Genomic DNA, 70,364 nt, shown 5'->3' on the forward strand with positions numbered 1-70,364 from the left:
ATTTGTTTGCTATTTCCATTAACGCGGATACTGTCTTTGGGTTGGTCCTTCCCAAGTCCTCGACAAAATCTCCACGCCTGATTCCTGCGACAAACGCATCTATCGCTCTCTCGTCAGATATATTTTCTGCCGAGTTTTTGATGATGTTCCACCTTTGGATATATTTTCTCATTGGCTCGTCTGGCTTTTGTCGACATGCTCTCAACTCCTCTAACGACGCAGGTTTTTTGCACGTGGACCTGAAGTTCTTAACGAACACGTCCTCGAAGCTTTCCCAACTGTCGATAGATTCTGGAGGGAGTTTCTTTATCCAAGACCGTGCGGCTCCACTCAAATGCACCTGGATGCTTTGCATAGCTCTTGCTCTGGTTCCACCTGTGAGTTTCACCGTCTCGAGATAATCAACTAGCCAATCTTCTGGATCTTGAAGGCCGTCGAATTTTTTGAAATTATCAGGCAACTTAAATCCCGAAGGTACTCGAGTTTTCCGCACTCTCCTCGTGAAACACGGCAAACCGCACATATCCTCGTCGTTTAACTCTGGGGACTGCCGATGTTCTCTTCTGCTTTGTCGTGCTCTGTCGACCCTTGCTTGTGCTGCCGTATCTCTTGCTCCACTTGGTCCTTCAGGAGCTGCTGCTGCTGCTGCTGCCGCAGGTCGTGGACTATTTTGCCTTGCTGTTCCTTCGGGAGGTGTTGATACAAACGCCGTCCCCATGGCTCCAGCTCCTGCTATCGCCATGTTGTACAATGTTTCTCTTGGATCTCCTGGAGGTGGTTTAGATGCGAGGATAAAGGCATGTGTCGCCATATACCCAGCCTCTGGTGTCTTAGGGATGATGTTTCCTCTTGTGTCTATTGACATAAAGGACATGTCGAGGTTTTGGACAAGGTGCTCTCTTTCTGCTTCGGATATGTGTTGTAACCTTGATCTCGCTCTGTTCCGAGCCACCCTGTGGCTATCACCCGAAGTTCTAGATTGTCGACTCAGCTCTGCTCTTCTCCTACTGGATGCAGAAGCTGCCTCCTTTCTTCTGTTTAACTCAGCTGTCTGTTTTTCCAATTCCCTTGCCGCTCGTGCGAGCCTATATTGATATGCTTGTAATTCCTCTGGCGTGGCTGTGGTAGCCATTGGTTCTGAGCCGTCCATAGCTCTCGCGGCTCTATCCCATGCTGCTTGCAGGAGTTGAACTCTGTGTCGCGGCTGTGGCCCGACGTATTTATTGCCCAAGCCTCGTCGCAGATCGGAGGGATCGACGTATGGATTTCCCAGATCGTCGAAAGCCTCAGATGTTTCCTCTTGATCATTGCTTGGCTCTCCAATGGCATAAATCTGATGATATTTTGTATTCAGATCTATGTTGGGTTTGGTGACACCATCGTTGAGATTGGTGAAGACCTTGCCCACTGTAGTAGATTTGTCGATGAAGTCGTAACTGTCGACACTGCTTGAGCCATCGCTTATATATGAGTCCGCAGATGACTCAAACGACATGTCGCTGAAGATTTTGGCGAGTTTCTCTCTTGCCCTGATGCTGATGTAGCGTGACGACGAAGTTTCTTCTTCTCCTGATTCGGTTGACGGTGTGTAGCTTGAAAAATCGGAATCAACCGCCGACGATCCCGACGAAATCAGAATTTCGACACGATACGATCCTTCCTTCTCGACGCGAAAGCGAAACCTTCCGAACGTCATCTCCATAGGCTCCGCCAGATACGCATATGCATCCAAACGGGAGGGTGGGTGAGGAACAAAATCGACAGGACCAGCAGTGATCTGTTTACCTCGATCCATTGCGTTGCTTGCAGTTGATGATGTCGAAGATCTTGAACGTGCCATCGAGATCAGATCCTTACGCCTCTAGTTCCCACAGACGGCGCCAATTGACAAGGTATCAACTTGTCAATGCCTATGGATTGTAGGCTAGGGTTTAGTTGGAAGTAGAGGGCAAGTAGATCTCGAAGGTTTCAGCCGAAAAGTACTCGACGATTATGAAAACTAGGGTTTGTAGACAATGATTCGATGATTTCTGCGTCCCTCGACTCCCCCTTATATAGGAGGCGGAGCCGAGGGATTCGTGCCGTACAAGTTACAGAGTCCGGGAAGGTTTCTAACTCATCCCGCAAGATTACAAATAAGACTTTCTATTACAACTCTAGCTTTCCTTAATAATATCTTGGGCTTCCGAATCTTCTTATTCTTCGGGTAGTGGGCCTTCAGTAAACCCCGAGTACTATCTTCGGCAGGCCCATTTGGGATGCCTATGTCAGCTTGTGCTACTAACTCTACTTCTTGTGAAGCATCTATCTTGAAGGAGAATGTTGAGCTAAGGGCTCAACTTAAATTGCTAACTAGCAATTATGGGAAATTGGAAGAAAATCATGGAAAGCTTGCTAGCTCCCATGAGGATCTTCTAGCCTCTCATGATAGGCTAAAGTTAGCTCATGAGGCTATCATATCTAAGGCAACACCTTGTGAGCCCCATGTGGGTACTAGCACTACTACTCAAAATGTTATATTGCCATGTGCTAGTCCTAGTAATTCATCCACTCAAAGTATTGATAAATCTTGTGATGAATTATATTCCTTGCCTTGTTGCTCTAACAATGAAGGTTCTACTTCCTCTAGTACTTGTGTTGTTACTAACCATGTAGAGGAAATCAAAGAGCTCAAGGCTCAAGTCTCTTCTTTGAAGAACGACTTAGTAAAGAGTCATGAAGGGAAATGCAAACTTGACAAGATGTTGAGTGTGCAACAATCCCCCAATGACAAGTGTGGACTTGGATTCAACTCCAACAACAAGAACAAGTCCAAGAACAACAAGGTTAAGAAGGGCCAATTACAAGTCAAAGACCCGGCCAAGATTGTTTGCTTCAAGTGCAAAATTGAAGGGCATCATGTTAGATCTTGTCCTTTGAAAAAGAAGCAAAAAGGGAAGCGGCCTCAAGCTCAAACTCATATTCAACCTCAAGTTGATGAAATGCCACTTCCCAAGAAGAATCAAGCCAATGCTCCCATTGTGGAGAAATATAGTGAGAAGAAGGAGAAGAAAAGAACTTGCTACATATGCCGTGAGAAGGGCCACATCTCCTCCTTTTGCACTATTGGTACCTCATCCAACTCTATCACCATTGATGATGTTTATTCTCTTCGTAAGGATGAGGGTGGCAATGTGTTTGCCAAATTTGTTGGTGCTCAAAGTGGTGTCAAGAAAAGAACCATTTGGGTTGCCAAGCCTATTGTGACTAACCTCTTAGGACCCAACTTAGTTGGGGACCAACAATCCAAAACTTGATCAATAGGTACTTGTTGGAGGGCATTGGAGACTTGGCTACATCATGAAGAATTAAGGGATCTTCATCATTTATATTATATCAAGCCAAGTCTTTTGATTATCTTGCTACTATCATATATCCAATGTTCCTCCTTGCGGTAACATGTTCTCAACTCATTTATATTGAAAGTTACTCGCCCCTTTGAATGTGTTAGTTTTGTTCCTAACATGTGTTTGTATATGTTGTGCTTCCTAATTGTGCACAATCAAGAAAGGCGTTCCATCTTGTTGCGGTCAAGACCGTCATCATCAAGCTCAAGTGGAATGCGCAAGGTTAAGGTTTGCTCTTGATAGGGTTTCTTTCTCTTCGGTCTCATGGTGTAGCTGGGGACCGGTTTATAGTTTAGTTGCCGTACTATCAAGAGGGCTCTCGAGTGAGTAACTCGATCGTATCCTTCGGAGAGCTCAAACCTTTGCATCCTTACATCATCTTTCTTGGTTGTTATTTGGATCTCATCCATGAGGTGATTTAGAGCTTGTGGTTATTTCCATAGCAAGCTCTAGTTTGTCGAAAACGGATTCCGCATGAATCACTTGTTGCGTTTTCGATATTGGAGTTTTTCTCGGTTTCTCCTATTGAGAGGTTACACTGTAAAATACATAGAAAAACCTACCCCACTTGTTCTTAAGCTTTTCACTCTTTGTGGGGTAGCTCTAGTTTATCAAGAATGGTTTTTGCATGGGCAACTTGTTGCATTTTCGAGGTTGGAGGTTTTACCGGTATGTCTTTTTTAGATAGGTAAAACCTTTCATCATTTGTTTCTATACTCCTTTGCTGGACTATGATGGTTCCCTGCATGATCTTGTAGAGCTTATTACTAGCTTCGAAACGAGTCCAAGATCATCAAAATCGGAGTCCGGATTCTCAAGTTATGCTTTTTCTAAGTTTGCCCAAAGAGAGGAGTTTGGGCTGGCCGGTAGTACCGCCCGAGCACGGCCGGTAGTACCGCCCGAGGTACCGTCCGAGGTACCGAAAGTGGCCTGTGTGCCACAGATGGTTGCCAGGGGAGTTTGGGCGCTCGGCGGTACCTCGGCCGGAGGCTCCGGCCTCCCCCTCCCGGCCCGCAGCTGCCTCCAACGGGCAGAAAAAATGGGGCCTCCTTTTTAAGCCCCCTCTCTCTCTTGGTTTCATGCTTCTTGCTCCTTCTTCTTCATCCTCTCTCTCAAGCCGCTCTCCACCATTTTTGCATCTTGAGAGCTCCTCCTCTCCCCCAATCCCTCCATGATTCTTGCTCAAATTTGAGGAAAAGAGAGGTGGTCTAGATCTATATTTGCACCAATCAAATTCCCCTATTTGTGAGGGAATCTCTAGATCTAGATCTTGGAGAGAAATTTTGTGTTCCTCTTCTTATATTGTTCTTCCTCTCTTATCCCCCCAATAGCTTTAGTAGCTTTGTTGGAATTTGAGAGTGGAGGATTTGGACATCTTTGTGGTGTTCTTGCCATTGCATTTGGTGCATCGGTTTGAGTTCTCCACGGTGATTCGTGGAGGTGAAAGCAAGAAAGTTGTTACTCTTGGGTTCTTGGAACCCTAGACGGATTGGAGGCCTTTGTGGCGATTTCTTGGGAGCCTCCAATTAAGTTGTGGATGTGTGCCCCAAGCTTTGTGTAAGGCCCGGTTTCCGCCTCGAAGGAAATCCCTTAGTGGAACCGTGACCTAGGCCTTTGTGGCGAGGGTCACCGGAGATTTAGGTGAGGCGCCTTCGTGGCGTTCGGTGTGTGGTGTGAGTACCGCATCTTGGGGTGAGGCCTTTGTGGCGTTGGTGTGCATCGAGCAACCACACCTCAAGGTGAGCCTCTTGTGGCGTTCGGGAGCACTAAGCCACCGCACCTCTCCAACGGAGATTAGCACTCGCAAGAGTGTGAACTTCGGGATAAATCTTCGTCTCCCGCGTGCTCGGTTATCTCTATACCCGAGCTCTTTACTTATGCACATTACCTTGTGATAGCCATCGTGCTTGAAGCTATATATATCTTGCTATCACATACTTGCTTGTGTTGTTTAGCATAAGTTGTTGGTGCACATTGGTGAACCTTTGCTTAGAATAAGTTGTTGGTGCACATAGGTGAACCATAGTATATAGGCTTTGGGCTTGACAAAGTAAACACTAGTTTTATTCCGCATTTGTTAAGCCCATCTCGTAAAAGTTTTAAACCGCCTATTCACCCCCCCTCTAGGCGACATCTGTGTCCTTTCAGCGACGCATTTCGGTGTCCGCCAGCGTCCGTTTGCGTCGCGCGGCGGACGCGAGACAGACCGTTTTTGTTCGCGCGTCCGTTTGCACCTAGGGGTGGCTCCAGCGGCCCGACGCATTTCCGCGTTTGCATCAATTATGAAGTTTGCAAACAACAAAATAAGGAATTCAACGAAGTCATAGTTATTACATTCAAATTTTGAAAAGTCTAATGAAAATAAGATAGTATTCCTCTAGGCATGATCTTCATGGCAAGCCAATGTCCACTGATGCTCAATCAGATCCGTCTGCAACTGTTTGCAGACGTTCCTGTTAGTGACTTCTACATTCATATGTAGATAGTCCTCCCAAGATAAAGCCCTAGGGAGTGGCGCAACTAGCTCACCTTGGAAGTCCCAGTGGTTCTCATTGCGGCCATCATGATGCTCGTTCCCAATGATCATGTTGTGCATGATCACGCAGCATGTCATCACCTCATGCATGGTCTTCAGCAATCATGTTCTTTTCGGGTGACGGACAATTTCCCACCGAGCTTGGAGCACACCAAATCCACGCTCCACATCTTTCCTGCAAGCCTCTTGCATCTTGGCAAACCTCCTCGTCTTCTCGGAGTTTGGATTACGGACAGTCTTCACCAGTGTGGCCCAGTCAGGATAGATGCCATCAGCAAGATAATATGGCTTGTCATATGCATTTCCATTGATCTCATAGCTCACCCGGGGAGCTTTGCCTTGCATGAGCCGGTTGAAAACCGGTGATCGGTGCAACACATTGATGTCATTGTTGGAACCGGCCATGCCAAAGAATGAATGCCAAATCCATAAATCTTGAGATATTACAGCTTCAAGAATGATAGTCCATCCCTCCTCATGCCCGCTGTACTGACCCTGCCATCAAAATTGACAGTTTTTCCACTCCCAGTGCATGCAATCTATGCTGCCAATAATTTCTGGGAACACTCTAGACTCGTTGATAGACAGGAACCGCCTTGTATCCTCAACAGTTGGCTCCCTACAGTAATACTCTCCGAACACGGTAATCACGGCTCGGCAAAACCTGTACATGGCCTCAAGGCAGGTGCTCTCACCCATTCGAAGATACTCATCGAATATATCCGCAACCATTCCATATGAGAGCATGCGAATAGCCGCGGAGCATTTTTGGTAGGAGGTGAAGCCTAGCGCACCTGTTGCATCGGGCCTGCATTGGAAGTAGGGGCCATAGTTTCTGACGCCCCGTAGAATGACCAAGAACAGGTCCCTTGACATCTTATACTGGCGTCGGAACACTTTTTTCGGGAACACCGGATTGGTGAGGTGGAAGTAGTCCTTGTGTAGGCGAGTCTGCCCTGCCACTCTGTTGCGCGGCAGGTTTTTGGAGCGCCCCTTCACAGAGCCCCGATGCTCCGGCCCCGGGTTTGAGGTGAACTTGTGGATCATGGAGGCCGCAGAAGTTGTCAATGTCTGCGTCGACTGATCGGACTCCTCGTCGGAAGAGGAGTCAACGACCTCCGCACGGAACTTCTCCACCATATGCCACATATCCATCTGCGTGGGTACGAGCTATTTATCAATGGCCGCGTACAAATAGCGCCGAAAAAAGGGGAAGAAACCTACCGGCGCAATTGACCGAACAGGGCGACGGAACCGGCAACGTTTGGCCCCAAAACAGCCGGCGGGTACGCGCCGGAGCCAACCGCGAGTACGATCCTGCTCTCTTGCGCGGCGACAACGGAGCCGACGGCGAGTAATGCGCCGCTGCGGCGGGACGGCGGCGGGTGGGGTTGGGGTGGTGGCGTCGCAGTAGGGATCAAAGAAGGAAAAAAAAGAAGCAAATCGAAGCGGTCGATTTCGCTGTCCCTGACTTGCGGGACCGAGTAAGAAATAGAGGACGCTCGGCGCGTCCGCGGAGACGCAAACCTGGCGCATATTTGGACCAGGTTTGCGTCTCTGCGGACGGGACGTCACTTTGCGTCGCCCCGCTGAAGCAGGATCCAGACGCATTTCCGGTCGCTGCGGACGAAAATGATCGCCTCGTCGCGGGCGCTAGAGACGTCCTAAATAAGTGGAGAATAAAAACAAGGGTGGCATTTACGCGGCTTTATTTTCTTCCCCACACGCAGTCACACTCCCCCAAAAAAACAGCCACCGCTTTCTGACGATCAAATAAAAAAAATACACACTGTAGTAGCTGGGTGGTTAGCGAAAGTGATACCGCAGCCGCAAGCTCGGCCAAACCAAAGCTTGGCTGGCTGGCGCGGTGATCATGACGGGAATGTGATTATTAAACTCTTGATTAACCCCTCGGATTAACCTTGTCTTTCACTTCACCTTCTTCCCCGATAAAAACAAGCAGCTGGAAAGGCGAATGCCGATGAGAGGAAGATGCCCCCACAAGAGACACTGATCAAAACCTTCGCCTTTTTTGCGTCTTTGGTGTTTTTTCCCCCTCTGTAGCGAGTGAAATTCCACTGCCCCACCACCCCTGGCTGGCCACCTCCCCCCTCCACTCCTCCATGTTCTTCCTCTGCTACTAGGTTCAGACAGGGAGAGAGCTGCTCCTCTGCCATAACCGCCCACTCAAGCCAGGAAAGAACCCACTCACCCACCACGCCTCGCTCCGATTTCGTGTTCACAGGGCATCCCGGGCTGGTGGTGCTAGGACGCGCTGAGCAGCTGCGGCAGCTGCAGGGAGTCCACAATGCTGGGCGCCAAGAGCAAGTAAGTGATCCCGCGATGCTCTCTCCGTTCTGCTATGATTCTTGATCCAAGGGACCTTTTTTTTTGGAACTGCTGGGTGGGCATGGGACGGAGTAGTGTTCTTGGCACCATGCTTGGTTGCTTTCTTGGACCGCAGATCTGGTCTGGATCTTGGTAGTTGCGGATGCAGCCAGGATGTTCTTGATCTAATGGTGGTTCTTCGTTTTTCTGGTGCGCAGATCTGGCCTGGCCGAGGCCAAGGGCGGCAGCAAGGCGAGCGGCAAGCCGGCGGAGGCCAAGAGCAACGGCAAGGGCACGCCACCGACACCCAAGGGCGACACGCCGCCCACGCCCAAGAACGAGCGGCCCAGGAAGCCGGCCGTCCCCAAGGCGAATGCCGCCCACGGCACGCCGCCCAGCGCGCCGCGCACCGCCGACAAGTCCCCCAGGTCAGCCGACCGCAAGTCGCCCAAGACCGCCACCACCCGGATCGCCGCCACCACCCCTCCTCCAGAGGTACCAGAATTCTTCGCACAGTTCGTCTCGCTGTGGCACGGGCAGCAACTTCATGCTTTAGTGGAATCTTAGCTGCTTTACTTTCTTGCAGAAGCAAGGGAAGGTCGCTAAGCCGTCTCCGGAGCCGCAGCAGCAGGCTGCGAAGCCCTCACAGGAGCTGCAGGCGCAGCTTGACGCGGTCCAGGAGGCGCTCAAGCAGGCGATGGCGCAGCTGGTGGAGAAGGAGGAGGAGAAGGGCAAAGTTCTTGACGAACTCGAGCACGCCAAGAAGGTGGCCGACGAGGCCGACGCCAAGCTCAAGGAGGCGCTCGACGCGAAGAGCGCGACCCTGGAGGTCAAGAAGGTGCCGGACATCGAGCTGGAGCAGGCGAGCGATGATCCTGCGCACGGCGGCGAGGAGGATGAGCTGCGGGGGAAGCTGAAGAGCATGCAGAGCCAGCAGGAGGCTGATGCCGCGGCGCTGCATTCGACGGTGGAGCAGCTGGAGAAGGCGAGGTACGAGCTGGCAGACGCGATCGATGCCAAGAACTGGGCGCTCAGCCAGGCAGACGACGCCATGAGGGCGTCCGAGGTGAATGCTCAGAAGATCGAGCTCCTCAACGCCGAGGTGGGGCGTCTGAAAGGGCTGCTTGATTCCGAGGTGGAGAGCAAGTCGAGGGAAGCTGCTGACCAAATTGGGAAGCTTGAGGCAGAGAATTCCACGTTAAAGCTTGAGTTGGAGAAGGCAAAGCTGGCTGAGAAGAGGGTGGTTGAATTGGAGGGTGTTGTTGAACAACTTAGAGCTGATGTTGCTAAGGCCGAGAAGGCGAGCGCAAGGTCAGACGAGTTAACTGAGAAATGGAAGAAGAAGGTGCAGCTGCTGGACTTCCAGTTGGAGGAAGCCAACCAGTCTATCATTCTCAAGGGCAAGTCTTTGGATTCGGTGGTGGAAGAACTAGATGAAACTAGCACTTTGCTTAAAACTAAAGAATGTGAAGCTGCTGCACTTCATGACAACGTCAGATCCTTGGAGGGTGAGGTGAGTAGGCTCAAGGGAGATATGGACGTGACGAGTGAGCGTCTTGATGCCGCAGAGAAAGAAGCAGCCGACTTAAGCGCAGAGGTCGAAGGGCTAACGCTGAAGCTACAGGCCATAGAAAAGGAGAAAATAGAGGCGCTACACAACGACGAGCTTGCAAGTTCAGAAATTGCGGCCCTGACTGAGCAAAAGAACGAGCTAGCCAAGGAGCTAGAAGCTAGCAAAGATGAAGTCGAGAAGGTCAAGAAGGCAATGGAAGGTCTAGCCTCTGCCTTGCACGAAATGTCTGCTGAATCGAGAGACGCGCAGGAGAAATACCTCATCAAACAAGAAGAGATTGAGCGTGCTCGGGCACAGGTAGAGGAACTCAACATGAGCCTGCAGAACGCCAAGGAGAGCTACGAGGTGATGCTTGATGAAGTAAACTACGAGAAAGTTTGCCTCAAGAAGTCTGTTGAAAGATTGGAGGCTGAAGCTAAGAGTGTGTCTGAGGAATGGCAGCCCAAAGAACAAAGTTTTATCAACTCTATTAAGAAGTCGGAAGAAGAGGTCGCCGCTATCAAAGTTCAAATGGACAAGTACTTGGCCGTAGTGAGCGAAAAAGAGGCTGAAAATGCTGAGCTGGTGGAGAAGATGAACCATCTTGAGGCTCAGCTACTGGAAGCAAACAAAACTAGCGAGGAAGCCAAGGCCGAGACCCTCCAACTGAAAGACAAACTTTTAGACAAAGAAAATGAATTGCAAAACATACAACAGGAGAATGAGGACTTGCAGGCAAGGGAATCCGCTGCTTCTGAGAAGATAAAAGAGCTCTCTTCTCTAGTGCCAAATGGAGCGACAAATGGCGGTAACAAGGAAGAAGATAATGACAATGGAGGCGGCGTGGACGACGAACCGGTCGTGGTTGTTGCCAAGATGTGGGAGAACAGCAAGGTCACCGACTACGACTCGACCAAGGAGAAGGAGAATGACGGTGAATCGGAAGTCGATCTGGAGTCCAACAAGGGAGACACTACAGTCGACAGCAATGGGTTGCAGTCAGGGAAGACAACCAATGGCAGCACATCACCAACCAAACAGCAGCAGCAAAAGAAGAAGAAATTTAAATTTGGTGGTTTGCTGAAGAAAAAGAGCACAAATTAGCATAAGATGATCTTATGTTACGTGACATCTCTTTTCTTTGTTGTATGCTATGTGACATCTCCTTTCTTTGACTAGCCATCTAGTTTCCGAGTCTTGCCTCTTCGTCATGGTAAAGCAAGTGTTGGATGTTTCAGAGAATACAGAAGGCCGATTGTATTTACAGCCATGCGTTTGTTTCTTACAATTTGTGTAAGTTCAGTGATAATTCATATTGTAGCTATTGTATTTATTCATATATGCCCTGGTAATGCTGTTGTATATGAAACATATAGTTTTCAAATCAGATCTTCGTTAGTAAGAATTTCTTTGACCTGAGATGAACTGAAGGAGCATTATGGTGCTCCATGTTCTTAGAAAGTAATAGTGGCAACTGGGTAAAAGCTGGTGTAGGCTGGAGAAGGACCAACACATGTGGCAGGCAGTTGTAGGGTTCCTGATTGGGCTGTTGCTCATGAAATAATGGGTTTGCTCCAGCTAATCTGTTCTGCTCCAGATTTGCCTCAACCACCTGAACTAAAAGGCCACAAGGGGGCTGCACTATGCATGCATTTTATATCATACATGTGAGTCACAACTCACAAAGATGTACATAGAATGAAAGAGTGCTGGCCATACATAGAGTAATACTATATAGGTCCTATGGTGGAGTGATGAACTTTGCATGACATAATGAACCAACACATTTATTGGCTCCAGATCAGTGGTACCTTGGGCTAGTCTGTCTCTGAATGATGAACACTCAATAGACAAAGTCCCTACTGTTCCAGGTCAACACAGACGCACCAAATTAACAGGCAACATGTGCTGTTTTAGGAAATCTGGGGATGTGTTTTTGGTTCAGTTAATCTGGACCAAAGGAGAGAATCTGGCAGTAATGTGGAGTGTATGTGCAGCACCAAAGCATCAGGCCTACTGTATCTACAACATCTTTCACTGCACCACCGCCAAGTCAGTTGGATTTGCACCAGTACATGCTAAATACTTTAGTTGAGACGCAATTCGGCAATGCTAGTGGCGCAATACTGCAAATCTGAACCTGGAGAGGCGTCTGCTGCTCATCCTGTTCTCTTGCATATGGGCTTGAGATGAGATGGCTGAAAAGAGGAGCCAAGGGGGCCGTACCATTATCAGTCCGCACTGAGACCATGTTGAGCTCTGACATCTCTGTGATGTGAACAGAACAGCAGGGCTCAACATTCCTACATGGCATGTCCCTGACTGGCACCAACCGGCCCTTGCAGTGTACCTGCATTACCTTTGTAACAACAGGAGCTCACGACAGTGGTGGTGTGTGGGAACTGTGAACCGTCTCCACAGGAAGGTGAATAAGGAGAGAAAAAACTGTAAGTGAGGAGAAGTGTACTACTAAGTGTACTGAAGAACTGTAGTAGTACTTGCAGAAGTAATGATCGCTTGTACACAGCCTGCTAGTGAATATATGAAGGTACAGTAGCTCCACCCCAACAAAGTTAATGATGTATTTCTTAGTGTGAAAGGAGAGAACCTATCTAAGAACCAGTACAGAATTATTGCACACTACTACTGCATTAGGGTATCTTTCAGAAGTTGAACTCCCCAGGTAAATATTTGCCAAACTTGCCGGATAAGAAGCTCCTGTATTTCCCCTTCAGTTCTGCCACTGCAATCAAGCAGCATGTAATTTAACGCGAGAAACGAGTACACTATATGGTTGGTGTTGACTATATGCTGGTGCCATAACTATTTTACCTCTAGAATCTTCAGGTTTGTTGTTGTGTGGAATATCGTTAGATTGCGCCAGTGCGATTAATTTCATGAAGTCCTTGCCTGTAGTTAATATCGTCTGAATTGTCCTCCATTCCAGAAAACCAAACTGAATAATAAATGAGGGGATGATAAATCTTAATTACCATCAATTTGCTTTCCAGAGCTCTTGGCATTGATCAGATAAGTTGGTGTATTATGTTGTTTCAACTGCAAGGGTAGAACCCCAACTTTCTGAGCTTTGACATTCATACTAGGCCAACAGTAGAGTGGTACAATAAACTAGTTAAAAGCTAGAAAGGAAAAGCAAGGAAACTACGCAACTTACATGCAAAAATAAGGAATTTGCGACGGCAAGCGGGTCAAAAGGAGAGGGGGCCGTGTTGTAAACTGGAACAAATTTACCATCCTGGTATCCTGCTAAGAAATGGTAAGCTGCCTGACCTGGAGAGAGCTTTGACAATACTGGTAGGGCATCAGTGCTGAAAGTAAAGAAGAGAGTAACAGCCTGTTAGCAAACACATTTAAAACAAGTGTGGAAGTAATAGTTGGCAGTAGTCTCATTACTTCTCATTTTAACCATCCATAGAACACAGTGCTAAATGCTGATAACATGCTACTAAACAACTCTGTTTAGTACTCTGTAAACTTCATTTAGAACAGAAAATGATAATATGTAGCTATGAAACACCTGCTCCCATTACCTATCAGATGACACAACAATCACTGTAGTTGGTTTGGTAAACAAAGTTGGTGCTCTTGAATTCCTTGGGAAAAGTACACTAGATTGTTTAGACGAGATAATAACACCGCTATCAGTGGATAAAAGAGTAGCCTGAATTTTTGAGCAGGACTTGATGACCTCCACAGGAGCAAACAACAGTATAGCAGAACCGCCAGAATACATAAGCCTGATACACATAGTATGGACGATACATAAGATAGTCGTGGAAATACCAAGCAGACTTACTCAAACAAATTCCAAGCAAACTTTACCAGCCAGGGACGGGGAGGCCTCCCCTTGCAGATGATATAGGGGCAGCCAAAGCAGTAAGAGCATCTTTTAGCATACTGGAATCAGAAAAGGCTTTACCGCATAGGATAAGTGATGATCGTTCTATGTCTGCTGCTGCAACTCCATTAGCATACTGTGTCCCAGAACCCAGAGCATTCCTGACGTTGGTACTGTGAACCAACAAAAAAGGCGATAGATTAACAGTCTTATATTGTGACCAACTACAGGTAACTCGCTGGGCTCTTGCCGGTAACTTGAATGCATGCACAAGTTAAATCATATGTGGAAGAACCAAAAGGATAAATTACCTTATGGAACTGGCAACATATATTGTCAAAGGGCATGTGTCGTGGGAAACCGCACGATCCGCTACTTTCTGAAGGACATTGGACAGAGACATGATAGCAGAGGGGTTATCACTAATAACACGAACCTTCACATCAAATTCTGCTGCTGCAGATGAACCAATGGCCCCATCTTGGACGTAAAGACTTGAGATAGATGAAAGGTGAAAGGTCACCTAATCAAGTAAACAGCCAATCAAAACATACAGACATAGGAGCTCAACTTGAAAGTAGTAGTTTAAAATTCTGCCTGCTCACAAAATGAGGCTAATGGTAGATCTGAATTTTTCATCAGTTCATAAACTTGCGTGATACCATGCCATGGAGAGTAAAAATATATAAAATGCAAAACCTACCTGTTTCAGCAGCTTTGCAAATTGAGACCCTGAAACATCAGGGAACCCACCGATGACATTTCCTTTAACATGAAGTGGAATGCCAGACAAACGCTCTACATGCACCAGAAACATGCACCAAGTTATACATCTACTATGTAGCATCAGCTGTATACACACACACCATATCTAAATGTCATGAATTAGCATGTACCTGCATAAGTAGTACCACTTTTTTGAAGCTCTGCTGGCTCCAAGTTATAGAAGACCTTATCTTTTACCACGACACCTCTCGCAGCAATTGCCCAATTAAGACCATATGAAACTTCTCGGTCTTCTCTGTGCAATACAGAAGAGTAGGTAAAATATGTGCAAACAAATTTCTAATGATTGATCCAATCCAAATGAGCAGACTAGCTGAACTTGGTACATTAAAGTAGGAGCCAGCAAGTTGTTAACCCATGGTATGATCTTGGACAACACAACTCTATATTTTTGGTCACCGTGATTAGAAATGAGAACCTCCTATCATAACTAGGGAGTAGCTTGGATAAAAGGAGTGTGTTATACTGGTATGGCCACACTTACCTCGGCAAGGCAGTAGTCTCTCACTGCTCCGATGGTAAGCGCACTGGAACTGCACATTGAGGTCAAACTATCACCACATGATAACCAAAACAACACTGGCACTTCACAATAGCAACCAGAAAATGAATTGTAATATGTTTCGGTACACTACAACACGCGTTTTACTCAGAAACCTCACCGAAATTCTTCATCACTGAAAACTGTTAACCATGGATCACCCAATGTCGTACAGGCACTACAGCTATTACGAAATTGGATTTTCTTCTACACTACAGGCAAGCGAATCAGTTGGAATCACACTCAAACCTGACGAAACAAAGCAACTACATGAACTCAAAACACAAGCTAACAGGAACACAGCCTGAGGGTCCGAAAAGTAGAAAGCAACACTACATCTATTACAGCCGAGGATGGCCAGTGGAGCAAATGAAGTCTCATTAGCTATCGACGGCATCGCAAGTCTCTCTGTCACAGGTCCCCTTCCATGTCCATAACTGAATACTTCGTGCGCCACATTAGCCATTTTACCGCCCCTGTTATTTAAATCAGCTAGTCTATTGAATCATACTTTCACTTCTATCTAGGTCTGAGTTCTACAGCAAAGCTACGCACGCCTGGATTGTTCGGTTATTTTCTCACGGCGAGGCCAGCTACTTCCCAAATCCGACAAAGCAATACACGCGGCGGAGCAAACGGAGCGGTTCATAGATAGCGGAGCACAAAGAGAACAACGGAAGCTGGACTCACTAGTCGGAGGCTCGCCGCCGGCAAGGATGCGGCTTGGCGGCGGAGAAGGTCCAGCATGTGCTCCGCTCTCCGGCTTGGCGGCGCGTCCGTGCGTGCTCCTCCTAGTCTGACCGGAGAAGACGGGCCGGAGCCGGATGGTGGTCGCTACTTTGGCCAAGGCCACTTAAAGCCCATATTGCGAGATATGGCCGGCCCGGTGACTTGAACTGTTTTTCTAGGCTTTACTACCCCAATTGGGCCCGTCTAAATATCTGACCTTTAGTTGCTGCCCCATACTCCTGATACAAATTCATCAACCCTACAAAATGCATCAAATTTCATCATGATGTCTTCCCAAAGAAACTGAAAATGCATCATTATGTTTCTGTAAAAGATGTTTTTTTTAACCCGTTCCTGTAAAAGATCATGATCAGCATAGTAAAAAAGTTCATCATGTCCACAGGTGAGAGAAACTGGCCAGCAGATTGCACAGAAGATAGCAAATTTCGGATACAAAGAACGGGAGCAACACAGCAAAAGACGTATTGTCATTGAATCACTGAATATGGGTTGAATGAATCTGGTCAATATATATACAAGGATTAGACTAGCTGCATGTTCCATCTAAACAGCATCACAGCACACAAGCTACTTGTCTACACATCAGAAGCAGCTTTGCCTCATGGATGGGCAATGAGCTTCCCAGATTCATTCATAACAATGTGGGGAGTGACCATGAATGAAACAATGTTCTTATGACACCACAAATCTCCAGTAAGCCGGCAATGGACAGACTTGAGGTCCAAGGTCCTGCCATGCTGTTGTGTAGTCCCATGAACTCGTAAACCATGCATCATCCACCTCATATGGCCTGTAGGCCCAGATTCAATTAAGCCAACGCATGCTGTGTCTTGGTATGTACAAGTGACTAGGTGAGGAGAGGCCTTTGGTGATCATGAAGTGGCTACTGCGATTTCCGGTGTTTTTTCTTGCGCCTCGTCCTTGCCCAGCAGCGCTGGTGTGACCGAGACAATCCCGATCAAGAACAGCAGCGCTACTGACTGGGTGTCGTAGAGGTCACTGAGCGATGTTAATTCTCCTAGAGCAATCCCAGCCTGGATGCAAGAAATGAGTCAGGCAGTGGGATTCAAGTTAGCACAAACAATGTACACTCAAGGGCAGTAGATTATCAGGCATCATATGTGAAGCTAAAAACTTACCCTCACTGTCACGTAGGCAGCTGGGATGAGACCGATTAGAGTTGCCAGTAAGAAGGTATGGTAGGGCACATCAACAATGGGCGAAGCTAAGTTGATGAAGGTATTTGGCAATGTCGGGGTGACCCTGAGGAAAAGCATGTAATTCAGCAGCTTTTGTCTTCTTCTCGCAACCTGAAAATGAAGACAGATCACATATGTTCAGTTGCAAAGATTCAAACCATTTTTTGGCATCCCCACAAGAATGCAAGATGTTATGACACTACATAGTGGTAGAACAAAACCACATTCGACTAATATATCGGTGCTGAAATTACCTGCTTCTGGAAAAATGTGAGCTTGTCTGGCCACAGCGAGAACACGAGCGGCTTTCCGATCATCTTTGACAGAAAATAGCATGAAGAAGCACCAGCAGAGGCGGCAAAGACAACGAGAGCCACACCCCGGAGTTGCCCGAATAGAGCGCCAGCAAGCAGTGACATGAATATCGTCCCTGGGATCATGAAGGTCTGCATGAAGATGTACACAGCGCAGTAACCTACCAACACCTGCACGGTGTAGTCACTGGTATAGTTCTCAAGATGGCCACTGCAAAGGACACCACTTGATGGTTAGAAACTGAAAAACATTTCCATCGTCAGCACTACTAAGCACAGGAACTAGACACTCCCAGCTGAGCATGCTTTTTGGCTTAAGAAAATAATCTATCACAGCAGTGCACTCATAACGCGATGTGCATTGCGGAACCGTAGCGGGCAGACAGCTCACATGCCTAGAGGCTACAGAGCAGATAGAGGTTACATGTGTGATTTACCAATACTAAACAGAAGGCACATGAAACATGCCATGACCAAGTACAATGCATCTGTCAACAATAGCTGGCGAGAAAGTGACATGGTGATTAGAGAAAAATAAATAAAGTGACTATTGCTTACTGCATCAACAACAAACAGTGCTAGATTTGTTTAACCAAGTTACTGCAAGAAACTATGTAGTAGTAACTCGGTATTGGAAAGGCAGGTATTAATTCCGGCTCTATATATCTTGTTGGACCAACAAGATACCAAATTGTTCCAAGGTCAAGGAGTACTCAACTAAGCATTAATCGGAGTACGTGATACTACACGTTACTATACCAAGGCCATATTGTTCCCAAATTTGAAGATCAGTTTGGTATTAAATAAGTCGGCACTTATAGGTCCCCGAGTTAATCAAAGATGCATCGTGAATCGAATATTTTCGCCAGATCCATGCTCTCTTTCCCGGATAGAGACAAAGAAGTTCACCAAACCAAAGTGCGAGGTCGTTACCAAATCAAGAGAAAACAAACAAAGCACCGATTTTTCTCTACAAACTACCATCATCAATCGACTGTTACATTCACGAGGTTTCGATCCGGGATTCGCATTGAAACCCCGCCGGCCTAAAGTAATCGAAATCTTCTAGTAGGCAAAACGCAATGGCGCAAGAAATCTGTAAAACTAATTCTAATGGCGCAGATCCACCTAATCCGATGCGGTTGAATGAAGGCAAATCGAATCGCGTCTCGCTACAGATTGAAAAGGAAGATGGGGGACAATAACAACAACATGCGCAGGCCACGAAACCGACGCAAATGAGGAAACTTTGGCCACGCGATTGCCCGGAAAAGACGGAAGCTCTGGCGGGACGCAACCGAAGGAAGGACGTACCAACCGAAACAAGAAGGTGGGGGGAGGGGAGGCGTGGGAATTACGTGAGGATTTGGAGCTCCTGGAGGTTGTGGGGCAACTTGAGGAAGCTGTAGTCGGAGTCCGGCATGGAGAGGTAGACCCCGACGAGCCCCGCGGCGAAGACGGCGGCGACCCCGGCGCCGAGCGCGGCCTCCCAGACCGGGAACCTGTCGTCCCTCCCCATCCCCTTCCTCCTCCTCCTCCTCCTCCCCTGCGAAGGAATCCGGGGCGCCGGCGAGGAGCGGAAGAAGAAATTCCGGGAGGGGGTTGGGAGAGCTTTCTTTGGCTCTTCTTGCCCTCTCTTCCTCTCCGGCCCGGTTCGCCTTTCTTGGCCAAGTTTATATCGGAGAAGGTGAGAGAAGGGAGAAGGATTGGAATATTCTGTCTCCTGTTTTTGGCCCGTTTTCCATAATTTTCTGTTGGTCACTGTGCAGATAAACATGCTTTTTTGGTCAGGTTTCGTTTGGTCTGCGGCGTTTTGGCAAGTGCAAATTTAGGCCGGTCTGAAATTGTTCGTTTGTAGTAGAGAGCCTCGTGTTTTTGCCAAAGCAATAGGTATGAGTTTTTTTGCTTGCGAAATTGGTGAACGTGGTGACTGTTTCCCTTAGGTTATCTTGAAGCATTTTCTTGGAACGGACCTCTCCACTCCACCTCAGCCTGATTTTTGTTCAACATAGCTTAGCTTTCCCTATTTTTTCTACAGTGATGGCCCGAATCGGATCCAGATATACTTGATGTGACGTGTAATCTACAATAATCTGAGCAGCAAACACGTTGGTCTCACTTTCATACTTTCTTTCTTGCTTCCTTTTGACTGCCAACAAAATTTGAACTGGTACTGCTAGTTTCACCGCAACTTCACACGTCTTCTTCATCAATTCATTCCTTCGATTTTATAAAATGCCAACACAAACATATGGAGCCCTCCGCGATTTTTGGCACGGAAGAAATCAAGCCCGTGTTTTCCTTTCCAGCTTGGCTTTGTCTAGATGGCGTATCGGAAAGAGAGACATTTTTCCTGGTTGTTTGGTCTCAGAGGAAATGATGTGAAGCTATGGAGTCTATTGCCATCGTGGGATATTTCATGATGAAGTCAGTCACCGACAATGGCATGGAAGCCAAGATCTAAAGCCTAGTAATGATCGTCCGAGTCTTGGTGGGGATGAGAATTTGGCTTGGTTATTAATGACTTGAGCAGCTGTATCAACAAGTGGGGTTGACAAGTAGAAGTCTAATGTGTGGCCTTAATTAGTTATGCTGGCAACGATTTTGTGGGAGACATTTTTTTTGTGAACGTAGACTTTTCTCTCGGGTAAAACCCTACTACTACCATAATCTATGATTGGAGCCTTTATCAAAAAAATAAAATTAAACGTTCACTTAAAATATTTGTAGAGCGGAACCAAAAGTGTGGGGTGTTTTGTCTTGGGTAGGCTCCTCGGGTTGGGTCGGGTGCCTGGGGCCGAGAGAGGTCGGCCACGATGCAACTTGTAAATGCGGTGCACGGCCACCCATGGTTTCTGATGTTAGATTTTGCTCGCCACCGGCGACCGCAGCGACGAGACCGGTGCGCACGCGTGGGAGCTCTCACGCACGCACGCACGCTCGTCGCATGACTTCTCGTGACGCTCACGCATAACTAATTGCAGAGTTAGTTGAGGCAGGTGCTGTGTTGTGCTCTAGCTATAATGGCTCTTGTACTTCCCGACGACAACAGAACTCGTACCTGCAGTACGATGCATCCGCGGCCATGTACTCTGTGCTCACGTCTCGTGCATCTGAACCAGAGACAGAGGGGAGTGCGTGACTGCTCAAGACGCTTAACTAATTGCGGAGTATTAATAACTAAGGAAAAGGTTCAAAACAAAAGTTAAAAGCTAAATCCAACCCAAACTCACAATCTTCAAAATTGATATCTAAACTTGTCAATTCCGGTATATTTTGAACAATTAAGACCATTTCAGCTAGGATTTGATGACACGGCAAATCAGAGTCTGAGATGGTTGGCTTGGTGGCTTGCAAACCTTGACCTAAGAAGGCGCGCACACGAATGACGACAACACATGTGCTACCATCGCTGCTCTCAACGCAAAACCCTGACCTACAGGCTTACCTTACACACAGGAGCGAGCAGATTGGCGGGTTGCGGCGGTGGACCAATGCTGTGGAGTATGGCGACCGTGCCGTCCACTCGTGTCTTCTACGGAGGCTTCCTTATGCCTACGGAGGGGGAGGTCTACTTGCCAAGGTGGAGCCACTGGACATGGTGGCGATGGGGAGGATGTCATTGCCGATGACGGCGCGCGATGGAGAGGGGGGAGGAGTGGTGGTTAGCTGCGGGATGGGAGATGGGAAGGCATGGACGTGCAGGGCAAAGGTTGCGCTCGTTGCGGGCTGTCCGAGAGCCTGACTAGTTGGGGCCCGTCCTAGCCCTGCCCTCTACATACTCCACTACTGCCGTCGTGGCTCACTGGAGCACTCCGCCGCCACGCAACACCGCGCCTCTGTATTTTGTTTGACCGAAAGAAACCTAAAGGATTTCGGCAAACAAGAAAAAAAAACATGACATGTGGGTCCCATGAGAGAAGCCCATACAATCCCGGTAGTCATACTCGCTTTCCTGGTACACCAAACACGTTCATGTTTCAAAATAGATCGGGATTAGTAAGTTTAGAGTTCCAATTTCAAGTTGTGATTTGTTTTAGATTATTTTTTACATAAACTAATGCCGGCGCAGCAGAATGGCTGGTGGGATCCCATCATCATCATGTGGTCTTGTGCGTACCTCTGACCCTGACCGTGGCTGGATCTTTTTCAACCATTTTCTCCCCCTGGCAGTTGCTTGATCGATCTGAACTGTCGCTCACCCAAAATCAAGATCACATCACATGAAGGCATAGCTAGTGTTTGTTCCTCTACCGTTTATATCGTTCGGGTCGTCGTATCGCACCGGCCTCCCCATGTGTGGTCTGTTGGTTTGATGCTGCAGGTACCCACCACCGTCTCGCACTCATCACGCACTCCTCCGCTAACCGCTAACTGCAACTGACATTTTCCGGTTAGTATAGTGCTGCAACGGACAGAGCTCCACTGGGCATGTGCGGCACGATCGGAATGGCTAGATCGGGATTCCGAAAGATCAATGCCCAAATGTGGTGCACTTGCGGCTAGCTCAATCAACCACAACGAACTGCAAAAACTAACAGAAACGGTCCATAGGAATCCTATGATAGGATCCCTTTTGATGCAGATGTGGTCGAAGGAACGAACCCCAATGATGCTCGCAGTACGCATCTACGAGGTTGAAGCCTTGAAGAAACATGGGCGGCTATTCCATGCAATAGATACCAATAGTACCTCACGAGAATTTCCTTATAACCGTTTCAAAAAAATCAATTTTAAAAAGAATTTCTTTTAGAGGATTATTATTACTTAATGAGAGTTGATAGAGATCAATCATTGAATATGATTTGAATTTTGAAATCCTTGAATCAGTGGGGAGCCTTGTTCCGCGTCAGCGGGTAAATGCTTGTCTCTGTTCGGATGGATTTTTCTCTCCATGAACAAAAGGCATTCTCCTGGAAAACTTTGCTTTCCTTTTGAAGCAGAAAATCCTTACAAACAATTATAGATGGATGAGATGGTCACTCTTGTAAAACCTAGTGCAACCATGGGCGAACTAGGCTATTCATGCAATAGATATCTTTAGTACTTGATGAGTTTGTTTTAGAGGATTATTACTATTTAAACGAGAGTTGGTAGCTATGAAATACTTCCTCCTATCCATAGTAATTGTTAGAGATTTTACTTAAAATCGGCTAATTTAAACTAAACCCTAATACTTATTATGGATCGGACGGAGCACTGTTGATTGTGATTTGAATTTTGAAATCCTTGAATCCATGGGGAGCATTGTCCCACGCTAGTGGGTATATGCTTGTCTCCATTCATGTGCATTTTATGTCCATAAACAAAAGGCTTACTCCGAATAATCCTCGGAAAACTTTGTTTTCATCTCGAAATAGAAAACCCTTTAAAACAATTGTAAATGTAGATGGTCACTCTTGTAAAAGTTAGTGCACAAGTAAATCGAAATACATAGAGATGTACTCCCTTCATTTTAATCTACCTCACGTTCTGGGTGTAGTCAAAGTCACACTTTGTTGAATTTAACTCCCTCTGTCCTGATTTATTATACATTCTAGAAAATAATGAAAAAATTTGTGGAACTTCAACCAATCCATGCTACCATAATGAAAGTAATGACATCAATTAGAAAAACATGACTGCTTTGTTTTCTATATCGTTGTAGTTTACAAAGCTGACATAAACTAATTTAGAATAAATTTTAGACCTAGGATATAGATTATTTTATAACGAGGAGGTACACAGTACGAAACTAAGAAGGAAAAAAAAATTAGGGTAAAGAAACAAATCATGATTAACTTTTGGGTCATCCATGCTGGGGTTAAACTACATAGCACCCCACTACGGAGCACATGGTAGTTCCGGTCAAGATCACCTCTACGGTCAGACTAAACCCACGCGCTTCGCTTTTAACAGATCAAGATGTTTGTTTACCTCTTCCGATGAGATAACCAATACACAATGGACGAGCTGAATCGTCGGCATCGCATACGCATAGAGGGTTTGTACAAGTAGCCACGTTTGTCTTTTGTGAGGCGCAGCTGGCCTTTGCGCGTCCAATTGAAGAAACGTGAAACCCGTTGCGTACAAGCGTATGTCGAAGGGGTCGGTGAGACATGGCCACGTCAGCTTCGTCTAGCTACATGCAAATCTGAGAGCTGTCACGGTTGCGTTTAATTTTTCTGAGAAAATCCGCTGCTGCTTTTGAAATGAACATTGATCGTGTTTACAACGCGTCAGCATTTCCTGATTCTCGTCCATTCGAACGGTTGCCCTAAAGCTGAGATGTCATAGACACAGCGGGTTTGCAGCTATACGTTTCTTCTGAACACGGTCCGTCGGTACTCGAGTACTCACTCCATCCGTAAAATATTTATTACTCAACTTTATTTAAACATGAAAACTTTATTTAAATATAGATGTTTATAAAGATATTTTAGTTACATATACATCTGTAACTAAAAAAAAAGTTAAGTAGACGGGAGATCGAGTACTAGTTTTCTTTACCTTACGTCAACTTAATAGCACTCCACATACATGAACTTGTCTTGAACGTGCGTACACCTCCAACTAGTTGTACAATATGTTTCACTTATACACGAACTTGACATAAGGGTCTAAAAAAACCCCAAAGCCTGTAATGGACAGTTGAACGCCACGCTGGCCAGGTTTGGCTTTGTAATTTCGCGAAAACCCCCTAAAGCAAAATTGGATAGCAACTAGAGGTTCTCCTAGCACTCTGACAAGGTATCAACTTGTCAATGCCTATGGATTGTAGGCTAGGGTTTAGTTGGAAGTAGAGGGTAAGTAGATCTCGAAGGTTTCAGCCGAAAAGTACTCGACGATTATGAAAACTAGGGTTTGCAGACAATGATTCGATCGATTCTTCGTCCCTCGACTCCCCCTTTATATAGGAGGTGGAGGGAGGGATTCGTGCTATACAAGTTTACAGAGTCCGGGACGGTTTCTAACTCATCCCGCCAGATTACAAACAACACTTCCTATTACAACTCTATCTTTCCTTAGTAAATCTTGGGCTCCCGAATCTTCTTATTCTTCGGGTATTGGGTCTCCAGTAAACCCCGGGTACCATCTTCGGCAGGCCCATTTGGGATGCCTATGTCAGTAGCCCCCGAGATTTTGCTTGAATCGTAGAGTCAGGGAAAATCTCCACTGTTTATTTTTATTCGGAAGCTTTAACTTTTTTATACTTCTTCACATAAAATTCTATATTGTACAGGGATAATGGTAGTTGGGGCTAGTTCATCTGACGGATCAGGTACTAGTTAACTGCTCTAGTGGCAATCCGCAAAAACCTACTTCAAAATCACGTCCCTGGACATGATCTCGGGATACTGGTGTAAACTTCGACAGGTGCCGCTTAAGGTCTTACCATTCTGTCGAGTCCCAGTCAAATTTATCGGGTACCTAACGCGTCCGTTAGGATTTTTCTTCGTATCTGCTGATACGGATAAAGGTAGCAGAGCGCAGTCTTTGGCGATGCCACGCCCAGCAGAACGGATCTGGGGTCTTACCTTCGCAGATTTGCGGCATTCAGAAATTGATCGCAACTTCGGCGTTCTGAGAATATATTGTCGAGTGCTTTTCCGGCTGTTGGAATGGCACATTTTATCGAGTCACATATGACTTATGTTACTCTCCCGATGGGAGTATATGTAGAGTTAACTATAACTCGAAATATACTCTCTTGCTTTTCTATTTTTCCTTTGTTAACTTCATCGGGCACGCGAACAGCGTTCCCGATGGGAGTAGCCCCCGAGGCTACAACCAAGAACTTGTGCTTGGTTGTAGGCTCGACATTTTAGTCCACCTTGTCGCTATATTGTCATTATTTCCCAATATGATCTCTTGCTTCTTCTTTTTTTTTTTTTCAATCTCTCGGGTGCGCGAACAGCGCTCCGATGGGAGTAACCCGAGGCTACAGCCAAGGACTTGTGCTTGGTTGTAGGCTCCCACAATTTCTATATTGTCATACTCGAAATTTTACTTTTTCCAAAGTAGCCCCGAGCATTTGGGCAAAAACTTGTATTTGGTCAAAGGCTCCCGAAGTATTGAATAATTCTTTTCATGCCGATCTTCTTTTATTTATCTTGTCGACATGCTTCCCTTAATCAAATTTGCTTCATCCTTCTCGAATAGTCGTAATTTTTCTGCTCTGTGGGTCCATTGTTTCTACCATGTTGACACGTCGTGCAAGTGGGGGACACACGTCCTCCGCTTTTCCTGGCGCACGTACGGTAACGCCTATCTCAGTAAAAATACTGTTTTGCCCTTGTATCTAGAAGATCCATTCTCACCACACGATTTCTTCATCCAACGGCACACTGCCTCACCCGAGTCTTATATAAACCTTTCTTCAACCTCCGTTCATCCCCTCGCTTGCGCCGCTCACCTGTTCCTCTTCGCAAAACTCCCCCTGCGCCCAACTCTCTCCAATCTTCCGCACGCACACACATTGCTCTGCCCATTGCCGTTGATGCCACCGCGCGCGCGTCTGACTCGCCACAGCACCCCAGAATCCAAGATGGCCGCCGAGGATCTTGAGTGGGAGAGATCCAAAATCTCCAACCAAGACACCAACACGCTGAAGAGGCTTGGCCTCATGAAGAAAGAAGGCGCCATCCGCTTTCCTAGCGAAGAAAGCTACCCCAATCCTCCAATGGAGTACCGGGTTAGTTTTGTTGATCATCTAATCCGCGGCCTTTCGACCCCAATCCACGATTTCCTGCGCGGCCTTCTTTTTGTTTATGGGATTCAACTGCACCAGTTGTCCCCCAACTCAATCCTTCATATTTCTATTTTCATTACGCTTTGCGAATGTTTCCTCGGAATCCCTCCCAATTGGGCTCTGTGGAAACGCATTTTCTGCCTCCGCCGCAATGGCTCCCACAACGCCACTTATAACATAGGTGGCGTTGTTATCTGTGTCCGTACTGATGTCGACTACTTCGACGTCAAGTTTCCCGATTCTGTCCAAGGATGGCGCAAAAAGTGGCTCTACATTCACGAAGAAAGTGCCAACTCCGTTGAGCACAACATAATCCCCTTCGACGGAAGTGCCAAAATCCAACGCCGCCGCTCCTGGGATGCCGAGGCTTCTGAGGAAGAGAAAAAGGCGACAGAGGCACTCATGTCTCGTATTCATCAACTTCAAAACACTCGAGGCAAGGAGCTGTCTGGTGTTCAAATCACTGCCTACTTCCTTAAGATTAGAGTGCAGCCTCTTCAGGCTCGCAAAAATCCCCTTTGGACGTACTACGGTAAAAATGACGCCAACAGAATCTCCAATGATCATCACCAAGGACTTCGAGAAGTTGCTTCGAAGACTTTCTCGTCTGGGCAAAGACCCAATTCCTTCCCCAAGTCGCGTGGAACCGTACAGCTCCACCAATCCACTCCCCAAGGTATTTTGTCTTCCCGAGTTTTTATCTTGTTCTGCATCTCATTGTATTGTCTTCTCTTTAATTTCCTTTTTGTCACTATTTTTTACAGAACCATCCTACTATGACTTCCCTTCCCCTCTTCACGAGGGTGGAGAAGTCGAAGAAATGGCCATCGTTGCCGAAGATACTCAAGGCTCTTCTGTTCCTGAAAGTGAAGTCGCGGGTTCTCACAAATCTGCGGCTTCTCATGAAAAAGAAGTTGAGTCTGAAGCCAGTGAGTCAACGCAGTCCCTTCCTCCTGCTGTTTCTCCAAGGAACAAAAGGAAAAGAACTGATGCCGAGGATTCTGGCACCTCTAAGGCTAAAGAAGTTGTTCCTTCCCATCCGAAGGCAGCTTACGATCCTTATGTTGAATCCCTCGTCAGCTCGTAAGTCGTCTTTATCTCTCTCTATTCTTGTACTCGACATATTTATCTTGTCTTGCTTTTTATACTGCCGATTTTTTGATCAACGAGAGATGAGGAGGAAGAAGTACCGATTCGACGTGGCTCCTCGGACAAGCACGTCACGATACGTACTTGCCTCAGACACGCTAGTTGAAGGAGAAGAAACGTCGCCTCCTCAACAAAACGTCGTCACCACTACTCCGCCATCAAGCCCCCGTGCCCCTTCACCAAAAAGGGCAAGGGTGGAAAAGATTGTTGATCCTGCCCCTCAGTTGGGCAGTTCGTCGACTCTGCTCTTAGATGATGTAAGTTTGTCGACATCTATATTTTTCTTATTTTGTTTTGTCACACCTTTTCTCTTTTTCATGCCGATGTTTCTCTTACTGTGTTCACGTTGAACAGCCTATGATCAAGGATCTTCTCCGCATCGGTTCCCAATTTATTGGGTACCGTGAATGTGCTAACAGAGCCGAAGGTAACGACTTTCATACTTGCTGTTTTTCCTTAATTTGTCACTCCTGTTGCTCGCCGCGATTTTTGATCTTTCTTCTCTCTATTTTCTATATCTTGACAGAGAAACTTGCAGAGGCCAACGAACGCGCCGACGCACTTGCTCAAAAACTTGAGCAAAGTGAGGCGGCTCGCAAGAAGGCCGAACTCGCTGCTAGCAAAGCCAAGGTCGAAGCTGATGAAGCTAAGGCGAAAGCTGCTGGTGTCGAGGAACTGCAGAAGAAACTTGAGGGTGCGACAGCTGCCTTCGATGAGCACAAAGCTGCACAAGCTTCTCGTGAAGAAGGAATCCTCAAGCGTCTGAAGTCGCAAAGTCGACGTACTCTGAGTAATATTATCAATCTCTTTTATTTTATTGCACTTCCTGTTTCTTGGTTGTTGGTGATGTCTTGTCTTGTGTGGCAGCCCAAACAAACCAGGATTTTGATCTGGATAATCCCGTCAACGATCCTCTCCTTGACGCACTTTCTCTTCTGGAGTTTCACGGGCGCGAAATTCGTGAAGGCGTGGCGAATGCTAGTGCAGGATTGTCGGCGTTGTTCCCTTACTTCTTCCCGAAGAAAGAAGAACCCGCAACTTTCCTTAACCTCGCCAAGATGTTCAATACTTCGGAAGACCTTGGATTGAAGGTGCGCCAAGAAAATATGAAGGTTGCCGTTGAGAACACTGTCGCGTTGGTTGCTGACAGTCGACAGACTATTGACTGGATAAAAGTTGGCGACACCGAGCAAATAGAGCAGTCAAGGTGGAAGTCACTGATTAAGGCGGCCAAGCCCAACACCAAGAAGATCTTGGCGTATCTCGGGATTAAGCCATCGTCGACTCCTAGCTCGTCAAGGCCGGAGGTCTAGTTGCATGCCTCTATTTTTCTTTCTATTTCTTTTGCTCCTGTCGCCAAAGTAGTCATTTGGCGACACGTATTTCCTTAGCTCCACTGTAATGCCCTTGTAATTATTCCAAGAAATTAATGAAAACTTCTATCTTTGCTGGTTGTTTGATGTTGTCTTGTTTAAATTTCAGTTGATATTTGACAATTATACTCCATCTGCCGCTCCTTCCAATGTTTCGCCTTCTTCTTCCCATGCGAGGAGAGCTTTTGCTGATATCGCTCCTGTCGACGATACCTTGTCGCAAGAACTGGATGAACTTCGGCAACAACTTCAGTATGCGAAGAAGCAAACACTTGTGATGATGGAGCAATCTCGTAAGTCATCTGAAGCCGAAAAATTGCTCTTCAGCAAGCTCACGAGGCCGTGGCTGCTAAAGAAATTGCTGCTTCCGAAGCTGAAAAGGCGACTACTCGAGAAAATTTCATGCTCGAATTAATGAATGAAGCCAGTGCAGATATGTCGGGTATGCCTGTTTCATCCTCTGATATCTTCCATCTTCATGCTACTGTCTTTTTAAAGGTTTCCACTTCTTTGTTTTGATAGGTGCCTTTACTGATGCTGCTGCCGAGGAAGAGAGGGTAAATGCTAGGACAACCCTCCTTGTTAATCTTTCCCTGGACCATGGTTCTTTGTTTTGGGCTACCCCAGAAAGGACCCGCCAAATTGTCAGATTTCAAGATCGCGCCTCTCAAACTCGCGATTTCCTTGATTTCTCGTACGAAGACCTTGTCCATGGTTTACAACTCCATGTTTCCTCGGAACGTCCAGCGAAACTCTTCCGACTTGATGGAAAGGTTCGGGGATGCTCGCAAGATCCATGATTTTGTCAAAGCTCAACTGGTAGCTGGCGCCAGATTTGCTCTTATCATGCTCCAGATCTGCCACTCGAAACTTGACCTTACCCAGGTTGTCGAGAAAGTTCACCAAAAGGTAAAACGTCGGAGAGTTGGTGTTGACAGGATTAACACGAAGGTTACGCCTATAGCCGAAGAAATGATTGAGGACCTGCTTCGGATGGATGCCGACTTTTTTGCCGATGGCCATTATGCCGATTTTCTTGGTGCTGCTCTGAAGAAAACAGAGTTACTCTTGATGACATATTGAATCAAGATTAGTTATTTTCTTCTTGTAGACATTTTTTGTTTGTAATCCATGACTATATTGTAAAGCAATCATTATATTTCTCTGTTTGTCTAGCCCCCGAGTGTTTCGGTGTATATTTGCGAGGTTTTGAACCAAGGCATTTATATAATTATGGCGGAGATGAGCCCCCGAGCTTTTTATTGAGTACTATTTTGTATTTCTATCGTCTCACGAGGTATTTGAATACCAAAGCAAGGCTTTTCTTTTGTCGATGAGCTATATTTGAAATTCGTCGGAGCAAAGACTTTGATCATGTCGATACAGAAGAAAACTTATCTTATCACTATCTTTAGTATATTGCAGCACCGCGAGCCCGCCTCATTAAAAACCTTCTCCGGCCCCACTCGGTGCCCCGAAAAAGGAAAAGAGTGCGTCTGAAAACTCGCGGGCGTTTCAGTACATTGAAGTTTTACAAAGACTATATTTCGACTCTAGGCGTAGAACCGCCTAAGTTGCGCCACGTTCCAGGGGTTTGGCTCCTCCACCCCTGTCTTCTTGTCCTTTATCTGTATGCTCCTCCTCCGATTACCTCCGTGACAATGTAAGGACCAAGCCATGGTGACTCGAGTTTTTCATGACTTTTTTGCGTGAGCCGAAGAACTAGGTCTCCCACCTGGAAAGATCTTGGCCGTAAACGTCGATCGTGGTAATTCTTCAAGTCTGTTGATATTTGGTTACCCGAGATAATACTTCATCTCGAACTTCATCAAGTGCGTCAACGTCATCTTCTAACGCTTTTCTCGACGTTTCTTCATCATATTCAGCGACACGTGGAGAGTTATGCTCTATCTCTATTGGTAGTACCGCTTCTGCTCCATGAACCAGGAAAACGGAGTTTCTGCGTTGCTTGTGTTTGGTGTTGTTCGGATGCTCCACAACACGCTTGGTAGTTCTTACGGCCAGGTATGTCGAGCTTTTTCCGGTGGTCCTAATAAGCGCTTCTTGATGCCATTGCAGATGATGCCATTGGCTTTCTCGACTTGCCCATTGGTTTGAGGATGTGCAACTGACGCAAAGTTCAGCTTGATACCCACCTCTTCGCAATAATCTTTGAATTCATGGGATGTGAAGTTCTGCCGTTGTACGTGACGATGCTGTGTGGCACTCCAAATCTGAAGACGAGGCCTTTGACAAATTTTATCTGCGGATGCTCCGTCTCGGTGAATTTATCGGCTTCGCTTCTATCCACTTTGTAAACTTATCGACGACTACCAAAGCATGTACTCTTTTCCTCCTGGCCAGGATTTGTGTAACTTGCCCACCATATCAAGTCCCCATTGAGCAAAGGGCCATGATAATGGTATTGGTGCTAGCTCTGCTGCTGGAGAGTGAGGTTTTGCGGCAAACCTTTGACACGCGTCGCAAATTTTTACTATGTCCTTGGCGTCCTCGATTCTTGTCAACCAAGAGAATCCTGCGAAAGACCTTGGCTGCGATAGCTCGACTACTTGCGTGGTGGCCACATATTCCTTCGTGTACATCCTTCAGGATTATTCTTCCTTCTTCGGGTGTGACGCACCTTTGCAAGACGCCTGAAATACTTCGCTTATACAATTCTCCCTTGACCACCGTAAAAGCTTTGGAGCGTCGAATTACTCGCCTTGCCTCAACTGGATCGTCGGGTATTTCTTTCCTTAGGATGTATGATATGTACGGTTGCATCCATGGTATTTGTATCACCATGACCAGGTCCTGATCTTCTTCTTCGTCCTTTTGCTTGTCCTTGGTAGCCCCCGAGGGTTTCTTCTCCTTCTTTTTTGATTTTGTCGACTTAGTGGATCTCTCTGTTATCTCTTCCCAGAATACACCTGGCGGGACTGCAAGGCATTGCGACCCGATGTTTGCAAGAACGTCGGCTTCGTCGTTGCTCAATCTACTAACATGGTTTACTTCGCATCCATCGAACAACTTCTCGAGCTCGTTGTACACCTCCTTGTATGCCATCATGCTATCATTGATTGCGTCACATTGGTTCATAACTTGCTGTGCCACCAACTGTGAATCGCCAAAGATTTTCAATCGAGAGTTGCTCATGCAGTGCTTTCGCCATCTTCATCCCGTGTATTAGAGCCTCATATTCTCGCTTCATTGTTAGATGCGTTAGGGAACGTCATCCGAAGGATGTACTTCAATTTGTCGCCTTCGGGTGATATGAGTACTACTCTGCGCCAGCTCCTTCTAGTCTTTTGGACCCGTCAAAATTCATGGTCCAAGTTCTCGACAAATCTGGAGGTCCTGTATTTTGCAACTCCATCCACTCTGCGATGAAGTCCGGCAGAACTTGCGACTTGATTGCTTTTCTTTTTTCATACGTGATGTCCCGAGGGGAAAGTTCTATTCCCCAAAGGGAGACACGACCCGTAGCTTCTGGGTTGTTCAATATATTTGACAAAGGAGCTTCATTGACCACTATGATCGGATGTGCCGAAAAATAGTGACGCAATTTTCGTGCTGTCGTGAACACTCCGTATGCTATCTTTTGGTACTGCGGATACCTTTGTTTTGAGGGCGATAAAACTTCGCTAACGAAGTATACTGGCCTCTGCACGCCGTGGAGCTTTCCTTCTTCTTCCCTTTCGACAACTAGCGCCGTGCTCACTACTTGGGGCGTGGCTGCGATATACAACAGGAGAGGTTCCCTTTCTTTTGGCGCCACCAAGATTGGTGGTGTCGAGATTGTACGCTTCAAATCCTCGAAAGCTCTGTCGGCTTCTTCGTTCCACTGAAATTTATCTCCTTGTTTTATCAAAGCGTAGAACGGCAACGCTTTTTCTCCCAACCTTGCGACGAATCTGCTCAAAGCTGCGACTACTTGATTAGCTGTTGTATTTCTTTCAACTTTGTTGGCTTCCTCATTGTTACGATAGCTTGTATTTTATCGGGATTTGCTTCAATCCCTCTTCTTGAGACTAGGAAACCCGAAGTTCTCCTGTTTGGGACGCCGAAAGAACACTTCGTTGGGTTCAGTTTGAGGCAGAACTTATCGAGGTTGTCGAAGGTTTCCTTGAGATCCTCAATCAGCGTTGCCCCCTTTTTTGATGTTATGACGACATCATCGATGTATACTTGCACGTTCTTCCCAATCTGTGTCGCCAAACACTTCTGCATCATCCTCTGATATGTTGCTCCCGCATTTTTTAGACCAAAGGGCATTGTTCTATAGCAAAACACGCCGTAGGGTGTAATAAACGCAGTTTTTACTTCATCTTCTTCTTTCAATCTGATCTGGTTGTAACCAGAGTATGCATCCAGGAAGGAAAGACGTTCACATCCAGCCGTGGAGTCGATAATTTGATCGATCCTCGGGAGGGAAAGTGATCCTTTGGACAATGTTTATTGAGACACGTAAAGTCGACGCACATGCGAAGGACCTTAGTGTTTTTCTTCGGCACCAAAGACGGGATTTGCTACCCATGTGGCTTCTGTAAATATCTCTTTTATAAATCCAGCTTCTTGTAGTCGATTGATTTCTGATAGCATGGCTTTGCGGTTTGGTTCCGAAAAACGCCGCAAAGGTTGTTTGATTGGTCTCGCTAGTGGATCCAAGTTTAGGTGGTGCTCGGCAAGTTCCCTGGGTACTCCTGGCATGTCAGCTGGACACCATGCGAAGATTTTCCAGTTCTCACGGAGGAACTCGACGAGCGCGCTTTCCTATGCGATATCCATGTCGTTTGCGATAGATGTCGTCTTTTTTGGGTCTGTCGGGTGAATCTGCACCTCTTTTGAATTTTTCTCGATCTGAAAGTTGATTCTTTGTTTGGCCTCCCAACGTCTGGGCAAGACGTCGTAATCTGTCATGATTTTTGACGCCAATTAATCAGCTTGCATCCCGAAAGTTTCTGACAACCGGTGGAAATCCTTGTCGCACTTATCGGCTAAGGCAAAACTTCCTTTGACTGTGATTGGTCCCTTTGGTCCAGGCAACCTCCACAACAAGTATGTATAGTGCGGCACCGCCATAAATCTAGCATATGCTGGTCGTCCCAACAGAGCGTGATATTGCGACGGGAAATCCACGACTTCGAACTCAAGCCTCTCGATTCTGTAATTTTCTCGGGTCCCAAACTGAACGTCAAGATTGATCTTTCCCAATGGATAACTTGGTTTCTCCGGTGTGATGCCGTGGAACCTTGTGTCTGTTGGTTTCAAGTTTGCTAAGGATATGTTCATCTTCCTCAATGTATCGGCATACATAAGGTTTAAGCTGCTGCCGCCGTCTATGAACACTCGAGAAACATCAAATCCCGCGATAATCGTCGGCAAAATAAGTGCTGATTGCCCTGGTCGAGGAACTTGCTGCGGATGATCTGCTATTGTGAAGCCGATGTCTTGTCCTGACCAATTAAGGTACTCAAGCTGTTGGTGGAGGCATTTTCTCTGCCATAAACACCGTCGTGAGATTACTTTACGAGCTCTATTGGACGGCCTTCCCTTCGAATCATCGACACCGCTCCGTTGGAATTAGGATCAACATAGGGTGGTGGTGCAGTGCCGCTATTCTCGAGCTGATGCCGATTGTCATCCGTAATCGCAGGAGGAGGCGGCAAGTGGATCTCACTCCTGGGTTCCCGAGGATTTCTCTGTGCTTTGCTCGCGCATTGGCGTTCTACGCATACCGCAACATTGCCTGAAAATTTCGACGGTCCTTCGCAAGTGCCCGACTGTCTTTTGCCGTTCTTTGTCGAGGAAAAAATGCATCTGGCACGGTCCGTTCATCATCTCTTCAGGGGACACGAAAGGTCTTTGGAACCTAGGCCCGCTATTTTGACTGTTGCGTGAATCATCCCTGTTATAACCTCGCTGTTCACTGCTTCTCTGGTAATCATCTCTCGTTGCTTCCTCCTGTATTTGTCCAAAACCTGCCGAAATTTGTCTGGAGCGTCGTAGTTCTGGTACGTCCGAGGAAATCTTCGCCTTGGTTGATAGTTTCGACCGCGGTCCTCCTCTCGGCGACTGTGTCGTTTGTTGTGGACAGCGTCTTCTCCATCTGCCCATTTATTTGCTATCTCCATTAACGCGGATCTTGTCTTTGGATTGGTCCTTCCCAAGTCCTCGACAAAATCTCCACGCCTGACTCCTGCAACAAACGCATCTATTGCTCTCTCGTCAGATATATTTTCTGCCGAGTTTTTGATGATATTCCACCTCTGGATGTACTTCCTCATTGGCTCATCTGGCTTTTGTCGACACGCTCTCAACTCCTCTAACGACGCGGGTTTTTTGCACGTGGATCTGAAGTTTTTGACGAACACATCCTCGAAACTTTCCCAGCTGTCGATGGATCCTGGGGCGAGTTTCTTTATCCAAGATCGTGCGGCTCCACTCAAGTGCACCTGGATACTTTGCATGGCTGTTGCCCTAGTTCCTCCTGTGAGCTTCACCGTTTCCAGATAGTCGACTAGCCAATCCTCTGGATCTTGGAGGCCGTCGAACTTCTTGAAGTTATCGGGTAACTTGAATCCTGAGGGGACTCGAGTTTTTCGGACTCTCCTCGTAAAGCATGGCAAGCCACACATATCTTCGTCGTTCAACTCCGGAGATTGCCGATGATCCCTTCTGCTCTGCCGCGCTCCGTCGACTCTTGCTTGTGCTGCTGTGTCTCTTGCTCCACTTGGTCCTTCAGGTGCTGCCGCTGTTGCTGCTGCAGGTCGTGGACTATTTTGCCTTGCCGCTCCTTCGGGAGGCGTTGATACAAACGCTGTCCCCATAGCTCCAACTCCTGCTACCGCCATATTGTACGGTGTTTCCCTTGGATCACTCCGGAGGTGGTTTAGATGCAAGGATAAAAGCATGTGTCGCCATATACCCAGCCTAGGGTGTCTTAGGGCTGATGTTTCCTCTTTTATGTATCGACATACAAGACATGTCGAGGTTTTGGACCAAGTGCTCTCTTTACGCTTCGGGTATGTGTTGCAGCCTTGATCTTGCTCTGTTCCGCGCCTCCCGTGGCTATCACCCGTAGTTCTAGATTGTCGACTTAGATCTGCCCTTCTCTGCCGGATGCGAGAGGCTGCCTCCTTTCTCCTGTTCAACTCAGTGTCTGCTTTTCCAATTCCCTGGCAGCTCGTGCGAGCCTATATTGATATGCTTGCAATTCCTCCAGTGTGGCTGTGGTAGCCATTGGTTACGTGCCGTTCATAGCTCTTGCGGCTCTGTCCCACGCTGCTTGTGAAAGTTGAACTCTATCTCGCGGCTCTGGCCCGACGTATTTGTTGCCCAGGCCTTGGCGCAGATTGGAGGGATCGACGTATGGATTTCCCAAACTGTCGAAAGCCTCAGATGTCTCCTCTTGATCTTCAATGGCGTAAATCTGATGATACTTTGTACTCAGATCTACGTTGGGTTTGGTGACATCATCGTTGAGATTGATGAAGACCTTGCCCACTGTGAGAGATTTGTCGATGAAGTCGTAACTGTCGACATCGCTTGAGCCATCGCTTATATATGAGTCCGCAGATGACTCAAACGACATGTCGTTGAAGATCTTGGCGAGTTTCTCTCTTGCTCTGGTGCTGACGTAGCGTGTCGCCGAGGTTTCTTCTTCTCCTGACTCGATAGACGATGCATAGCTTGAAAAATCGGAATCGACCACCGACGATCCCGACGAAATTGGAATCTCGACACGATACGATCCTTCCTTCTCGACGCGAAAGTGGAACCTTCCGAACGTCATCTCCATGGGCTCCGCCAGATACGCATATGCATCCAAACGGGAGGGTGGGTGAGGAACAAAATCGACAAGACCAGCAGCGATCTGTTTACCTCGATCCATTGTGTTGCTTGCGGTTGACGATGTCGAAGATCTTGAGCGTGCCATCGAGATCAGCTCCTTACGCCTCTAGTTCCCACAGACGGCGCCAATTGACAAGGTATCAACTTGTCAATGCCTATGGATTGTAGGCTAGGGTTTAGTTGGAAGTAGAGGGTAAGTATATCTCGAAGGTTTCAGCCGAAAAGTACTCGACGATTATGAAAACTAGGGTTTGCAGACAATGATTCGATCGATTCTTCGTCCCTCGACTCCCCCTTTATATAGGAGGTGGAGCGAGGGATTCGTGCTATACAAGTTTACAGAGTCCGGGACGGTTTCTAACTCATCCCGCCAGATTACAAACAACACTTCCTATTACAACTCTATCTTTCCTTAGTAAATCTTGGGCTCCCGAATCTTCTTATTCTTCGGGTATTGGGCCTCCAGTAAACCCCGGGTACCATCTTCGGCAGGCCCATTTGGGATGCCTATGTCACACTCCGCCTTCGAACATTCCCTGAGAAGCTATCGTCGGTTGGGTCATTGTCGACGACGACTAGTTGGAGCCTGACGACGCGATAGACGATAACGCTGATGTCCACCCGGCGCCCCTGACGCCGTTGATGGGACTTTCCCTCGACATGGTCGTGTGAAGCAACGACCATAGGTGGGGAGGAAAGCGAAGGACCGGCGACCTGTTAGGCCCATCCTCACCTCCAGCGGCCCCGCTTCCCCTCATGTTGTCCTCGGTGGTGACACAACTCATGGTGGCGGACGACGGTGCTAGGCAGAAGGGAGCAATGGAGCACGCCGGGACGAGCTGAGAAGTCCACAAGAACCAACTTCTTGAAATGCATATTACACAAAAAATTGAAACAAGGCAAAAAACTTGCCATTTTCATTGATAAAGAAGAAGTTTTAGAGTTTTACATTCCCGTACTTGGCCAAAGGGCCAAGCCAAAAAACCTAACACCTCCTCTCGCGGAATTACATTACTCAATGCTTTCGCTCCCGCCATACTCCACGTAGCAACCTCATCTTTGATCTTTGTTATTACCATGTCCGTGGTGGAAGCTTTGGTTCGGAAAACATGTGCATTTCGTTCCTTTCATATTTTCCATGATATCAACATAGCAAGGGAAGCCATGGCCTTTGTACCTTGCATTTGCTTATGGATGTCCTCCGTCCACCATTCTTTGACATTTCTTCTAGAATACCAAGCACTTGGGTCAACATCATGTAGTCCTAGCCAACTTCTCACACTTGACCAAAATCTAATGGTGAAACGATACTTGAAGAGCAAGTGGGAGGTGGATTCAAAAAAAATGAAACAAAAAGCTTGCACGTACATTTTCATGTGCTACGCGCTCACAAAGTCGTTTCATAAAAAGTCGACTTATCATGTGACGTGTGTAAAAAGACAAAATTCAGTGCTAAAAATAATACTTTTCACAAGATAAACTTTCTCTTTTTTACATAGACCACAAAAAATATTGGTTTTTCGTGAAACTTGACGAATGCACATATATTATAGAGATGTACATGTAGAATTTTTTGTCCAAATTTTTCGGCACTTTGAAATATAAATTTTTGGTAGAGGGGGCATATGCACCCGGAAGCCGAATTAAATTTCCGGATGTTTCAGAAAAAATACCAAACGCAGGCATGTGTTTTTTCGCAGCGTGTCATGCCACATGTCGACTGCTGATTGGTTTGGGATTTTTTGCACCGCATGTCAAGTTCATGGACAAGTGGAGCATATTTTGCAAGTAGTTGGAGGTGTTCACCGTTCAAGACAAGTTCGTGTATGCGTGGTGCTATTAACTCTCTGTATTACAACTTTACAAGCTCGATGCCGGAACGAGATCCTCTGACGTACTCATTGGCTACTGCAGAGGGACGTTGGTTGCTCCGGTTCGTTGGCTGAGAATCGGACGGCAACGTCTGGAAACGTAGCGATGGGTCGGGAAACGCAACGGGTTGGCCCAAGGCCCAGTTTGACGAAGCTGAACGGAAACAAGGCGCTCTAGTTTGACGAAGCTGAACGGAAACAAACGCGCTCTAAGAGCATCTCTAGCACGGCATATTTGCCAAAACTGCATAATAACCTCTCGGTTTGCAGTTTTGCGCCAAAAAAAACACCCCGAGCAGATCCCGCATATCGGGCAAACCTGCAAATATTTTTGCAGGCGCCGGCTTCCGCCCTCGCCAAACCTACATCTTTGTAGGTTTCGCGGCCGGATGCAGATCGATCTGCATCGCGTGCAAGGCGTGAGTTGGGAGAGAAAAATCCGGCGCCAAAGAAGTTTCAGCTCGCCCTTTCCGCGCGCATCGCCGCCGCCGCGTGCCGCCCGAGATCCCGGCCGCGTCCGCCCTCCTCGTGGCCTAGGAATACCGCCGCCGACGCGCCGCCGCCTCGCTGCACCGATTCCCCACTTGCAGCAGGTCATCCGCGACCCAATCGGCCGTATTTGACCGTGAATCGACCGTCGCCGCCGTCGCAAGGTATGTCGCTCGCCGCCCGCTAAATTCGTGGTCTTTCGCACCGGCTTGCAACTACACCCTCAATGGACATGAGTATACAATGGGTTACTATCTTGCCGATGGCATATACCCAGACTGGTCAACATTTGTGAAAACAATCAGAAATCCTTCCACTGTCATCGGTGCGGCGAGCTCCGGCGGCGGTACCCGGTGACGCGCTTCGGCGGCAAGCCGACGCCCACGAGCTGGTCGACGCTGCGCACGCACGCCCTTGGCTTGACGAAGTCGTACTTCCCCATGAACACCAGCTTCCTGTCATTGCCGACGCCCACCGTCGCCTGCGTGGAGCGCGCCCTGCCGAGCGTCGAAGCCTCCCAGGTACAGTTCCTCGTTGAAGAATTGAAGGCGGGTAGAGCTCCTCGTTGAGGAGGAGGACGTTGCCGCTCCCGTAGGAGTACGTGAGCGGGAGGAGGTCGAGGAGGTCCACGACGAGCTCGTCGGAATCTGCCATAGACGCGGCGGCGACGGTCGGGAGCGAGTCGACGAAGACGACGGGTGTTGGCGAGGCCCCGGCAGAGCTGGAACGGGAGCACGTCGCGGTCGAGGGCGTCAGGGTTGGGCTCGACGCGGAGGGGAGGTGATGCTCTACCAGGATTTAGAGCGCTTCCAGGGTCGACGACGAGCGCTCTTGGCCGGAGTCCGATGGCAAGCCCAGACGCGCCAGGCGAGACTGCTCCGCCGCTACTCCTAGCGAGCGCACTTCTCCCTCGCCTCCGCCTCCATGCTCGAGTTCTGCTTCACTGCTCTCACAAAATTCTCCATCGCCACTTAGCTTTGCTAATATTTTCGGCAATTGGCTTTAATGGATCATATGTTTGAAATACCTATTAGAGTGGGAGCGTTTGCCGTTATTTAATCGCTTTGGCTATATAGAAATGATAAGTGACTGTGTGCATCTTAATTATGCAGAACGCGGGTGCAATATTTTAACATTTTGAGTAATAAACTGCTCTTTATCGAAAAAATACTAGATCTTTTATTGTGGACCTAAGTTAAATTTGTGCATGGATTAAAATCAGATTTCAGTTTTAATACGTTGTTCTTCATATATTCTTCATACTACCTAGAACAGATCCATCTATTTCTACGCATGTTTTGGGCCCCTAGCTTTTTTTTTCTGAGCTGATGATTTTCGCTTCGTCAAACTGAACCTTGGGCCGACCAGGTCGTTGCCTTTCCTGATCTCATCACTGCGATTCCAGAGGCAACCGTCCGATTCTCAGCGAACGAACCGCAGCGATCACGTCCCTCTGCAGTAGCGAACGAGAACGTCAGAGGATCTCGTTCCTCGATGCCCGCCTCACATGGCCAATTTGCTGGTAAGAGCTAGGATCATATACATTGTATAGAGACACTTTGTTCCAACCGTTGGAGGGAGCGAAACAGGGGAATTTTGTAGTACGTGTCAGAGCCGACTCCTCCTCTGTTCTGTGACCATGGACCGGCCATTGGTCATCAGGTTATTTTTACTTGGCTCTCACATGGAGACGGAAGGTGGACCACCTTTTTGGAATGGACGGCACCTATATGAAGTTCCAAGTTTGTGATTTTTTTTTTGTGGGTATCCAAGTTTGTGAATTTTTTTGCGGGTATCCAAGTTTGTGATTTGTATCATGCCATGGGACAATGTGCTGCTTTCAAAGGAGCCCCGCTCCGGTGCTCCTCCCCAAGCCAAGTTGAGAGGTTATATTTTTTTTCCTATTTTAGGCTCCATGAAATTCATATCTAGCAAATGTATATCCGTCTCATTTGTATATATGCGGTATCTATACGCCACATTAGAAAAAAAAGGTCACGTGACCAAGTAACATCCTAGTTGCCTAACTACCGCCTCACGTTGTGCATGTGTGGTTTTGAAACCTACTGGCTCCGTACGCACCATTTGAAATCCGACGACGGGGTCGCCGAACGACGTAATCGCTACGCCAGCAGGGATCGTGCTAATTAAGAGTGCTACACGCGCCGGTCGTCTTGGCCATCGTCGGTAATATCGTAGTCGCTCTAGATCTGCCAGTCCATCGACGAAGGGTACCCTCGTACAAGACACCCCATACAGGCCACTACAGGCTGTACCTACATATCAGATTTTTTAATTTTACGAGCATGCCCCGCTTACAAAGGGGTATGGAAGATCTCCACCATTATTGTTTTTTTTATTACCAAAATTTTTCTGGGGGGAGCACCGAAGCGCTTTCAAAGTTGAATTTTGTTTTCATGGAAAGAAGTTCAGATTTGAGCCCCCCTAGTCCGGGCGAGGCTAATCACGGTTTCCTGCTACGGATATTTATGTTGTGATGTGTTCATTTTACATAGTATAGCATGGAGAGATAAAGCGAGAGGCGCGAATAATAACAGCTTTGTCAAAATTTGCATATATCGCCCCACTAAAACAAGCGCATATATACATGCATATTTTAATAAAGTTGAGACATAATATGGATAGAGGTACTCCTATTTATTAAAATCTTATTAGGAGTGAATTGGTAAGAAAAGTGTGTCATTTCACAAAATTTCAAGCAAAATTCGGTATGCACATAGAGAACAAAAACGTAAATTCGTTGGTCATGCAATCTAGAACATTGTCTCGAGAAAATACATGAGTACGTATGAATAATTTTTCGAGAAGATGAGTACTGATAACTGAAGATATTTATTGCCACATCACATTTCTTTTCACAACTACATGGTTTCCAATGGGTGCAACATCTATGCATAGTCTAGATAACTGTCTAAGTCTCTCTGTTCAACTGTCTCTAAGCTAGATATAAATTTGCTACAACCTTCTATGAATAAGGGACTTTCACAAAGTAGAAATTTTGCTTGGACGGTTAGTTCAACACCTATTTAACAGTAGATATTTAATTAATGGAAAAAATCATACGATCGAGTACCTTACTTTTTAGATATGTTTACTCCAAACAATGATAATATTGGGATTTTCCCGCCTAAGTATTTGCTAAGCTATATTATATATGAAGATTTATTACCGCAAAGTATATGTAACTTTAGCACACACAAATAAATAATAATTTTAGGTAATTTTAGTTTGTATTTGGTTTTCTCGTAATTTTATAAGAAAGTAACTATAGAATGGAACAAATCAGCTAGAATGGCAACTCAAGATCTATCATTATTGTGGTCTGTATGTTTCGAAATATTTGGTAGACATAAACATTTGATTGCATTGTGCCCTAAAGATGCATGATCAATGCTCGAACTTGTAGAAAACTTTATTATACTGATGCAAGCGCTCTGAATAATGTCAGTGTATAAAACATCTCGATGTAAGTAGTGTGAACTATTTACGAACTATAGCACATTGAACTAAATTTATGATACAAAAAACTGATTCATAGACAATGTCCTATCAATATAAAAACTATAGCACATTGCATTAAGCCTTTTTCTCCCGCTTATTTCATGCAGGACCACTTCGATCTTTTCGTTATCATTCTCATCCGGGTAAATTTTATTTATCCATGTATGTTTCTTCTACCTTGCAAACACTATTCATAATAAGGCAAAACTAGCTGCTATAAGCTGGGTTGAAGAAAACGCAGTGGCATGGTTCGCCTTAATTATGAAAGTCAAATAATCAAATTTATAATATTTTGGATCGTGAGCCCCGCTAATTTTTTGGTCATGGCCAAAAGGCTTCTCTTGTTTGGATAGTTGCCAATTTTTGGGATGCTAATATTTCACTAACAACTCTTGTTCAATTTTTTTTTTGCGAATGTTGGTAAACTTGTGCGCAAGGAAAGGCTCAACCAAAGGCAAGGCAATCTTGGGTAAAAAGAAGGGATTTCTATTTTCGTGTCCCTAGTTCTTAGGTTCAGCTCAGTTTTGCCCTCGTTGAAAACGTAGCTCAGTTTTTCATTGAGTTAGGTCTAGAATTGAATGTGCCGCTGGATAGTGCTTGTCATTATATTTCCAACAAACATTGATTTCATCTTATTTGGATCTTGGGTGCTTAAGTTATTACAGTTTTGGTTTCAACGTTTTTTTTTTTTTTTGCATTTCATGTCCAGGAGGGCAAAACCGAGCAAAACTAAAAACCAGGGGCATGAAATCTATGGCAACACCTAACTATTTAGCTAATTGTAGGCCATCGTATGGCTCTCATTGGGACGGACGGTGAATAACTTTTTGCATGGCATCGTGAAAACTGGAAGTATGCGATTTGCATTATGCGAAGGGGGACATGCTGTTGCTTTCTATGTTCATATATTTATTTTCACGGAAATAAGGTCAGATTTGAGACCCGCACCCACGTCGTCTCATGTGCATGTGGGCATGTGGTGTTTCTTGCTTCATTGAGCAGGGTACCTAGCCATACAAATTGTACTGTTTTTTGTTGCAATCTGCGCTCATTTCTACATAGGTAGAATAGCATGGACAAGGTAGGCTCAACAATTGTGTATCTTTCATCTTTGCAAGTTACGTCCTGGGCGTGAGATAACGTCCAAGCATCCTGAATGCAATCTGCTATCTCTTTTCTGTGGAAGACCCTGAACGGGAATATGCTGTATTGCTGGTGGAAGAAACCATAATCTCTAGCTGAAGTTGATGACATTGACATTGAGTGTTTATAAAGCAGGGACCATCGATTGTTGTCTGGCATCTAAACGTCACATTCCTGAATCCTGCCTGATGCCTATAGGCTTAGCAGCAGCTTTTTTAAGTCCTGTAAAATTCATAGAGGTATCAGTAACTTATGTTATCGAACTGGAAGCACCACAATTTATGCAGGCGATTACAACCATGCCAACTAAAAGGCGATGGAAACTACAGCCATACAAACTAGCAACAACTTATTATACCATGTATCTTATGAAACGAGGCACACAAGTAGTCCACCTCACACCCCACTCAAGCATAAAAAGAACTTGCCAAGTGACAAGGACATGAATTATGCAGCAGCGCAGCGTCCAGATCACAGATCCAACAATTACAAGTGGAGCAAGCAACTTTATGGCTGGGGTACGTACTGCCTCCGTGGAAAACAATCAAGGCAAAACTAAATCAGCAGATAAGATGACAAAAGCAATTTCTAAAACTAAAAAAGCTTAACTGTGAATTTTCACAAAATTTTCACAGATTACTCGCACATGCCTGAAGCACACAGGTCTTTTTGACTCAGCAAAGAACATTCTGTACAATGTTTGTCACGTAACAGAATAAATATGATTCATGTTGCAAAATGGTGGAGGTACAACAGCAGCTACAAAATTGGTGGTGTGAAGAGAGAACTGATCATCGTTAACTGATTAAGCCTCAACAGAAACAACATTACTGGAAGAAGTCTTCACCTTCTTACTACCTTTCTTGCTTGATTTGCTTGATTTTCTTTTCTTGCCCGGCTTTTCAGGGCTCTCTTGTGCAGGCTCTTCCGGCAGAATTTCACGGTTCCCCACTGATGAATCGTTTGTAACATCTCTGGCTGTGCCCACATCTACTACATCTGTGTCGACAGAAACAACGTTGCTACCTTTCTTGCTTGATTTTCTTTTCTTGCCCGGCTTTTCAGGGCTCTCTTGTGCAGGCTCTTCCGGCAGGATTTCACCATTCTCCACTGATAAATCGTTTGTAACATCTCTGGTTGTGCCCGCATCTACTACATCTGGGTCAACGACAGACATCCGGGTCAAGGTGTAGTCCAACAAAAATGTGCTGCGTACTAGCCTATCAACTCTGCTGAAGTGCCTTTGCGAGTATGGAATAAGGCCCTCGAGTAGCTCACTGATGCCTTTTATCTGCACAAACAAAAGAAATATCTGAGAAAGAGAGCAACAGTTTGTCACAGAGTATCGATATGCTATTCAACAGAACTCTTCAAAACAGAAAGGTAAATACCTCCACGATGTCAGTGGGAGGAAAGCTCCTCAACACCCGAAAAAGCACAAACTGTGCAACATGACAAAACTTGGGCTTTGTATTCCATTCACGTATATACTCGAGAAGCACGCGAAGCCCTTCCTTTGGGAGACCATGAAGGGCTTTTTCTATAGGGTCCTCTGGATCAGCTTTCCTGCACCCCCAACAATATGTCAAATTCATTCAAAAAAAATGCTCAAAAAAATTTTTATTCAAAAAAAGCGAAGTGAGCTCCTTCGAAGATGATTACCTGCAGAGCTGTGAGAATAACTCAAGAAGCCTGCGCGGTCTTCTAAGCTCAAATGCGAGTTGTATTGCTTTTGTGTAGTCAGAATCTGATACTGCATTTTCCAATTCTTGGCCTCTTAAGACTTCCTCCTCCTGCAACAAAGGTGAATGCAGGTAAGTATTGAACATATATCCAGGGAACCATAGGCACTCACAGAAGGAAACATGTACAGCAAGTGGTAATTCCATCAAGACATAAGAATATACACATACAACAAACGATATAAGCCAGCATCCCGATACTAAACCACTAACTGGAAGTGGTCAACGGGCTCAGCCATTTACAAGGACTAAAGATCGTGTTTTCAGTGTTGTTACATTTTGGGAAGATGATGTATTCGGAGTCGTTTGCCCATGAAATGACAAAGACAATGGTGTTGCAGGCATAGCGCTATGCTGAAAGTATAATAGAATACTGCACTTGCCTTTTTAAGGAAATCTTCCTGCTTATCTTCCAACGTGCAATCGTGCCAAAGGTTAAGGTCTGAATCAGTTCCACCAGTAGCAAGCATTTCGGTTTTCCTACCAATAGCCAATGCCCAAACCTGTTGAATAACTGACAGTCAGATGGGAAAACAACACTTACTGGTGACGAGGCTAATGAATCACACCACCAAACTGCACATCATCGCACAGCTCTAGATGGAACACAAGTCAGGTTCATCACTAGATTCTCTTAAACACTGGTAACAGCAGTTCAATGTGTAGTGTTTTAGTTGTCAATGCAACATAAGACTATACTTGCAACATACAAAAGAAACGATGCTAATGTGATATCATAAAGATTATAAATGATAAATAGCAGAGCTACATAGCATACCTTCCCATCATGCTTGTCATAAGTAGCAATGCATTCATTTGTTTTTATTGTCCATAGCTTCACTAAACCATCACTTCCTACAGTAAGGAAATCACAAGAGAGTCAGCCCAGTGTCCCACAACTCGATACCTAATAAAACAATTAAAATGCACAGATTTCTGATTACCACAAGAAACAAACTGAGTTCCACGTGAAAGGAATGATGCTCTCAAAACACTTGATGTATGACCCTCAAATGTCTTCAAGCATGAGCCGTCAGGAACATGCCATATTTTGATTGTTCTGTCACCAGATGATGTTATGACACATCGTTCAACAGGAGAAAACTCAACTGACCAAATGCCCCTTTTATGCCCTTTAAGGACAACAGAGGACACTAGGTTTGGGAGTTTCCAAATGCATGCCGTTCGGTCCTACAGAATCATGGTAGTGTGACTTGACAGTCAAATGAGGCAAGTCAAACCTTCAAGAAAAGTTAGCATACTCAATCTCACCTCAGAACCACTGCAAACAAGGCCATCATCAGGTGAGACGGACAGAGAATTAATATCTTTATCATGTGCAGCTACACCAGCCTTTGCTTTGAGAGGAACTTCACCGTTGGCATCAATCAGCGCATCATCCCAAGTCCAAACCTTGATGGTTCGGTCGCTAATAACAAGGGAGGCTTATTTTAGAAGATTTGATAGCAATAAAGAATATAAATGTATAAGGGAACTATCATTCTGGTCAGAACTTGTAATGTAGAATGAAGTGTTGAACAGATCTGCTAATTCCAGGATTTGGTCTTAAACATTAGTTCGCTGTCTGAATCCACAAATCCACAAATAAGTGAAACGACCCAAAGACCAAGACAATCTCAAGTTACATTACATACTACTAAAGCAATTCAGCCACAGTGCTACGTACAGTAACTTGATTTCAAAAGGCAAATTTAAATTTCCTCAGAACACCTGCCCAGCCCCCATAGACATGCAAAACCATACCAAAACAAGACATCTCAATAATTCTCACGACTGACAGATACGTATGTTTTAACTATTCATCGCCCGTACGAATTCAGAACGAACTAAATATCGCTATTAGATGAAATGGAACAGTTATGATTTTCAAACTAACCTGCTGCCACTAACAAAAAAGTTCTTCGATTTCTTTGAGAAAGCAACACAACCAATAGCTCCTAGATGGCCTTTGCCGGTACCAATGCAGCTTCTCTTTTCCATATCCCACAACTTTACCTGTTAGGTACTAAATGTTACATCTACAATACAAAAAAAAAATAGCGCAGGAGCAAATAACAGCAATCCCACAAAAAAGTATGCTGATTCAGCAATATCTTCGGATAGCACATAAGACTTACAGTATTATCTTTGCTTCCAGTTACAACAAGTTTCTTCCCAGAAGCAGAGACACAGGTGTCAAGGCAAACAACAATTTCAGTGTGGCCAGCCAGCACATAAGAACATGACATTGATGCAACATCATAAACACGGACCTGCATATGGAGGAAATGGTGTGAGAAATTAGAAACTCAGAAACCCGAGAAAACTGTAATAAGATTATTAACACACCTGCTCTAAGTTAGTGGCTACAGCAAGGTACTGTTCCTCTTCCCCAACAAACTTCAAATCAAGAATTTCGTCGTTATAACCTATTAGACGTTTATATAGGTTCAACTGGAAGGTTCCTTCATCAGTTCTCGTACAAGAATAGAACAAAAATTCTTGATCAGCAGTGACACATAGCAATCCTTGGTCATCTGGCAACATAACAGTAGCTGTAAAGCCTCTTCTTGATTCCTCATTCTCTGAGTTGATGGTTACATCGGATGACTTCTGCTCAAATACACAGACAGCGCTGTGGAATGACCAGAAAAGGGATTGAGAAATTTATTTTAGATGCATAATAATATGAAGTATTCAAAAACTGTATACACAAGAATAATGACCAATGTACCTTTCCAAGCACCATATGCGCACAACTCCACGTTCACCAACTGTAAGACAATAACCATTTGCTTTTTCCTTCAAATTTGCCGGTTCAACACCCAGACAAGCCAGGAAGCCACTTCCTGGTCCAATGAAGGAAACACCTTCTATCATTTCATAAGCCGTTATTGTCTTCTTTGAGCTATACTTCCGAAGATCCCACACAGTCACAACCTACAGATACAGATGTTCCATCAATCAAATTGTTGGTAGTCATTACAACTTTGCAATATATAAACTGAAGAATATCGGAATACTAGCTATGAAAAAATATCTAGACAGACAAAAAGCCTGATTTAACTAGCGCCCTTCCCCATGAAGTTCCAACATTTTATGACAGTTTTAATCAATTCCAAACCCCAGCTTTAATGACAAACCCCATGGAGCTCATGGCATCTTCAAAGTATACACTAGCACACACAGAATATGAAAATGTAACTTGAAACATATGTGGGATTTATGCTAGCTTGCCATATCGAACAGATTTCAACACTTCGGCTATACCTTATCCCTCCCTGCACTGAGCAATGTTTGGCCATCTTCGGATAATGCCAACGAAGTGACTGTTGACAAATGCGCCTTAAGCACAGCAATGCATTTTTTGCTTTCAAGGCTCCAAACTCGCACATCGCCATCGTCACTTCCTGAAAATAGCTAGAGACCCAGAAAATAAAGAGGGTGTAAATATCACAGATGCATTCAAACCAACTGTAGCTCAGTGCAGATAATACCGAGTTACCAACGAACAAGAAAAAAAAAAGAAGCTTTCAGTTGATCCTGTTTGAAAGTAAGACCAGATACTAATCTGCAAAATCATACTCACCAGAAGGCGCTTTGGATCTTTATGGAACATTATGGTGGTGACAACCCCTGTGTGGCCCCTAAAAAAATGGGTGCAAAATCCACCATCTACATCCCACACGCACACCTTCTTGTCTGCTCCAGCGGTCGCAAGCAACCCGCCAGAAGCATGGCATGCCATGGCCATAACAGGACCATCATGCCCCTGTACAACATAGCAAAACATATGAGCACACCTCAGATACCAATACCGAGGAACAAAAGGAAGGCAGTGGAAATATACTGAATCGGATATTTTTAGTTCTAGAAGATGTTGGCATTTATATATGCGAAAGGATTTCTGTAACTGCCGTTGCCAGTATGAAACAGGAATTGATGCACAGTTCTTCATATAAGATGTAGCAAAGGCTAGATTTTTTCACAGGAATCTGCATGCATTTATGAGTTATAACTCTGTGATAGCATAGCAAACCATCTATTAACTGGCTGCCAGGTATCAGGATGGGAAGCCCCCTGAGATTCTAGCACCTATGCTTAGTTGCTTACACCATGTTTTGTATAGTCCTTGTAGCAACACGAACTTGGCAAAAATTCTAAAACGAACCATGTATTACCATAAGAAAGTGCAGCATTGAGGAGTTCCAGGTGCAAGGTGGTGAAAGAGTAGATACCCGAATCACCTTCTCGAGACTAAGAACAACTTATGAACCAGGGGATACCGGATACAATACGTGTGGAAAGACAGAAAACAGCACTGGACAAACCTATACTCTTCACCACACCAAATGACCAAATTTCTATCCTATGCTAAATTTCACCTTGCTCAATTCCCCACACTGATGAATGCTAGTCTATGATGCTCTAGTCAAAAGCTTGCCGTCTGCGCTTAGCATCAGGACACAGCACACGGAAGCGCCCAAGCCTCGTGAAGATTAGAGACGCACCTTCCAGCTTCGGATGCAAGTGCGTGACGCGAGGTCCCAGACCCTAACGAGCCTGCTGTGTCCCGCGGCGAAGAGGAGGCGGGAGTCGGGGGAGAGGGCGAGCGAAGTGACGGCCTCGGAGTCGCCGTCGATGGGGTCCCCGATGGCGGAGGCGTCGGCGGCGGACACCACGCGCAGGTCGCTGCCGCAGGCGCAGGCGAGGAAGGCCTCGGCCTCGGCCTCGGCGTCGCCGCCGGGAGCGGCGGTCCCGACGGCGAAGGGCCCGCCCGTGTAGAACTGCTGCAGCGAGCGGTCGCAGCGGTAGTTCTTCTTGGGCCCCATCGACAGAGCCATGGCGTGGGGCGGGGTCGTGGTCGTCGGAGCTTAGGGTTTTGCGGCGGCGGCGGCGGCGCGAGAAGGGGGAAGAAGGGTTTAAGCAGCGGCGCGACGGAGGTCGGGGGAAAGAGAAGACGTCGTGCGATGTCGGCCTGGTTTTCCATTTACATGAAAGAGAATGGGCTATTGGGCTGGGATCTTAAGGGGTGGGCTGGTCCCGCTACCCGGCCTCGCCACGCGCCAGCAGTCCTCGTTCGGTTTCGTCGTGTGGTTTGGTGGTATTATTTGACGCTTCACGCGAATTTTATCGCCTGGACGCCTACCCTCAGATAGCTATAATTTCTAAATGGACTGGCCCAGGTAAATTCGGGGTGCTTGGTCTTTTCCGGTTTTGAGAAACTTCCGTTTTAACTTTTAAAACAAACTTCCGTTTTTGGTTTTTTTCAGTTTTCTTTTTTTTCCAAAGTTTGAACATTTTCTAATTCATATATTTCAAATGTGACTAAGTTTTTCAAATCAATTTTTTTAATATCAACTTTTTTCCATATATTAAAAAATATTTTTTTACATTTTTTGAAACATAAACATTTTAAAATTTTGCAAATTTTCAAATACGATATTTTCATAATTTGTACATTTTAGTATTTGAATATTTTAAATTTCGACCATTTTTAATCTGAACATTTTTTTTTTTTAGTTTTTTTTGGATTTGAACAATTTTCAAATCTGAACTTTTCAATTTTTGAACACATTTTGAATTTTAAACTTTTTTAGTTTAACAATTTTCTAATATGAACACTTTTCATCGTTTGATTTTTCTTAGATTTTAATATCAATCGGTCTAGCTGTCTCACACTTAAAAGTATACGAACAAAAAATTCAATCGAAAAGCCGACGGTCCACTACTCGGCCGAACTCGAGCGGGGCAACGCGCTAACGCGGAATTGGGCCGGCCCACCCAGGATGTGTTGACACGAACGTGCGATTCCATTCGCATCAAGCGTGTAATAGGGTCTCACGTGGGGTTTTTGTTTTTCCATGACGCGAAGGTTACGGTCTCGGGTTTTGGAGGATGGATGATCGAGGGTCGAGTTGGGTGAGAAAAAGAGAGAGGCAGGAGCTGGCTATGCTAATGGAACAGCTAGGCATTAGTGAGGAAAACCTTGATGGTGTGAATTTTAGGAAGAGGAGCTGCCGTTGGAGGAGGTACTTTAGTGTCTAGAGCTGGTGAGGGTTCACACGGAGACTCCATATAGCAAGGTAAGTTATTCGCTACTAGTATTCATAATAATACTTGTAGCACACCTAAATTTGGGCACGCTACTAGTAATAGCATTACGGCGCCTAAACCCATTGCGCCACTAATAATATATTACTGGTGTGCATACAATGCACTAGCAAGTATATTAGCCCACTGCATTTGGAAGTATTCAACTGGTGTATTTAGAAGTACATGCAGTGCACTTGAAAGTACTAGAGCTACACACACTTACTAGTGTGTTGCATTCGGAAGTACACTAAAAATGCGAGGAGAAAACACTCCCACATAGGGACACTCAGCTTGCAACACATGTCGGGAGTGTCCCGGTATACTATTTGTTCTTCTGGAAGGGTGGCATTCCCTACTCCTACCGTGTTCGTAGTTTGCCAAATATAACCGCATTTCCTAGTGGGCCGGAGGTCCAATCCATTTCGGTTGATAGCCCAGGTACCAAATCCGAAGTTCCAACCCAAAATATATGGGAATTTTCTAGGCTTCTTCCTCGCAGTAGCAAATCATTTTGTTTGTTTCTGGAGTGAAATCTGGAATCTGGATGGCACATCTATATGCCCAATCCGGAGGTTTGGGGTCTAATATTTAGCCTGCTTGTTTTGCCTCTGGAGTTCACATGCAACCTTGAATTGATGACCCAAAAACAAAAGTTGTCCGTTCTGGCGAGCGGCACAACTTTCATGAATACCGTCTTTTCCATCTGAGGCAATTTTAATGACGATTTTCTGCAAGCCAAAATTAGTTGTTAACACATATCTCCAAGGGTTGGCATTTTGGGGTGTGACCTCTACTATAGGCGAGTAACTATCAGATTTCTTTATCTAATGCATGGAAGTAAGGGCATCTAGTAGTGACGACAGAAATGTGGAAAAGTAGCTGGCGCTGCCAGCTAAGATGAGAGAAATCTTATATAATATGGCGAAGAAGCTCCGTGACCACGTGTGTAAATGAAACTTGCAACGTTGGACACATGATTGTGGACCTCTACGTGTAATGTAATGCACCTCTACGAAGTGTATCAAATTGTGATATTCCTACTCACTTATTTCAAGTAGGAACTACAAATGTGCCGAGAAAGGAAAATATAGGGACTCTCACAACTCATGAGGCATTGAGGCAAGAAGATCATAGAGTTTAGAATCTGAAATAAAACTCGATAGTCTTTCCTAAAAATGTATTCAAAATCATTGAACGTTTGGACCTCGGATTCTAGTAGAGGGAGTGGTGTTTTGGAACATGGGAGCGTATGCTCCCTATATTTTGGAATGCATCTTACACATATTTTAAATTTCAAAAAAAAAAAAATCGCACGTACATCTTTACGTGGTATGCGCTTACAAAGTCGTTTCATAAAAAAATGGACTTATCATGTGACGTGTGTAAAAAAGATAAAATTTAGTGCTAAAAATAAGGCTTTTCACAGGATAAGTTTTCTCTTTTTTACATAGGCCACAAAAAAATTATTTTTTCGTCAAACTTGATGAACACACATATATTACAGATATGTACATGTAGAATTTTTTGTCAAAATATTTCCACATTTCGAAATATGTTTTGTTGGTAAAGGGAGCATACCCACCCGGGAGCCGAATTGAATTTCCAATGATAGTGCATTCAAATAATATTTGTTTTGCTATCTTAGAATTGTTGACTACTTATGTACTCGTCCTCTATGTAAAAAAGTTTCATGTTATGTGATTGACTTTAAGGTTGTGCTAAGATATCCACTAAGCTGGAGACGAGATACAGCATGATTGTGAGGAGATGCACCTTTGAGCCACACATGAGATAGACTTCGAGAAACCAATCCAGAAGCAGGATGTTTGTTGAAGATTGAAGCATCTTGGCCGTAGTGGTTGTAATTGTTGTAAGAGTTATTTTTTAATTTGATTTGTAAATTATTTAAAATCCTTTACATACCAAATCCACTGCGACCGATGCTGGTGTTATGCTACTCTTGGATGTGTAAGATGTGAGCAAAGCGATGCCATCGAGCCAAAGACGCTGTGTCCCAAGCGGTGGCGGGGGCGGGTCGCTACAGCCCGTCGCCGCCACGGACGACGACGGCCGACGCCCAAAGTTGCTCCAAAGCCATTCCATCGGATAAAGGTGTGATTAGCAGCAGCAGCAAGTCCGGCCGTGACGCGCGACGGAGAGATATATGGAGGAGGGGTCGTTACGGATACGCCGTCCCTGTCCCGTACTCAACCACGCAAAGAATTCGGACGTATCAACTGTCCGAGGAAAATCACGTCTCCCACTGTCAGCATCGCTTGTCCTGTCCTCGACACCACTCTCTCTCCCGGCGTTTCTCTCCGGCAGGTAGCTCGGCTGCCAGATCCTCTAGTCTCCAGTCCAGGTTAAAAATCAAAAAGGCACATCATCACGGCCTCCTCCCCTGGACTTCGCATGAAAAACGCACGCAAGTTCCTTTCTTTTCTTAAACATTCGTTCCCTGTGCAGCCGGGCCATCTACGTGTTGCCTGCATACTGGAGGTTCCGTTCGCGCGTCGTCGTGTTGTCGTTGTCGTCGTCGTCCTCGCTCCGGTAAACGCGGCGTGCGTCGTGAAATCTTTCTCGCCGGCGACGGCGAGACGTGCGTTGCGTCACCGGCGAGGACGACCAGCGTTTTCCATCCGCATGCGGTAGCGACGGGACGAACGACAGTCAAATACGTTTCCCTTTGCGAGCGATCGAGATGGCCAGATGATTGGTGGTTCAGGGCAGCTTCACGTAGAATCTTCCCCGGCTGCCCGCGTTCACAAGCTTTTACCGGTTCGTATGCGGTTTCGTGCATGGGCAAGTAAACCATCGCCAACGATACTTCACGCGATCCGGTCCTGTCTCCCGTCGTCAAGCGTCGCCGTCGCCGTGATGCCATGGATCACTTTCAACAAGACCATGAAAAGCCATTATTTTCTTCTTCCGCGGGGACATGAGTGAACTAAAGTGGCTGCTGCAATGTACAGGCCGACCTGTTGTTATTTTTGCACACACAATTTTGAAGAAAGGCCTTGTCTAAGATTCTTTTTAAAAAGGGAAGCGAGCCCCAGTCTTTGCATAAAAAAGATGCATATGGTCTTTGTTACTTTATTAAAAAGGTAGCCTGCAAATCACCAAAGTACAAGTTTATCACTCGATCATCTAAGATCGATACATGGATCAACCATCAAATGAGACAAAATAGATAACGACAATGGATCAACATGTAAGTCTTGGATTTAGCTACCAGTTCCACCTGCTAAATAAATTCAGTGTAAACGTTTCAATTGATTGTATCAAAATTCATATCCTTGCGATGTTCCTTCAGCTGAAGACATAACCATATACTTTTCCAGTAAATATCAAGAGGGATAACCTGCAATAAGGAAACACGATTGGTTTTGTTAAACATAAGATAATTACGGACATGCCATATACCCCATAGGAGAGCACAATTGCTGACTCTAATCTGTCTTTGACTCTTTTGTCTAGTCCATGTAGCTAGTTGCTAAATAAATTAGTTATGCTTTTTTGGCAACGATGTTCCTAAGGAACAATACGCAAAATAGTTTTAGCAAGTGGGAAATCAATAAATAAATGTTGGAATGTTCCATCTTTGTCATGAAAAGAAAGTTTTGTATTACCTTGCCAATTATTTTTAATTAAATTATCTTTCGTTAAAATGAGCTTTCTATGAAAAACCACTTAAATATTCTTATCTTCAGTGGAACATTAATATTCCTTATACATTGCGCAAATATACATCGTTTAACATATCAAGATACATAGATTTGACTGAAATCCCCTAGTGTGGTCAACTTCCAAACACAAACTTCTTTTTCTTATGACAGCTAAATAAGACATTCCACATGTATGGGAGTCCCACCTTGGTTTAGATAAAATGACACGTAAAATTACTTCGGACACAACATCGGTTCTGATGTGTGTTAGTTCGACCATTAACGCTAAAGAAATGTATGTATATACATACACTACAGGAATGGATCGAAACGCCGACGGCCTAGTCATACGCCGACGGCCAAAAGTCGGGGCCGTCGGTGTATGGGCCGTCCAGGCCAGCCCTCCAACAAGGCCGTCGGCGCAGCAATGCCCTCGGCGTAGGCGACGCTACGCCGACGGTTGCCCTCGGTGCACCGCAGGCCGTCGGCATAGGCCTGGGATACACCCCACCAACTCTGGACCGTGTCGGCGCTGTCACGGCATCACAGATACCCCGAGGGCTGCCCTCGGCATAGCCTCACAATTTTTTTCTTTTTTTTCTCCAAGTTTTATATTTTTCCTAGAAACTAAGTAACATAATATGATGTAGTGCGAAGGTTTTACATTTTTTTGATTTTTTTTGAGTTAGTTGTGCTCGATTCAAAATGCAGCTAAAACAGTGGGCATGAACTTTCTAACCTAGATGCATAATTTTTTAAAACTCTTAGTAGATCTATGATAAAATATATAGTTGTGAACCTAAAAATATTTTTTACAAAAAATTAAGGGAAAACAATCATGCTCCTGTAGTTCAAATTTTGTCCGCTTCCAGCTGAATCGGCAGCAATTTGTCTTTTTGGTGAGAGGTACCTAGAAATATTTTGAGGTGCAAGAAGTTGGTGATTTGTACATACAATATAGTCTAGTATTCTTGAAAATTTAGTTGGTGCAATTTTGGAATTGTTTCTTGGTAGGTGCTTCACAAAAAACCCCGCTTTTCGCGCTCAGTAATTAAAAAATGGATTTTTTATGCAAAGCTCACAAAATCCCCCAACAACAACATTGCTTCCCATATGAATACACACGCGTGTGCGCACTATGGGCTCAGTTCGACAAACTATGCCATGGTTTAGGTCATGACCTAGCTCATATGACCTGAAAGCCATAGAACTTTGGACATCGTAGGTCATTTCTGAGAAGGTTTTTCTAAAACATTTACGATACACCAAGATTTATATTTTTGCTAGAAACTAAGTAACATAAGATGATGTAGTGCGAAGGTTAATTATCTTGAAAAAACCTTCACGAACAGGGCTATCTCGTCCGGAGTTCTATGGCTTTTAGGGGAAATGAGTAGGAAACGGCCCGTTTCACCACATAGTTTGTCGGAACGAGGCCATATTTGGCACATGCGTGGGCCTTAGGATGGGAAGCAAGGCCCCGGTCGCGGATTTCCAATCCGAACCACGGGCGACGGTTTTTCCATTTTCGGGGTGCCGGAAGGGCTTTTTTTTGTGAAGCAGCTACATGGTGCGCATTTCAGTATCGCGCGGCACCTCCGCGCAGCGGTAGGATACCTCCTACGCACCACCTATCACATGCCATATGCGCGCGGTAGCCATCTGGGAATCCCTCCCGCTTCCTGCGGTGTCCCGCCGAATCCGCTGGAAACTAACCGGATTTGAACTGGGGCGACACTTTCCTTCGCTCAATAAATGGAGGGAAAAATGTTTTTAGGTCGAGGATGCGTCATTTTATGTGCTAAATGTTTTCCGTTTCGCGCGTTGGCGGACGGGTGCAACCGAGCGCCCGGTACGGCCATACGGCATGTCCCGGCGGCCCCGTTTTGCACAATTGGCAAAGTAAACGGAGCCAAAAATTCGAGCGGAGCCGCGTGGCGTCATTTTATGCGTCCTAGTAACCACTGCAAAAGACGTAACTGGGATACGGCAATTATCTTGAAAAACCCTTCACGAAAAGGGCTATCTCGTCTGGAGTTCTATGGATTTTAGGGGAAATGAGTAGGAAACGGCCCGTTTCACCACATAGTTTGTCGGAACGAGGCCATATTTGGCACGTGCGTGGGCCTTAGGATGGGAAGCAAGGCCCCGGTCGCGGATTTCCAATCCGAACCACGGGCGACGGTTTTTCCATTTTCGGGGTGCCGGAAGGGCTTTTTTTTGTGAAGCAGCTACATGGTGCGCATTTCAGTATCGCGCGGGACCTCCGCGCAGCGGTAGGATACCTCCTACGCACCACCTATCACATGCCATATGCGCGCGGTAGCCATCTGGGAATCCCTCCCGCTTCCTGCGGTGTCCCGCCGAATCCGCTGGAAACTGACCGGATTTGAACTGGGGCGACACTTTCCTTCGCTCAATAAATGGAGGGAAAAATGTTTTTAGGTCGAGGACGCATCATTTTATGTGCTAAATGTTTTCCGTTTCGCGCGTTGGTGGACGGGTGCAACCGCGCGCCCGGTATGGCCATACCGCATGTCCCCGCGGCCCCGTTTTGCACAATTGGCAAAGTAAACGGAGCCAAAAATTCGAGCGGAGCCGCGTGGCGTCATTTTATGTGTCCTAGTAACCACTGCAAAAGACGGAACTAGGATACGGCAATTATCTTGAAAAACCCTTCACGAACAGGGCTATCTCGTCCGGAGTTCTATGGCTTTTAGGGGAAATGAGTAGGAAACGGCCCGTTTCACCACATAGTTTGTCGGAACGAGGCCATATTTGGCATGTGCGTGGGCCTTAGGATGGGAAGCAAGGCCCCGGTCGCGGATTTCCAATCCTAACCACGAGCGATGGTTTTTCCATTTTCGGGGTGCCGGAAGGGCTTTTTTTTGTGAAGCAGCTACATGGTGCGCATTTCAGTATCGCGCGGGACCTCCGCGCAGCGGTAGGATACCTCCTACGCACCACCTATCACATGCCATATACGCGCGGTAGCCATCTGGGAATCCCTCCCGCTTCCTGCGGTGTCCCGCCGAATCCGCTGGAAACTGACCGGATTTGAACTGGGGCGACACTTTCCTTCGCTCAATAAATGGAGGGAAAAATGTTTTTAGGTCGAGGACGCATCATTTTATGTGCTAAATGTTTTCCGTTTCGCGCGTTGGTGGACGGGTGCAACCGCGCGCCCGGTACGGCCATACCGCATGTCCCCGCGGCCCCGTTTTGCACAATTGGCAAAGTAAACGGAGCCAAAAATTCGAGCGGAGCCGCGTGGCGTCATTTTATGTGCCCTAGTAACCACTGCAAAAGACGGAACTGGGATACGGCAATTATCTTGAAAAAACCTTCACGAACAGGGCTATCTCGTCCGGAGTTCTATGGCTTTTAGGGGAAATGAGTAGGAAACGGCCCGTTTCACCACATAGTTTGTCGGAACGAGGCCATATTTGGCACGTGCGTGGGCCTTAGGATGGGAAGCAAGGCCCCGGTCGCGGATTTCCAATCCGAACCACGGGCGATGGTTTTTCCATTTTCGGGGTGCCGGAAGGGCTTTTTTTGTGAAGCAGCTACATGGTGCGCATTTCAGTATCGCGCGGGACCTCCGCGCAGCGGTAGGATACCTCCTACGCACCACCTATCACATGCCATATGCGCGCGGTAGCCATCTGGGAATCCCTCCCGCTTCCTGCGGTGTCCCGCCGAATCCGGTGGAAACTAACCGGATTTGAACTGGGGCGACACTTTCCTTCGCTCAATAAATGGAGGGAAAAATGTTTTTAGGTCGAGGACGCATCATTTTATGTGCTAAATGTTTTCCGTTTCGCGCGTTGGTGGACAGGTGCAACCACGCGCCCGGTACGGCCATACCGCATGTCCCCGCGGCCCCGTTTTGCACAATTGGCAAAGTAAACGGAGCCAAAAATTCGAGCGGAGCCGCGTGGCGTCATTTTATGTGTCCTAGTAACCACTGCAAAAGATGGAACTGGGATACGGCAATTATCTTGAAAAACCCTTCACGAACAGGGCTATCTCGTCCGGAGTTCTATGGCTTTTAGGGGAAATGAGTAGGAAACGGCCCGTTTCACCACATAGTTTGTCGGAACGAGGCCATATTTGGCACGTGCGTGGGCCTTAGGATGGGAAGCAAGGTCCCGGTCGCGGATTTCCAATCCAAACCACGGGCGACGGTTTTTCCATTTTCGGGGTGCCAGAAGGGTTTTTTTGTGTGAAGCAGCTACATGGTGCGCATTTCAGTATCGCGCGGGACCTCCGCGCAGTGGTAGGATACCTCCTACGCAGCACCTATCACATTCCATATACGCGCGGTAGCCATCTGGGAATCCCTCCCGCTTCCTGCGGTGTCCCGCCGAATCCGCTGGAAACTGACCGGATTTGAACTGGGGCGACACTTTTCTTCGCTCAATAAATGGAGGGAAAAATATTTTTAGGTCGAGGACGCATCATTTTATGTGCTAAATGTTTTCCGTTTCACATTTTTTTGAATTTTTTTGAATTAGTTGTGCTCGATTCAAAATGCGGCCAAAATAGCGGGTATGAACTTTCTAACCTAGATGCATAATTTTTTAAAACTCTTTGTAGATCTATGATAAAATAGATAGTTGTGAACCTAAAAATATTTTTTCAAAAAATTAAGGGCAAACAATCATGCACCTGTAGTTCAAATTTTTCCCGCTTCCTACTGAATCGGCAACAACTTGTCTTTTTAGTGAGAGGTGCCTAGAAATATTTTGAGGTGCAAGAAGTTGGTGACTTGTACATACAATATTGTATAGCATTCTTGAAAATTTAGGTGGTGCAATTATGGAATGGTTTCTTGGTAGGTGCTTCACAAAAAACCCCGCTTTTCGCGCTCTGTAATTAAAAAATGGATTTTTTATGCAAAGACAATGAAATTCCCCAACAACAACATTGCTTCCCATATGAATACACACGCGTGCGCGCAGTATGGGCTCAGTTCGACAAACTATGACATGGTTTAGGTCATGACCTAGCTCATTTGACATGCAAGCCATAGAATTTTGTGCATGGTAGGTCTTTGTACATGGTAGGTCAACTCAAAAAATTGCGATACCCAAGTTTTATATTTTTCCTAAAAACTAATTAACATAATATGAGGCTGTGCGAAGGTTTCATATTTGTTTGATTTTTTTTGAATTAGTTGTGCTCGATTCAAAATACAACCAATCAGAGGGCAGTTTTCAGCTAGCCACGGATTGCCCACATACTAGGTGAATTCTGATTGGTTGGCAGTGTTAGTCCATGGATCGATGACATGGCATGGAAAAAAAGGAAGAAAAAAAGCCACGGCCGCGCAGGACCACGCCGCCCTTATCTTCTCCTCTCCTCCGCTCGTATCTCTCATCCCTATCTCTCTCCTCTCCTCCGTATCTCTCCTCTCCTCCTCACGCCGCCGCCGCGCAGGACCACGCCGCCCAGGACCTCGCCGCGCAGGACCACGCCGCCCAGGACCTCGCCGCCTTCTCCTCCGACGGCCGCGCCCAGGTCTTCCCCGCCTTCCTCCTCCAGCGGCCCCGCCTTGGACCTCGCCGCCTTCTTCCTCTGACGGCCGCGCCTAGGTCTTCGTCGCCTTCTGCCTCCGACGGTCGGGCCCAAGTCCTCGCCGCCTTCCTCCTCCGACGGCCGCGCCTTCGACCTCGCCGCCTTCTGCCTCCACAGCCACGCGCCCTAGGTGCTTGCACGCGCACGAGCCGGTGTGCGGCCGTGTCCGCACGCGCATGGAACAAACGCTCTCACAGGACCGGCGCTCGGAGCAGAACGCGGTGGCGGCGCACCGGCCACCAACAGAACGCGGCGGCGGCGCGAGCCCGTTAGGGTTCGACGCGATTTTTTTTTTATTTTCCTTGGAGATGTACGCCGAGGGCCATGCCCGTCGGTGTAGCGCCGACGTCCGTCGACTCACCGGCCGTTGCTGCGCCGAGGGCTCGGACGCCGAGAGCCCGGCACGACCGTCGGCATACAACGTTTACGCCGAGGGCCACTCCTACGCCGAGGGCCGGCGTGTCTCCGCCGAGGGAGACCTTCGCCGAGGGGCTACGCCGACGGCAGCCCTCGGCGTAGGATACGCCGACGGCCTTCCATGGCTAGGCCGAGGGCTCTCGACCGTCGGCGCAGTGGCAGATTCCTGTAGTGATACCAAGTTTGAGTGTATGTGCGTGTATGTGAGCGTTTACGTTTGTACTGTGTTTCTCAATAAAAGATAAGCTTTCTGTGGACCTAAATACTTGTCGCAACATGCGTATCCTAACCGACCCAGACAATTAAACCAACAGAAGCCTTGCAAAAAGAAAAACTTGGCAGGAGCATCAAAAGTCAGCAGAGTTCGTTTTACCTTCCGCTTAAACAAATGATATATATCAGTCATTATCCATTGAAACGACACAAAGGACTTCCTTAAAGGTCCAAGCAGGGTCTAAGATCAGAATAACCCAATGATCATCAACGATCACTCACATCAATCCTTCATGTTTTCCTTCTTTTCTTGGGACAAGTCAATGGCTTCAAACATCGGGCAAGCCTTTAACCTACCTAACTGTTAACTATAAACGAGCCTTTCGCTCCTTTGGTAGCTAGGGATATCAAGTCACGGATGAGGTCCGCACTGGTGTGGACTTGCAAACAGAGTCATTAGATATAATCGATGCCGCTACATGATCGTGAACTATTCGTGTCGACTTCCATCTCGGCTCTAGAAGGCCGTACGTCAGCCTCAAGGAGGCCCTTGAGCTCCATCTTATTCAGCCTTGCAAAAGCAAATTCCTACCCCAACTAATATGGTATCTGTAAGAGACAGAACGCACAGCTTATTGTATGTTACGTTCATCATAATGGTGAAGACTGAGAAAACATCCTTGTTGAATCCTTGAAAACTCAAGCTTTCCTGTTGTACTATGGATTAAGACTTACTGTCAGCTCATTTAATTTGGTGTTTTAGACAATTACATGTTGATATAGTTTCTTTTTTCGTTCATTTTCTTTTGATGAGAGCTAGGGTTCAGAATAGTTTACTTTGAACCATGTATTTACCGTAAAGTAATATGTTGAACCATATTTAATTTTTTGCGACACTTTAAACCGGATTTAATTAGCATATACTCCGTCTTTAATGATTTTCAAACAAATTTAGACTGGCCAAGACCTAACTGCCTAGGCCCATATACCATTCTAACATGGCGGGCCGGGGCGCATTGAGCTGTGGTGGAAAGATGACTCGTCATGCCAAGATTGTTGCCTTCTCGGCTTAGATGCGAGAAAATTACAAAAACCCACCACAATTGTGGCTAGGGTTTCAAAAAACCACCACCTTTCATATTTTTAACAGAAAACCACCAGTTTGGTCTAACAGCATGACAGATACCCACCACTTCGTGAAATGACGACGGATCAGCGCGCTAAGCACCAAATTGATAGGTGGGGCCCATTGTCAGGCTGACATGGCAAGTGTCCGAGCCACCGACCGTTAACGGCAGGTCAGTTGCCCTAACTGAGCCCAGTTGGACCAGTCAACCCGTTACCCTCTCCCCTGCTCCTCCCCTCCTCCCTCTCAGGCGAATGGAGGCGGCGCCCCCTCCCGGAGATGGCGCTCCCGCCGGCGGCGACGGCGGCGGTACCGGAGGCGGAGGTGGGGGATCGATGTTTGGTGCATCTGACGGGGCTGCTGGTTCGGGCTCGGTCGGCGACCACTGCAGCGGGAGCTCAAACCCGCCCGCCACCACCGTTCCTCCCAAATCCGTCGCCGCCGTGTGGAAGGACCTCCCGGAGCAGAGCGTTGGCGGCCATGAGTAAGTATTTCTCCCTTCTCTTTTGTAGATGAGGTCATGCTGAGATCTCTGTGTGTAGGCTAGGTACATAGAAATCATTAGGAGTGGAAATTAATAGTCATTGTGTGTAATCTCTGTAGCATTAGCAATATGGGAGAACCAACAGAGGATTCAGAAATGTTGTACATGTTGACTCAAGAGAGCAAGCAGATTTGGGAAGAGGATGAAGCCGATGACTGTGAAGAAGGAGATGTTGAAGAAGAAGCTGAGTATGATATGGACGATGGACGAAAGGGTGCAGAAGCTATTAGGAAGGAAGATGCTGATCTCAGCCAGAAAATTGTTGACATGAAGAGGAAGAAATCGGATCCTTATCACTGTGAAGGAGATACAGAGGAGGAAGACCTCTTTTATGACTCCGATGGTAGTGACAACGGGGACTGTAATGTTCAACCACAAGAAGAAATAGAAGTCGAAGAAATTGCAGTGAGAGAGAAGAAGAGAAAGAAACCATGCAAGCCTGGGCCGACAAGTCGATCTCATTGTAGTGAGGAGAGCTCAACTCCAGCTGACTTGTTCCTTCTTCGGATAGTGGGACAGATGCAGATTTAGGATTGACCCAAGAAGAGGTGTTGAGGCTATGATGGAGAATACAAAAGGGAAATATGGAGTTGAAGTGCCAAAAATGATGGCATACAGAGCTAAGAGAAAGGCATTGCAGGTTGTTCTTGGTGATCATGTCAAGCAGTACCTTAGGATCAGAGATTACCTGCAAACAGTTCTTGATACAAACTCCGGCAGTCGATGCATTGTTACTACTAAGGTTTTAGTAGAGCATCCCTCTCCCAACCCCAGATTTCATGGGCTTTTTATGTGCCTAGAAGCATCAATAGAAGGGTTTCTCAAAGGCTGTCGACCATTCATAGGTTTGTAACACAATAGCATGTAGAATTTATAAGTTAATGCATGGTTGGCCATATTCACTAACTCAATTGTATTTGTTTCAGGTTTGGATGGTTGTTTCATTAAACTGACCACTGGCCAACAGATTTTAGCAGCCACCGGAAGGGATGGGAACAATAATATATTTCCATTAGCTTTCGGTATCGTCGACAGAGAGGAAACTGCAAGTTGGAGTTGGTTTCTAACTCAATTGAAGTATGCTATTGGAGGAGAGTCTAGAAATTTTGGTTATTATACCATCATATCGGATCGACAGAAGGTAAATTGTATTGGACATAAGCATATGTCTCTCAATATGTCACTCATTTCTAATTTGTGCCTATTAATTTGCTATAACCATGTCCATAAGCATGTGTCACTCAATATGTAACTCATTTCTATTTTCCATAAGTAGGGTTTGCTCAATGCTATCAACTCAGTCTTTCCAAATTGTCCGCAAAGGTATTGCCTTAGGTATATCTATGCCAATTTTTAGTCTGCTGGTTTCAGAGGGGAAGAGCTGAAGAAATTCATGGACTCTGCTAGTTATTCATACACTAAGCATGGGTTTGAGGTTGCAATGGAAAGCATGAAGGCAGAGTGTTATGAAGCTTGGGAGTGGTTGACGAATATTCCAGTGGCTTGTTGGGCTAGACATGCATTCGATAGCAACTGCAAAACTGATCTTGTTGTCAATAATTTGAGTGAGGTCTTCAACAGGATGATTCTGGATGTCAGGTCCAAGCCAATCAAGACCATGTTGGAAGGCATCAGGACCAAGATCATATAGCAAGTGGGCCATCCCAACAAGATAGTGGGCCGGGCCAAAACCACAGGTGGGTCCCACTTTCCAGTTAAAGGGCCGACCCATTTAGTATGTGGGGTCCACCATATAGCAAATGGGCCGGCCCAACAAGATAGTGGGCCGGGCCAAAAGCATAGGTGGGTCCCACTTTCCTGTTAAAGGGCCGGCCCATTTAGTATGTGGGGTCCACCATATAGCAAGTGGGCCGGGCCAAAAACACAGGTGGGTCCCACTTTCCTGTTAAAGGGCCAGCCCATTTAGTATGTGGGGTCCACCATATAGCAAGTGGGCCGGCCCAACATGCTAGTGGGCCGGGCCAAAAACACAGGTGGGTCCCGCTTTCCTGTTAAAGGGCCGGCCCATTTAGTATGTGGGGTCCACCATATAGCAAGTGGGCCGGCCCAACAAGATTGTGGGCCGGGCCAAAAACACAGGTGGGTCCCACTTTCCTGTTAAAGGGCCGGCCCATTTAGTATGTGGGGTCCACCATATAGCAAGTGGGCCGGCCCAACAAGATTGTGGGCCGAACCAGTAGTGGGTGGGGTCCACCTTAAAGCAAGTGGGCCGGCCCAATAAGTAAGTGGGCCAGCCCGTTTAGTTGCTGTTTATATGCCGGCATAATAGGCGCTTTAGGATTTTGCGGGCCGGCACATATGTGATTTCGCTTAATTGGGCCGTTTAAGGGATGAGAATTCATGATTTAGATACTGAGAATATTTACACAACATTGATTTCTGTCGGATAGCCTCACTTACCACAAGCACCAAAGAAAAAATGCGCGAAAGAACTATAAAAAGTAACTAAATATTACATCAGCTGCAAGGCTTTGAAAAAATATTACAGAACCCAGATAAATTGAATGGTAATTAAACCTAGCAATACAATGAAGCGATCCGGCAATCTTTTAAATTGTCCATGCAGCACCTATATCTGAAACAAAGACATTACAAGTTAAGACAGCAACAATGGAAAGGCAAAGACACTACAATATTATTTGCCAAAGAATTTGGAACTCATCATTTCGTCGTTATAACAAGATCATTGTAATGCGCACAATAAGCAAACAAAGAGTGCATGCCGCATACCAACAGCCAATATAACAGAGCATGTTAGAATGAAACAAAGAAGCTTACTGTCGAGTCCCATGCAAACCAACATGTTCAGGGAGTACAAAATTGGCATGAACAACATAGTAGCAGGCTATAAATTTTGTAACAACGGCTGAGCAAGATGAAGTTATGATGGCTACATCTACAGAGCAGGGAATGTAAACCAAAAATAGAAGTTACGATGGCAAAAGCTAAAGAGGAGGGAATGTGAACCAACATGTGCCAAGTGCAATTACTTCATTTTGGCCGTGAACTAAATAATACTCCTGAACTTATAGTGAAGGGGATGCAAATCAAGATGTTTCGGGATATAAACTTGTAATGAGCAACACATAGAGGATAGTTAATGCTGGAGCTTAGGATGGACCAGATACAGAATATAGTGGGATCACCTGTGAACTTGTATAAGAGTGAATGCAAACCAATATGTTCAGCATTCCATATGTGAGCGTCATGCCAAGTCAAAGAAACAAGTCAATAATGCAGCTTTTGAAGAACAAGATGGCACGCAAAATTATTATCTAGTAGTATGACAAGTTTATTTGTACTACAGGCTAGATAGCAGAGTGATAGCATGCCAAACTAAGTCCTTACTTTGTTAGCTTACAATGAACTAGATACAAAACAATGGCATCACCTGTAGTACAGGGAATGCAAGCCAACATGTTCATGGAGTAAAAAATTGGCGCAAACAACATAGTAGCAGGCCATCTTCCTGGGGTTGAAAGATCCGGTGATGAAGTACGCTACATGTGCTACTTGGGGTTGGAGAGACGGCCATTACACTTCATGGTTACTCATCTCATCTGCAAAAACGTAACGGCGCGTCGTTAGCACAAACAGGTTCCCCCAAGATTAAACAAGAACTTGCAGGCAAGCAATAGAAAAGCGACAGTAGAAGAGTTTAGATCATGCACGGCGCCGGTGAAGCAGATCCGGTTCATGCACAGCGGTGTCGGTGAGCAAGATCCGATGCGGTGGAAGACGGATCCGGCGAAGCGGCTCCAGTGGAGTGGACGATACCGCAGCTGAAGCGACTACGGTAGACTGCTGGATGAGCATATGGTTTCGAGGTTCGGCGGGGATGATCCGGTCTGGTTGATGACGGCGTCGATGAAGCGGCTCTGGCAGGCAGCCGGATGACGAGGATCGCGAGGCCTCGGGTAGGCCAGGGAAGTCCGGCGGGGATGTTCCGGTGCGGTGGTCGTGGAGGTGGGAGAGAGGGACTTGGGAAGTCTCAGAGGAGAGACTGAGGGAAATGAATTTTTTTGGGGAGGGTTTCCGGGCTAGGGAGGTGGTGATCCAAAAAAATGACGGGCATACCCCCAACCAACCGACTTTGCTGCCATCTCCACAGGGGTAGAATGGGAATTTGGAAGCGTGTGAAATTTTTGTATTTTATGGGCGGGAAGTTCTGCCGCTATGAGATTTTGAATTTGGCTATGGTCAAGTATAATGATAAAAAATTGTGACACCGTACTAGTACCTCTGTTCAAGGCCGAGTGCAAAATCAAATCATCATCACGTTGAATATAGGTCACTACCATGATCATGATCTATCTTCTGGACAGAGATCCAGTGCCCCCACGTTCACAGGGCACAACGTGACCTGAGGCTTCCCATCCACCATTCGTTTCAATCCAACGGCAAGGAAAGCAACAGCGTGACCCGATTAATTTCTGCTGAGCTAAAGAGCTGCTGTGTTCTCTCGAACCTGAAGAAATAGAGAAGGGAACAGAAGATGATTTCTGTTCCGAGCGCATCTGTCCGGGCCAAAAATGTGTCTGGTACAAACTCCAGCGGGACGACGCATAGTGACTGGGCCGTTCGCAGCGACGCAAACATGCCCAAATATGCGTCTCGGATCCGTCGCGCGGACGCTGCGTGGACGCGTAAAGTGTCCGCTCGCGTCTGGCGAACGTTTCGTCGGGCCCGCTTGGCAGTGACCCAGCGTCGATGCGTCTTCTCAGCGGCGCCGCTTCGGCTGTCTGCGGTCGCGTAAAATGGCGATGCCTCGGGTGGCACGCGTCGTCACCTAACTCTGCGAATGGCGATGCCACGCGTGCAGCGGCCGTCGCGTGCCTCCGATCTATATAAACAGGAGCGTACGCATATCATCTCCTCCCACACTAAACCCTAGCCGCTGTCGCTCAACCTCCTACTGGGTTTTGTATAGAACTAGAACGCATAATTTAATCTCAAGTTTGATGTGCCCTGTGAACGTGGGGGCACTGGATCTATGTCCCTATCTTCTTAATCCCATTCAAAAATGCGTTTGAAATATTTCAGGATTGGTGGAAGATTTTGCCGCCCGACTGAGATTAAATTAAACCACGCGTTCGACAATTCAAACTTGAGACCAAGGCTATGATACCATTTGAGTTCGAACTGATTGAAAAAGGCTATGCAATTAATTTATATAACATCCACAGGAACAACTACCAAGTTGATCCCAACCGCAGATAAATGCATCCACCAACAAAAGTAGGAACGGTGCCTTATTCTAAGGAAACATTTCACAAGACCAATGTACTCACTATGTAGTGTTCATCTCCAATTATCTATGGCATTTTCTAAGTCTTTGGGAGATTATAACGAACTTGATTGGCCTCGTGCAGTAGGGCATCACATGCTTCTAATCTCGATCTCAACATGTCAACTTTTGTTCTTAGCATAGCAGTTGCAACTCGTTCTACTTGGAGTTGTTCCTCCAAAACTTGAGCAGAGAAAGACTTGGACTTGGGCTTCAAAACCCAGCATTTCGCAGGAAAGAGATATCTTTATCTTTCCCATGTTTTGCCATCTCGAATTTCATATTAGCATGACAAGTTTTGAGTTGTGTAAAAAGAAAAGTTATTACAGAGAAAAATGCAGATGGTAGATTTAATGTGTACGAACTACTTTTAATCATACAAGTTGGCATGCCTGACTATAATAAGGACCATCTATCTTGCTAGCAGGCATAATTATTAAGGTATTATTAATGGGCTACCATGTTCGTAGTCTTCGAAGAAACAGCCTTTATTGCATTACGAGCAGAAAACAGTTCACACGTGCGCTCAGATTCAAATTTTCAGCATGCAGCCGATTTATGGTTTAATGGAAGTACACATCAGGATATTATTTCACACAAAATACAGCAGCCACATGGAACATATCTAATTTTAGTACAACAACAAAATTTGCAATTATTACAGACCAGAAATTTTGAGCAGTAATTAATTACAGCATTGGCATCAGCAGTCCACTTGACTGAACAACAGAATCAAAGTTTATTTAGACACCTTCAATTCCCAGACACATCACAACTGGCTTACCATGACAAGTGCATAGGAGATTCTTTAGAACATTTTCTATCAAAGTTTTCCTATTTTTCAATTCATGTATCTCTTGGCGTGTGTTGGCAATTATTTCATCAGCATCTTTGTTTTCCCGCCCAAATATATCAACTGCCTCTTGGAGTGCATCCCCCAAATCTCTTTGTGCCGGATTAAGTTGAGCAATAGATACCATGGGCCTATGCGAGCAATATGCACTCTCACTGCTGCTTTGTGAAACATCAATACTTGAGGCATTGGCCCTTGCTTCTGGCTTTGTAGCTTTATTTGAAGCCTGAAATTTAGATAAAACAAGTTACAACATCATATGATGCAACAAAAGACCTCCAATTTCAAGAGCATCATTGAGCTGATATAACATAGCAAGCAATCCAAAATAGAGCCTCGTACATCTATTTCTTCTGGAACGGTTGGTGTACTGGACTCAGTGGACCAATGAGAGCACGTGCACATCACTTTGTTGCTCGTGAAATGACCGCAACACTTGATAAATGGGTTGTCCCTACTGACATTACAGCTTTGTTTGCAGGCTGAAACTAAGACAAAACAAGTTAAAATGCAATACAATACACGGCAAACAAACAACACTGTTGGCATAATTTTGAAAGAACCATGGGCAGATATAACAAAGAAACCAGTTAAGCCACATGCCTCTTAGAACAAACCAAACTAGATCATGGCGATGATGTATACAATGAACCAAGCAACTAGACATCATGTGCCCAATAACGAAGCCAGGTCACTGCACAGAAGAAATCTAGCAAATAGCCAAATACAGTCAAAACATGTGCATGTTGGATTGGATACAATTAGGAAAATAATGTATGATTGATTTAAGCATGACTCAGATAGTGCCTTCGACAACGTAGAAGGTCAATGCAACAATTAATTGTATGGCTTGTATGAAGTGCCATAACATTTAAATTAAGCATAACGAGGCATTGCTTAATCTGAGAACTGAGTGCTAGCTCAGTGGCAAGGCTTGCTAGTGCACAGCCAGCCCACCCGGGTTCGAGTACCAACGGGACCGAATTAAACACGAATGAAGCGAGATGTCAGTACAAGTAGTGGCAATAGAAATGCAAAATCCATAACAGGGCCAATGACAACATTCACTTGCCAACAAAATCTAAGGCTTTAGCTTTCATATACCCTCAAAATTTAAAATAGTGTAATCCCCCGAAAGGGTATCATGGTATCATTTAATCTCAGCCATCTCACCCCTAATACCAAACATGTATCATTTAATCTCAGCCGTTCTTTTGTTTTACTCAAGAAAACATTTTTGTTTTGGAAGTTTATAGAAGCACAAGCCATCGTCTACATTGGCACTGTGTTATGAAAAATATCATCTTCATCGTACATGGTTATGTGAAGATATTGATATATAATTCTGTGCTAGGAAAACAAATAGCAATTACTATGTTACAAGAACCATCTTCAAGCTCGAAGATACGAAGTTCATTGGTTCACCAACCAAGGCTG

At 45.9% G+C, this 70,364-nt stretch overlaps 4 protein-coding genes across 5 annotated transcripts; 1 reads left to right on the forward strand and 3 right to left on the reverse strand.

Moving 5' to 3' along the window:
- Positions 1-7,911: 7,911 nt before the first annotated feature.
- Positions 7,912-11,066, forward strand: LOC127336576 (WEB family protein At3g02930, chloroplastic). The gene is made up of 3 exons (XM_051363404.2): positions 7,912-8,250; positions 8,469-8,745; positions 8,837-11,066. Exons 1-3 carry the CDS (start codon positions 8,231-8,233, stop codon positions 10,904-10,906), a joined length of 2,367 nt encoding a protein of 788 aa, XP_051219364.1. The 5' UTR covers positions 7,912-8,230; the 3' UTR covers positions 10,907-11,066.
- Positions 11,067-12,254: 1,188 nt separating this feature from the next.
- Positions 12,255-15,819, reverse strand: LOC127336577 (uncharacterized). Of its 2 annotated transcripts, XM_051363406.2 has the most exons (11): positions 15,679-15,818; positions 14,932-14,980; positions 14,558-14,677; positions 14,365-14,459; positions 13,973-14,184; positions 13,646-13,834; positions 13,354-13,560; positions 12,978-13,131; positions 12,796-12,859; positions 12,635-12,712; positions 12,255-12,545 (listed from the first exon to the last, which is right to left on the reverse strand). In XM_051363406.2, exons 1-11 carry the CDS (start codon positions 15,733-15,735, stop codon positions 12,466-12,468), a joined length of 1,305 nt encoding a protein of 434 aa, XP_051219366.1. In that variant the 5' UTR covers positions 15,736-15,818; the 3' UTR covers positions 12,255-12,465. The 2 variants fall into 2 exon arrangements, with proteins under 2 accessions (XP_051219366.1, XP_051219367.1); XM_051363407.2 differs by lacking the exon at positions 12,796-12,859 and having other exon boundaries at positions 12,635-12,758; positions 15,679-15,819.
- Positions 15,820-16,185: 366 nt separating this feature from the next.
- Positions 16,186-18,907, reverse strand: LOC127336578 (uncharacterized membrane protein At4g09580). Its single transcript, XM_051363408.2, has 4 exons — positions 18,610-18,907; positions 17,192-17,462; positions 16,878-17,048; positions 16,186-16,772 (listed from the first exon to the last, which is right to left on the reverse strand). The coding sequence occupies exons 1-4, from the start codon at positions 18,768-18,770 to the stop codon at positions 16,611-16,613; spliced, it is 765 nt and encodes a 254-aa protein (XP_051219368.1). The 5' UTR covers positions 18,771-18,907; the 3' UTR covers positions 16,186-16,610.
- Positions 18,908-44,019: 25,112 nt separating this feature from the next.
- LOC127336579 (protein TORMOZ EMBRYO DEFECTIVE) lies at positions 44,020-50,061 on the reverse strand. The gene is made up of 14 exons (XM_051363409.2): positions 49,637-50,061; positions 48,715-48,897; positions 48,396-48,545; positions 47,860-48,065; positions 47,475-47,760; positions 47,264-47,398; positions 47,023-47,141; positions 46,398-46,554; positions 46,070-46,316; positions 45,904-45,980; positions 45,509-45,628; positions 45,046-45,176; positions 44,775-44,949; positions 44,020-44,674 (listed from the first exon to the last, which is right to left on the reverse strand). Exons 1-14 carry the CDS (start codon positions 49,967-49,969, stop codon positions 44,189-44,191), a joined length of 2,805 nt encoding a protein of 934 aa, XP_051219369.1. The 5' UTR covers positions 49,970-50,061; the 3' UTR covers positions 44,020-44,188.
- Between the last annotated feature and the right edge of the window lie 20,303 nt (positions 50,062-70,364).

Source organism: Lolium perenne, chromosome 2, assembly GCF_019359855.2.
Source record: "Lolium perenne isolate Kyuss_39 chromosome 2, Kyuss_2.0, whole genome shotgun sequence".
NCBI lineage: Eukaryota > Viridiplantae > Streptophyta > Magnoliopsida > Poales > Poaceae > Lolium > Lolium perenne.

What these genes read in the sequence shown, in the direction of transcription:
- LOC127336576 (XM_051363404.2), top strand. Translation starts at nt 8,231, where the DNA reads ATGCTGGGCGCCAAGAGCAA. An exon ending in ATGCTGGGCGCCAAGAGCAA is followed by an intron (nt 8,251 to 8,468) that starts GTAAGTGATCCC and finishes TCTGGTGCGCAG; the next exon opens with ATCTGGCCTGGCCGAGGCCA. An exon ending in CCACCACCCCTCCTCCAGAG is followed by an intron (nt 8,746 to 8,836) that starts GTACCAGAATTC and finishes ACTTTCTTGCAG; the next exon opens with AAGCAAGGGAAGGTCGCTAA.
- LOC127336577 (XM_051363406.2), bottom strand. Translation starts at nt 15,735, where the DNA reads ATGCTGGACCTTCTCCGCCGCCAAGCCGCATCCTTGCCGGCGGCGAGC. An exon ending in CGGCGGCGAGCCTCCGACTA is followed by an intron (nt 14,981 to 15,678) that starts GTGAGTCCAGCT and finishes CTCAATGTGCAG; the next exon opens with TTCCAGTGCGCTTACCATCG. An exon ending in GAGACTACTGCCTTGCCGAG is followed by an intron (nt 14,678 to 14,931) that starts GTAAGTGTGGCC and finishes TGCACAGAGAAG; the next exon opens with ACCGAGAAGTTTCATATGGT.
- LOC127336578 (XM_051363408.2), bottom strand. Translation starts at nt 18,770, where the DNA reads ATGGGGAGGGACGACAGGTTCCCGGTCTGGGAGGCCGCGCTCGGCGCC. An exon ending in TCACATTTTTCCAGAAGCAG is followed by an intron (nt 17,049 to 17,191) that starts GTAATTTCAGCA and finishes CTTCATTTTCAG; the next exon opens with GTTGCGAGAAGAAGACAAAA. An exon ending in CTGCCTACGTGACAGTGAGG is followed by an intron (nt 16,773 to 16,877) that starts GTAAGTTTTTAG and finishes TCTTGCATCCAG; the next exon opens with GCTGGGATTGCTCTAGGAGA.
- LOC127336579 (XM_051363409.2), bottom strand. Translation starts at nt 49,969, where the DNA reads ATGGCTCTGTCGATGGGGCCCAAGAAGAACTACCGCTGCGACCGCTCG. An exon ending in CGCATATGGTGCTTGGAAAG is followed by an intron (nt 47,761 to 47,859) that starts GTACATTGGTCA and finishes GTCATTCCACAG; the next exon opens with CGCTGTCTGTGTATTTGAGC. An exon ending in AACTCAGTTTGTTTCTTGTG is followed by an intron (nt 45,981 to 46,069) that starts GTAATCAGAAAT and finishes TCCTTACTGTAG; the next exon opens with GAAGTGATGGTTTAGTGAAG.